The 71,476-nt window shown below is 34.4% G+C and overlaps 1 long non-coding RNA gene across 1 annotated transcript; it reads left to right on the top strand.

The window, feature by feature from the left end:
• Positions 1–35,060: 35,060 nt before the first annotated feature.
• On the top strand, positions 35,061–58,438 carry LOC118154598 (uncharacterized). Its single transcript, XR_004744695.3, has 4 exons — positions 35,061–35,354; positions 36,656–36,710; positions 48,030–48,187; positions 56,188–58,438. It is a non-coding gene; the product is annotated as an uncharacterized LOC118154598 (long non-coding RNA).
• The last annotated feature ends 13,038 nt before the right edge of the window (positions 58,439–71,476 follow it).

Genomic DNA, 71,476 nt, shown 5'->3' with positions numbered 1-71,476 from the left:
TTGGTTTTGTGTTTTGTTTTGTTTTCTTTTTCCATATGCTACAGTGGTGGTGTAAGAACTTTCCAGAGCCCGCGGAGGCATCAACGTGAACCATTGGAATAATAATATTAGTAAAGTTGTTTTTATGACCACTTAAGTTTTCAACATGATCATCCTAGTTCCTAAAATTTTAGTTTGCCATTCCAAGGTGGCTACGGAATTAAAATTCAGAAATCTTAATAGTTGAAGGTTTACTGTCTTCCTCGTAAGATGAGGAGTTTCTCATTTAAGAACAAGAGTTGAAAAGGTTTCGTATTTAATATTTTGAACCCGGAGTCGAGAGGAGGGGAAAACTATGAGAAGGGAACAGATCCAAGGAAGACAACGAATGAAAAGTGAAGGAAGATACTTTAAAGACTTTATTTACTTTGCTGTTCGAGATTTATAGGTGAATGCCAGCATTAAGATCTAGGTATTTATAAGAGTAAAATTATCCAGAACCATCTCTGAATGCTCCTTTGAAGCCATTACAACTAGACTGTATCAAAGAACACACAGGTGATTCTGCAGAACATTGCCAATAATCTGTGAATTTCACCTATTTATACTTTGATTATAAGTGTATTTTATGTCACTTTTTCATATTTTAAATTATGAATTTTACTTTCCCTTGAAAATGCAGCCATTTAGTGTTTAAAATAGGACTCCTTCTACATTCAAAAGTGTTTTTTTCTTGTAAAGTTGTTACATGTCTAATTTCTCCTAGACGTTTTTATTATTTCATAATGAAGTGCACAAATAGAATAGAGATTTTTTTAACATATTTTATTTCATACTGAAAATTCACAAACATTGAAATGAGTGGCAGAGTATAAAGACTCTCTCTCTCTCTCTCTCTCTGTGTGTGTGTGTGCGTGTGTGTGTGACAGAGAGAGAGAGAGAGAGAGAGAGAGAGAGAGAGAGAGAGATTTGAATGATGTGCCATGTAATAAATGTTTCTTTCTCTAGGGTCCACAGACCTGTGTATTGTATGACATACTTAATCATTGGAATAATGTAGTAGGTGTCTTTCTTACATGATCTCATTCAGTCAACTAGAAGGTCAGCTATTAGGAGATCTGAATTCATTTAACTCTTGGCAAGAAAACGAGGAGTGCTCACAAACCATGCTAAGGACCTCAAAATTCTTCCTCTTCTGAAAGATTACCACCAATTGCCCTCCCCTTCAAAAACTGCCAGGTAAAGGAAAGCAGCCTGGAACAGTATGACCCACAAAAGACTCTTACCACATACTAAAGTGCCCCAATACTATGATTAAAATCACTGACTCATCCACTTCTGCAGTATGTGCAGCAGCCCTAGCTAGATTTCATGGTCAGCTTAGAAAAGGGAAAAGCTAGGAAAGATCACTAAAGTAGTAAATGCTCAGAATATTTTGTATTCTGAATATACTATATTCCAAATATGTAGAACTTCCTAATAGCCTGTTAAATGAATTAAACAGAGTAAAAACCATATGCTCTCTTTCAGATCATCTGGTTGACATTTTTTACTCATCGAATGGGTAAAAAAAAAAAAAAAAAAGAAATCAAGAATGCATTGTCTGCACATTGTGACCAGAATAATAAAGCAAAATAGAATTCTTTAGTAATCATCAATTAAGTCAGTAATCATGAATGACATAGGACTCAAAACAGTTACTATAAAATAGTGATAGTAAATATGGAAGATTGTTACTAAAGTATAGGCTGGAGCATCAATAAAAGGTAATGCGTTATGCTTAATTTCCACTTAATGATTCTCTATAAAATAAAATTTGAAGCTTTAGGCCAGGCACAGTGGCTCACCCTTGTAATCCCAGCACTTTGGGAGGTGGAGGCAGGTGGATCACGAGGTCAGGAGATTGAGATCACCCTGGCTAACACAGTGAAACCCTGTTTCTACTAAAAATACAAAAAATTAGTATGACATGTGCCTGTAGTCCCAGCTACTCAGGAGGTGGAGGCAGGAGAATCACTTGAACCCAGGAGGCAGAGGTTGCAGTGAGTTGAGATCAGGCCACTGAACTCCAGCCTGGCAATACAGGGATACTGTGTCTTAAAAAGAAAAAAAGAAAGTAATGAAGTTTTATTTTAAGACCACAATTAATAAAGATCTAAATGGTATAAAAACTCTCTCAAAAATATGGTGAAAGTATAGATGTTTAGGTATGTACCAGTGCTTAAGTGGGCACAATATAGGAATTTAATTGCTTGTCAAATGAGGACACTGATTCATGCTAGGAAGCCATAATATATAATAAACAGATTAAATATTAAGCAAAAGAGATATATTTACCTTAAAACTGAAATAAAGACAGTGTCAAAATGAAATGGTATAAAATTATCCATCCCACATCAAATCTCTTATATAAAGTGGTTCTTATTCCAGATATTCTTTGAAAATGACCAGTTTATAAAAGGAGACTGTTTTCTATGGGCATCAGTGAGGTTGTTTTCTATGGGCATCAGACAAAAGTGTAGACAAAATTTGAGCTTTAAAATTGAAGAGTTTGATCCCTGGCTTAAACGACCATCGAATTTTAATGGATTGTAAATAAATGAAAAAATTAGTATAATTTTCTAGAAAATATTTTTATTTCCCCATAATATATGCTTTAATGAAAAAAGAAATTAATGAAGTGCTCTATTAGTGAAGAGAGAAAAGCTTGAGTTAGTGTTGGAATTTTGTTTATTACTATGGTCCATTATAATTTCTTCATTCTAATCAGAGTTATTAACACTGACAAGTTAAATAAATTAATTCATCAAACTATATAATGTTATGAAATCACTCATTAAGATAAATTAAACGAAGTAGAACCAATCATTCTTTCTTTTTGTTCTAAAACAACACACGAATGCTAATTATCAGTCAATGGTAATCTTATATTTTCCAGTTAGAGTCACAGTTTGCATACATGTGATCAAACATCAGATCTCATTTCTACTAACAATTATTTTTGTGTGGTTGGATTTCTTACAGTGAATGGTAACAATTATGTGCTACACACCTGAACGTCGTTAAGTTAGGAATAGGACGTGCCTCTTAACAAACTGGAGCTGACAGTCTGTCTTATGGAAGAGATGTGTGTAAAGGAGAGTTGGCCTGAAAGTTAGGTTGCTAGGGATTTCTGCCGCTATCATTGCAAGGGCTGCTAAGTTTCTTACCCTGCCTTTTTTCCAGACAGAAAAGTTGCCAGGCAGCAGCAGACACAAGATGAAAAAGAAAGGGAATAGATTGGGAGAGACAGGGGGCAGAGGTAGAGAGAGAGAGAGAGGGAGAAAGGGATTATCAAGGAAATATTATCAGTTCTTTAAAATTGAAACATTTACTCTGGAAAAAGCCTCTAAGGAAAAAAAAAATGAGATGCAAGTTATTTCTCAAACTGCAACATTTCAACACACATTTTTACTGCTTTTCTTCAAAAGTATGTTCTATTTTTTAGCATACTGTCTCAATTAGGATATAAGGATTTGGTTGAGATAAATAAGATATTGGTGTAACTTTAATTCACACCATTGAGCAATTATTAGGATGTATGCACAACTGAAAAGAAAATTAAGATTGATGCAATTATCTAATTAAATCTAGAAAGTAAAAAATATTTTTAGGACAATTACATTGGTCTTCTCTCTACATTTTAAGCTTCTCTTTACTGTCACTATCTGTAAGTGTTTTAAAGACATAAATATTATGGTGAAAAGCATGACTGATAACAATTATAACTTTCAGAAGACAAATAATATAAGCTTTTATTACTGATTTGATTGTTTGGATTTTTTCTGACTCTTGTTTGATAAACTTTTGACAGCAAAAATAAAAGGAGCCTACTGATTTAGACAAAGCCAGGGGTGACTTGAAAGACTAAAAATTATATCTTTTTTTCATTTTTAAGGGATTGACATCCATAATAGCAATGTAGTCTGAAGATAAGAATCCTATTTTGCTTTTTGGATATGTCATCAGAAGATATAACTGGTAATACTGCCCTCTCATGTGGGTAACACAAAAATGTCAACAATTCACCAAATCCTTGTCACTCTTCTCACATGGAATTAGCCCTTGGGTTTTAAGTTGGTTGCTGATTATAAAGCATGTTGTTTTGGTGTTTTTAGACCAAGACATATGTGTGGTTAAAATGAGCTCCACATTGCCTTCTCCAGATGCAGAATGGACTTAGTGTATCAGGTGGAGGGTTGATTGATTGCCTGTGGCCATGGATAGGATGCACTTTGTCTGAATGTGTCTTTGCGGCATTTTTCTACCTACTAATATATTGATCTCTGACCTTCTTTCTGGTCATCATCTTGCTGCTCCTTCCCTATAATTAAAAACTTTCAGATTGTTGGAGCTGAAAGAAACATTCAAATAATCTACTGCAATTTACCATATTTTGCAAATAAAAAATTTTTAAGAAAGAAAAGGTGACTAGTCTGAGGTCACACATTGGATTAATATCAGAAATAAATCTTGAATAAAGTTTCTTGACTATTTCCTGTTTTATATAGTCAGCTTTGTCATTGTTTTTTTTTCTTCCTTCCTAGGAGTGGTAGCTCAGAGAATATACATTTATTAATTTACTAAATATCTATATATTATGTGACAGACACTATATTTAGTACCATGCATATAGCAACAAGGATAATAAACATAACTGTTGCAGGAACATAGCATATAATCTAAATTAAATATTAATACCAATTTTTTATGGAGTTTCACTCTTGTTACCCAGACTGGAGTGCAATGGCACGATCTCGGCTCACTGCAACCTCTGCCTCCTGGGTTCAAGCAATTCTCCTCCCTCAGCCTCCCTAGTAGCAGGGACTACAGGCACTAACCACCATGCCCAGCTAATTTTTGTATTTTTAGTAGAGACGGGGTTTCACCTTGTTGACCCGGATGGTCTCCATCTCTTGACCTCGTGATCCACCCATCTTGGCCTCCTCAAGTGCTGGGATTATAGGCGTGAGCCACCGCACATTCTTATGCTAAGGACCGACTTTCCAAGATCAGCATGGAGACGATGCTGTCAGAAACCACAATCATGACACATAGGCCACTAATGAGATCACCACTAAAATCAATGCTGCATCTTTTTTTTTTTTGGAAAATATTTTCTAGTCATAGAGAAAAGCCAACTTCTGCTAGAATTCAACACTGAATAAAGAAATCACAAAATATATTTACACAGCTTGAGGGTTTGAACATCATTTAGTCAATCGTCACAACATACTTTGATTTAGAACTTGGTAGCAAGTTCAGAAATGTTCAGAACTTTCAGAAATGTCAACAGTGATACATGCTTACATGTTCATTAGAGTCTAAGGACTCTATTATGTTGTGGGGTCACATAAAATCAGGACAAAAAGAGAATTTGAAAAAATTGTTCAATTCATTCATTTATTTTTATTGTACTATTAATGAAGACCTATTTGTGACTCCTTCAAGGATCTTGTCCCCTTTAAATAATAATTTCCTGCTTCATATCTAATTCATATGTTTCCTTATATTTACTTTGTATGTTGCCTTTAGCATTTCATAATTTTCATTCCCCAAAAAATGATCTTTTAATATGTGCTTTCTCCTATAATAGGCACTCAAAGGCAGTTTGCCCTACTGTTGATTAATCGCTTTCTACTTCTTCCCTTGAACTTATTTAATATCTCATATCTTGGCTGTTCCCTGGTCCTTCTGCTGTGGAACACATCTTTATATGTGAAGTAAACAGGATACTAACAATGACAAAGATAGAGGTTCGGCATGAGCCACGGACAGGGAGTTGAGAAGATGAGACAATAGAACTCTGTTAAGTACACTACACATAATATGTACTTTAATAAAATGAATTGCTGTTAAAATGTAAAAGAGTACATAGCAGCTATTTTAATTAGGCCAAATTTATTTTTGTCATTGTTGTTTATTTTTTTTTTACTTTAGAAGGGGAGATTGTTTCACTTTGTTTTGTTTGTTCTTTTTTGAAGAAGAGTATTTTTTTCTATTCTTTTATCAGAAATGGCCCTTGCATAATAAATTACAGAACAAAACAGTAAAGAGAAGCAAATAAATTTTAAAAAAGGAAAGATGAGAAAAACGTACCTTTCTTCAAAGTGCACCTTGCTTAATTCGCACTGGGAATTGCTTTCGGGAGGCTGTCAACAGCTCCATTTGGGCACAGTGCCTGTCATAGAGTAAGTACCAAGTAAGTGTGTGGTAAGTGGCATTTACTTAGAGTAGGGCTTTTAGATTTTTTAAAGTTTGTTTTAAACAAAAACTTACAAAACTAACTTCTCTAGATCATTGTTAATTTTTTAAGTAAAAAAAAATTCTCTCAGATAGAAAATGTGTCTTGCCCTATAAAAGTGTTTTTCTATTGTGAAATTATACTTTTGAATCATCATAAAAATTCAAAAGCAAAAAGGTGCTTTTTAGTCCTAAATAGAATGTCTTAGTTTTATGTCAAGTCTTGCTTTGTAGAAAAAATATGGTGACATTTGGACCCGAGTATATTTACCAAGATTTGTAAAAAAATATGTGACTTTATGTATGAATCCTAGCAAAGTTTAATTATGGTTAAAAGATTATTAAATGTTTTTAGGACTTTTCATTGCTACATTCTGCAATGTAAAATAGACTATCATTTATATCATTCTGCAAACCCTACTCTAAAGCAATAATGACAAAATGAGCATTGAGATAAATTTACTCACAGGCATACAACAGAAGAAGTAGAAGAGGTTGGATACCTTGGACATAGAACAGCCAAGAATATATGTGATTGTTTTTCAAAGTCTATTTTTTTTTGTGATAAAATGCATTTACTTCTAAAAGAAATGTTAATTTTATACTTTTAGATGTATATCAATCCTAAGTTATTCTAATCTATTTTTTAATTTTTTTCTTGCTAAAAGAAAGTGAATAGGAATGACACAAAATAATTTCTATGCTCTTTACTGAGTTTAGCCTGAAAATATTATAAAACAAATTGAAAAATAAAAAAGTTTATGTATTTACAAATAAATAATCACAAATTGATATGTGGATACCATGTAAAATTGGTCAAAGGATTGTTGATATTCATTATCTAAAGCTAAAGAGATTAATCTACTTGGACATTTCTACAAAAATACATATAACCACTGGGAAAATAGCTCAGAAAAAGTAACATATTCTGATGATCATGTAAAATAATAAATACATTAAAAGACATCTAGTCACTAGGGCTGAGTTTGGCTGGGGAGTTTCTAAAACCATCCATGTTTCAAGCTGTACACTGCAAGTGAAAGCAAGTTATAGCCTCAGGGATGTCATGGTGACAACTGCCTGGCTCTCTCGGTCGGTTTCAGGCCAGTTTCTTCTGCCCTCTACTTCCCCTTCCACACTTTTTATTTATAATAGTCACAGTTTCCAAGTCAAAATTAAACACATGGCCTAATAAATAGAATTATTGATCAGCAAGAAGACTATTTCTAATCAAGACTGTTCTGAAAAAAATCTTATCTTTTTGGCCATAATAACTATTAAATCCAAAAAATGTTGGTTGTGAATTGTCTTTTTGTTTTAAGTTTGATGCTTTTAAAGTACGTCTATAATAACCTGAGATTATTCTCAAATCATTGCTAGGAATTGTTGACATATAACTCAACTTTATATAAGTGAGTATTTAGATATCTTTAATCAAAATGGGGAAAAAAACTTAATGTCTTACTTTATATTGTAAACAGGCTGTAGGATTTGATTGTACCTGCCTGAAGTCCCAAATAGCCATTTGACAAATGGTTCTGGAAGTGATTTCATTATTCACAACTGTGATAGTGGTGAGCAAGTTAATGAAGGGAGTGAGTACTGGTACATCTTGTTTTTAAATCAAAAGCACAAATTAAGTTATCTTATATGAAAATAACAGAAATAAAACACGAGCTCTGAGTGTGGAGTACTGTGAAGTGCTTCAAAGGAAAATTCAGTGGGAGATTGGTGTTTAACGGGCTCAACGGGATTTCTACAACTATCCTGAGGGAATTTAGAGGTGCATTTTTTAAGTTGCTGTAATATGACTATATTAAAATTAAAAAGCAACTTCTTTTAACTGTGATTTCAAAGCTTAAATAAACTTTCCCCCCCACCACTTTAAAGAAATCATGTTTTGATTTCATTTAGGTGCTGTGACAAGTTTTCATTTAGGTTTTGGTTAAAATGAGCTCTTAGCTATCTAAACCTAGATGAGTTGAAATAACGTCTGGTACGTAGGCTACTGAAGTGGATTTTAGTTTAGTCCTCACCTTAGTTTAGCATCCACCCCAACCTTAAAAACATACATTAAAAATTCTCTGTGTAAGTGATTGACTAAGTCCTCCTTACTCTATTTCCTAAAACTAATTTAAATATTCTCATATTATTATTCTTTAAAACCTAAAAAAAAATTAGATACATGACTTTGCCTTTTTACTGTTCTAGACAAAACAGTCTTCAGAAGAGAATGATAATTATCTTGGTATTGAACTATAATGCAGAAAAAAACCTTGTTTAGAATTTTGAAAATGCTCAACACCTTAGCTGTCTACACTATCATACCTTTATGCTTTTAGAATAATAATTCTCCAAATGCCATTTAATCACACCTCCTAATATTCCCTTATCTTTCACTGGGGAATAGTGAAAGTGTGACAAGAGTATTTTCATTTATTTTACTCATTTTTGTTCTTTGTATAAAAGGTAATGTGAAAATGTGCCCAAGGGTCTACACCTTTTCCTCCAAACAAAATAGAACTAGAAAAAGTAGACGCTCTGGTTCATAGTCCTTGAGTGCCCCCTATAGGATACTTTTTATATTTTTGTTCACGTAGCTAGATTAGCTTTTAATATATTACTGCGTTGAATTTTATTTAAAATAAAAATAAAATGATAAAAATATGCATCTGTGAAATATAAATACGCATATTTTCTTTCCTCATACCAGCCTATCTGAAAAGCCAAGGAAAACTGTCATTTTAACACTTAGTGGTTTCTCCGTTTTTGTTATTTCCTCTAAAGTTCTAATTGCCTGCTATTCTATTCTGTCTCCACTCATAGTATCAATTAGTTTACTTCAAAATATGAGTTTAAGATTTCTGTCTATTATATATAGGTATTTCTTCTAATATATAAAAAGAACAATCAACTAACTATACGTATTAGAAAATGAAAATGAAATATCCTTGTATGGGAGGAGAGGCAGTTGTTGACATGGTTAGAAATAGAATCTTTGAATTCTCAAGATTTCTTAAATGTCAACTTGACATCTATGAATAATATTGAAATAGAATGAAAGGATACACATATTTACCTGTTCCTGGCAGTTTGATGCCGGGGTGTGCTATCTTAGATTTCCTGAGTTTTATGAGCTTTTTCTTATTTGTATTGTAGCCTAAAGTTGAAAGTTGTAGACAAGGCCAGGCACAGTGGCTCACACTTGTAATCCCAGCACTCTGAGAGGCCAAAGCAGACAGATCACTTGAGGCCAAGAGTTTGAGATCAGCCTGGCCAACTTGGTGAAATCCTGTCTTTACTAAAAATACAAAAATTAGCTGGGGATGATGACACACACCTGTAATCCCAGCTACTAGGAAAGCTGAGGCATGAGAATTGGTTGAATCTGGGAAACAGAGGTTGCAGTGAGCCAAGATAGCACCACTGCACTCCAGTTTGGGTGACAGAGTGAGACTCTGTTTGAAAAGAAAAAAGAAAGGAAAGAAAGAAAGTGGTAGACAAAAGGAAGAAGGAACATATATCTTAACCACTCTGTCATATTTACTCTGTCTTTATGTGGCTTAAAAACATATTGCAATAACCTACCAAAGCTGTGATTGCTTTAATTTCAAGTGGCCCACTTAGGTGATAGGACTGCAATTGGATCCTCTCTAAAATAGTCTACTGAATTTATATTTTATGTAATGTACTTGGTTCCAAAAACTGTCACTAATGTCCTTCTCTAGAAAAAGAAATACACACACACAAATAGTCTCTGGCTAAATTGTTTTTTTCTTTGTATTAGTTAATTTCTAAATGCAGAATTGATATAGTGGTAAGGAAGCAACAATATAAGCAGGCAATGAAAAGTAGGCCTTAATTTCCTTTCTTGCCTCTCTCCTTATTGTGTGCTTATTTGAAAAGCACAGTACTTATTGATGGGGTTACTCTGGTGGAAAGTCATGGCCCCTGTTTTCACGAGCTATATGTCTAATGAGAAAATGGGTCTGAAGAGACTATTAAACAGTGTCCTGCTAAGTGCTATAAAGGAAGGTATCTATAATGTACAGTGGAGACTTTGATAAATATACATTTATGTTGCTTCCTGTGGAGCAAAAATGATATCACCAAGAAGGAGGCACTTCAGATGACTTTTGAATAGTTTGCTAGGAATAAAAGTGAGGGGTGATCATTCTGGAAGATGGAACAGGATGTGTTAAGGCACATATTGCTAGTTAGTAAAGCGAAAATTGATTATCTGGAATATTGAAAAATCAAAGGTGTCAGATAATGCATTTTTAAAGGCATACTAAAAAATTTGCAATTTAAGTTGAAGGCCATGAAACTATCTTATTTGAACATATCAAGAACTAGCTAGGAGCATATAAATCCATCCAATATACAGTTGTATTACCTGAGAGCCTGCATTCACACTTCTATAGGTATCTTCTTGGATCTCATCTCTCATTTCTTCATTTCCCATGGTCAAAGCAGCCTAAATTCTAGATTCTTATCCCAGGTTGTCAAAGTAATCTTTTAGCTATTATAAAGTAACTTAAAGAATCCTACCTAGTTAATCCAGTGATCCAGGACAAAGTTTCCCTGACTGCATATTTCAATTCTGGATTTATTTCTAAATTCTGCACTTATAATCCAAAAGATTTGGTTCAATTACTTAGTTTCTTCAAACCGGAAGTCCACCAAATGGACTAGAGATCATAACACCAGGGCCTCCAATTGGGGTGCCAATTACTGAATCTTGCTGACATCTGCTGTCACTGCGCCAGCAGTGTGAAGGCCCTTCACTTTCAGAACCCTTGTAGGAATTTCCCAGGCAGCCTGTTGCAACTTGACTGATCTGTTTAATGATCTGATCTCTTTAATGATGCCACTCTGTCTAGCCAGATCCACTGTCCACCTAGCCATGTTCTACAAGACACACTGCTGCTCGCAAAGGAGCAGATTGATCTAGTTGGAGACACAAGATACAGACAGATTAAAAAAAGGTAACCAGAGATAAAAAGCAGCATATAGGAATTACAGAGCTAAAAGTACAAAGTAAAAAATAAGTAATACAGATTTTGGAAAAAAATAAAACTGGTATAAAGGAAACTGTCAGAGTTAGAATTTCAGCTAAGCCTCAAAATATATCTGGTTTTTATAACAGTTACAGGTTATTTTTGATTGAAAAATAATCATGCTTGAAAAAAACTTGCATTTATTTTTTTGGATAATAAAAATTATCAGGCTATACTATGTTAGAAATTTTTAACAGAAATTTTACAGAATTTTTAAAAGAAATAAAAATTTGCCAATTCCTTGTTCTACAAAATAATAGGAATAGATTTTATCTTGTTTGTGATGCTGAAAAATTGTAGACTTTTGAAAATGTGCTGGTAACAGGAGATACACACACACACACACACACACACACACACACACACATATATCTTCCAAACTTATTGAAAAACAAAAATAGAAAAACTTGATATCTAACAAAAAATAAAATATGCAAAAAAGAAATTAAATAAATAATTGCTACAAAGAGAATAAAAACCTAGGAATACAACTAAAAAAGGATGTAAAGTAACTCTTCAAGGAAAACTATAAACCACTGCTCAATGAAATAAGAGGACACAAACAGATGAAAGAAAACATTCCATGCTCATGGTTGGGAAGAATCAACATCTTGAAAATGGCCATACTGCCCAAGGTAATTTATAGATTCAAGGCTATCCCTGTCAAGCTACCAATGACCTTTTTCACAGAACTGGAAAAAAACACATCAAAGTTCATATGGAACCAAAAGAGAGCCCCCATAGACAAAACAATCCTAAGCAAAAAGAACAAAGCTGGAGGCATCATGCTGCCTGACTTCAAAGTATACTACAAGGCCACAGTAATCAAAACAGCATGGTACTAGTACCAAAACAGAGATATAGACAAATGAAAAAGAACAGAGGCCTCAGAAGCCACACCACACATTTACAATCATCTGATCTTTGAAGAACCTGAGAAAGACAAGCAATGGGGAAAGCATTCCCTGTTTAATAAATGGTGTTTGGAAAACTGGCTTTTCTGAAGAAATTAGGCCATATCCTGACACCTTACACTAAAATTAACTCCAGATGGATTAAAGATCTAAATATAACACCTAATAACATAAAAACCCTAGAAGAAAACCTAGGCAAAATCATTCAGACACAGGCATAGGCAAGGACTTCATGACTAAAACACCAAAAGCAATGGCAAAAAAAGCCAAAATAGACAAATGGGATCTAATTAATCTCCAGAGCTTCTGTTCAGCAAAGAAATCAATCATTAGAGCAACCAACAGAATGGGAAAAAATTTTTGCAATCTACCCACCTTACAAAGGGCTAATATCCAGATTCTACAAATAACTAAAATAGATTTACAAGAAAAAAACAAATCCATTCAAAAGTGGGCAAAGGATATGAACAGACACTTTACAAAAGAAGACATCTATGAGGCCAAGAAACATGAAGAAATGCTCATCATCACTGGTCATTAGAGAAATGCTAATCAGAACCACATTGAGATAACATCTCTTGCCAGTTAGAATGGCAATTATTAAAAAATCAGTAGACAACAGATGCTGGAGAGGATGTGGAGAAACAGGAACACTTTTACACTGTTGGTTGGAGTGCAAATTACTGCAACCATTGTGGAAGACAGTGTGGTGATTCCTCAAGGACCTAAAAATAAAAATACTATTTGACCCAGCAATCCTGTTACTGGATATATACCCAAAGAATTGTAAATTGTTCTATTATAAAGACACATGCACACATATGTTCATTGTGGTACTGTTTACAAGAGTAAAGACCTGGAACCAACCCAAATGTCCATCAACAATAGACTGGATAAAAAAATATGTGGCACATATACACCATGGAATACTGTGCAGCCATAAAAAACAATTAGCTTGTGTCCTTCATAGAGACATGGATGAATCTGGAAACCATCATTCTCAGCAAACTGACACAAGAACAGAAAACCAAACACTGCATGTTCTCACTCATAGGTGGGTGTTGAACAATTAGAACACATGGACACAGGGAGGGGAGCATCACACACTGTGGTCAGTTGGGGAGGCTAAGGGAGGGACAGTGGGGGTGGGGATGGTGGGGAGGGATAATGTAGGGTGAAATACCAGATATGGGTGATGGGGGGATGAAGGCAGTAAACCATCTTGCCATGTATGTACCTATGCAACAATCCTGCATGATCTGAATATGTACCCCAGAACCTAAGGTACAATAATAAAAAAAAAATGATACATTTATAAAGGAAGATGATAGGCAATAGTAATAAGAACAAATGTACCTCCTGGCCATAATAAATATGAATGCATTATATACCCTAATTAAAATACATTTGTTCTTAGATTGAATTTTTAATATTTATATGCATAAAGCATGCATATAAATATTAAATGTATAAAAAATTTTTAAAAATTATTGATTAAACTATATGTAACAAATAATCTGTGAGAATCTGGAATACAATGGTTAACAAGATATCTATTTTTTATTTAAATGAAAAAAATTTCCTGATTAAAAAAAGGCGCAAATAAAAACTAAATATTTAAGAAAAACAAACAGTACTTACATCAGGAACAATTGATTTATTCTTATAGAGCATACATTAATAAAAAGAGGACACATTACATTATAAAAGTTAAGTAAAAGTAATCATTACCCCATATATGTCTTTCAATATGATTTCAAATGCAAGAACACACAAAGCAATGATCAAATAGGAGATATTAAAACACTTTAAACCAAGATATGGTGGCTATGTTTGAAAGATAACTGAAGTCACATTTGCTCAGAATTTATGAAATGCAGCACATTCATGATTTTGATGAAAGAAATTCACACAATGTGAATAGAAATTAAAATTTTATTTCTCCTCAATTTATCCTAAAATATAGTACAATCTCAGAATAAATTTCCAGAGAATTTTTTGATTTGGAACTTGACAAAATGATTTTAATGTTAATTTAGAAAAAATAAATACATAAGAATTGCTAAGACAATAGTCATTGTCAGACTATTGACAAGAATAGGAGAGTGATGATATTTGTTTTAGAAAATAGTATAGGAAAATACAAGCCATACAAATTACTGAATAAACTAATGATGTAAATAAGCAGAAAGACTAAATTCCAGAAGCTACTTTAAACTGAAGAATACGGTATATCATAAGGGGGGCATTTTAATACATTGTGGGAAAGATAACTTGGACAATTTACCAATTATTAATGAGATTTTTCCCATAAATATTAACATATTATCTAGTTTAAATAGCCACATACTTAAAGTTACTTTAAAAATGCCTGTGTCCAAAAGAAATTAGCAAAGCTCAGAGAGTCAAGTGCAAAAACCAACCACAGTAGGTATAACTTTGTAGAATGTTTTGCAAAGAGATTCCAAAGTCAGGTTTAGGAATTTCTTAAATATGTTAAAGGTAGAGAGCAAATTGGATAATCATTGGGATCCTGTATGGCCACTGTCCAAAAACTGCATTAAGGGGTGTAAAGAAGTCAGTAAGAAGACTAAATTAATGTCTTTTGCCTAGTCATTATTGGGAAGGCTTTAGGAATATTCCAACTGCTGGCTTAATATGCAACCTGTAGTTTCAATTAGCTACTCAGTCCAAAAGCTGGCAGATGATAGGCATTTTATCAATTCTAAATATCCCAGAACTTGGGAACTATAGAACTGATTAATTTTGTTTTCAGTTTTGCAATTAATTAAAGAGAATCAGTAAATAACTAGAGGGAAAGCAAGTATATATATGAGGAATTGCTGCTTATTACTTGACTTCAGTTTTTGGAAGAATAAATATATATAGAGTAGAGAATTTAATGTAATTTATTTCTCAGTATTTTCTTCAGAAGAAATGTTTTAATTCAAAGGCACTAACAATGTCATGGCAAGACTTTAAGGGGGACTGTCTTCCTTTAGAAATAGAATAGCAGTGGTAAAAGTATGCATTTGATAAACAATATTGTTCTCTAGGTGAAGCCTTCCAGAGTCAAGTTTCCAGATACTGTATGTATATAATGTATAAAGAAGCTTTCAGATGGTAGCATGCCCACTGTGAAAATTAACTATAAGAAGGGATCCTTAAAACTGTGAGTAGGCCAGCCATGGTGGCTCATACCTGTAATCCCAGCACTTTGGGAGTCTGAGGCAGGTGGGTCAACTGAGGTCAGGAGTTCGAGATCAGCCTGGCCAACATGGTGAAACCCTTAAAATACAAAAATTAGCCAGGCATGGTGGCAGGTGCCTATAATCCCAGCTGCTTGGGAGGCTGAGAATCACTTGAACCCTGGAGGCAGAGGTTGTAGTGAACTGAGATCACACCATTGCACTCCAGCCTGGCAAACAAGAGCGAAATGCCATCTCAAAAAAACAAAACAAAAAACTGTGAGTAAAAGGCAAATGAGAGCTTTATTTTATTATGAGAATGGTAAGTTCATTGAGTGGAAGACACAAAGCAGTAGTTATAGGATGATGGACTTTAGCGTTTCGGTCTTGACCAGGAAATTCACATGGGAAACACATCAGCAATGAAAGAGAGCACTGGGGTAGGATCCAAGAAATCTATTTTTTTTTTTTTGTAAATTACAGATCTAATACTAGATGTCAGACAAATTATTGAAAATTTTTTACCTTCAGTTTTCTTGTCCACAAACTGAGGATAATAATATCAATTTGATTGACTTATTAGTATAGTTACATGAAATAATGAAAGTGAATGCATCTAGTAGATTGTTTGGCACATGTCTGAATATGTTTCTTGAGTCCAGTCACTAGATCTGTCAAGCCACTGCACCACTCTAACTAAAAAAAAAAAAAAAAAAAAAATAGGAGAGTCTTCAGGATTTTAGTCACAAATATAAAAAAGACCATTTAGATCTCATAAAATTTTTGACAGAAAATATTATAGCTCAATCACACGTTAAAAATGAAACATACTAATAACTGTCTAGATGGGCCATGTTTTTCAAACAAGGTTGTACATTAGAATCATCCAGGAGCTTTTAAAAAGTAAAGATGCTGCTGTCCCCAGAATTTTTAAATCATTCCACGGTAGGCTGGGAATATTTTCTTTCGTGTTGTCTGTATAGTTCTGACATGTACTTCGGTTGAGAACACTGCATGTGGTTATAAAGATACAAACTGAAATATAGTGTAAAAAAAGGAAGAGGCGGCGGAATATTCACTTGGGAGAATGAGAGAAAACTGCCAGAATTAGCCAAGTGCAGTGGTTCAAGCCTGTAATCCCAGCACTTTGGGAAGTCGAGGCAGGCGGATCACCTGAGGTCAGGAGTTTCACATGGTGAAACCCCGTCTCTACTAAAAATACAAAAAAAAAAACAAAAAAAAACAAACCAAAAACCAAAAAACAAAACAATTAGCCAGGAGTGGTAGCACATGCCTATAATCCCAGTTACTTGGGGAGCTGAGGCAGGAAAATCGCTTGAACCCCAGAGGCTGAGGTTGCAGTGAGCCAAGATCGCGCCACGGCACTCTAGCCTGGGTGGCAAAGTGAGACTCCATCTTAAGAAAAGAAAAGAAAAAAAAAGCTGCCAGAATTAGGAGAATTAAGAAGAATTTAGAAGTGAGAAACTGCAAGTATTTCTCTTTCAGTAAAAATAATAGAAGTGGAAAGGGAAAGAAATGAGGAGAGGAGGCTCTAACTGAAAGCAGTGATGACTTTATAAAGTGAGTTCCTGATGAATTGCTTTGGCTGGATGAATGGTACGGAAAGAGATTCAACATAATATTCTTTCAGCCAAATTAGACCAGTGTGTGTTCTAGGACATTTAGTTACATGCAAAACATCTTATTCACTATATTTTGCCTTAATGCCATAGAATAAATGAGATCTGGTAGGAAAGCCTGGATGACGATCACCATTTCAACACAGGAGAGTTCCAAGACGGTGTCTCTGCTAACGATTTCTAGTTCTATGAAGAGGCACCAGAGACTGATTATGATGAGCCATTTTACCTCACTTTATTCTTATAGAGATTATCTTCTGGCTTGAGGAGGCTGCTACTGTTTACAAAGCCAGGTGTTAGAGTGCCTCTAACTTTAGGAATCCTAGTAAGCTGGAATTTTATTTAAAAAGCCGTTTTCCCCCAGTGTACCAAGCTGGAGTGTTTTCTGATGCTTTTGCCAGCATGTTCACAACTGCTCACCTTACTTGAAGTTATACTTTAGCATTCCCTTGACACGTTCTGTTTTGCACTTTTTGCACATTGTTGATTCTCTTCAGTTTCACATGTAAAACCTGTTCATGAAGTTGCTCAGCTACCATTTGTCTCTTGCACATATCTAGTCCAAGAGAACAATTAAGATGAGTATTATGTCAACAGGCTGGATGGTACCCATGATGTTTCTGGGAAGACCAATGGGACGTCTATGTTTCATCTTTAGAGGAGGTAAGATGCAAAGCATCTGGAGACACTCAGTTATTTTAGAATGATTCCATAGGGACATTCTCTTGCAGCTCATTATTTTACCAAGAAGAACTACAAATATCCAGAGACTTTATGGACATTTTCTTAAGTTTACATGGCTAGTTAGTAACAGAACTGATGCTGGATTCTAGATGCTATGACAATATTTTAACCCAACACCACATTACTGTTACACCATATTATTTTCCTACTGGCAAATCTGGAAGAGAAAATGAAGGTAAGCTATTAAAGCAAAATACCTTTTCTTATTAAGCATAAAACCTGATAGCAAGGTTAATGTCCAAACACCAGTATTTAATAATAGCTTGAAGTTTTCAAGAGAACTTCCTGCGAATAAGAATGTGTGGCATGTTGACTGACAGGGTTATTACAGCACTGAGACATCCCTAACAAGAACTAGATGTAAATAGAGTATATGGCAATTATAATGTGTCAGTGGTTAATGAGGCATTCTCTATTCTAAAGAAGAATCAATTGTCTTTGTAACACAGATAAAGCTCTATGTTCACACCAAAACTTGATATTACTTGTTCTGTAATTGGCATAGTTATGCTGGTAAAACGTCTACTTTGCCATATGTATGGATTTTACAGTGAAATCCTAATTTGGTAAGGGTTCACTCGTCAATCTTTGGATTCACAGAGTAAATTCAGTCTTACCTGACCTGCAGGCAGCCCTATGTAATTTCCTGGCCAAAGAAAGGTTTTAAAAATATTAGTAATAATCAATATCACCTCAAGGAAACATAATGCCGGTGGCAACAATATGATTATGGCCAACATATAATTTTGATGTCAGTACAAGAACATTGGTCTTAGCAGTGATAACCTCATGATCTGCCAGGTTCTCCAAAAATGACCATGATTTTATGACCTTGCATTCACTTTTCAACTTTTTAAAATCTGACTTATATGTTGCCAAACCACTAAAATTTCTTTTACTGAAACCACCAATCTTTCTAGTTTTCAAACTGAAACAACACATTTTATTTAATTTCCATAGAACATTTCTGATCTTTATTTTGAAAGACTTTTCTTTCTTGACTTCTGTAAAACTCTCTTCATTATTTTCTTAATTCAATGACAGCTTCTTTCTTCCTAGACTCTCTTTCTTCTGCGATTTCTGTGCTCAGAGAAGATCATAGTCAAACTTTTATATTCTCATTTTACTTTAATTATGCTCTCTAGCTTATTATTTCCACATCCATGGGGCTTTGACATTTTCCCTGGTTTCTATATAGCCTAAATATAGTCATCTCTCTCTTCTCTCTCTCTTTCTCTCCATACATATATATGAATCTATTCTTATAAACACCTTTAGGGCAGAGATTTTTCCTAAACCAATTATTTCCACCTCTAACCCTTGATCACCCACATTTCTTATCACAGGGAATACCATTTATGCTGTCCCCAAACCAGAAATCTAGAACCATCTTAGAGTTCTCCCTATTCTTCACTGCACATTTAGTGGATCAAATGAACGTCCAAGGTTTCCTCATTCTCTGTTATAAATATAATGTGTTTATATCATTTACACTCCACATCCATTGCTACAACCCTACTTCAAGTATTAATCACTGCTCACCTAGACCTTAACATAACATATCCTAATATAAGCTCTTACCATTTCATTTTCCAGCTTAGTTTTTTTTTTTTTTTTTTTTTTTGAATTGGTCTTCTACATTACTGCCAGCAAAATCTTTCATTCTATAGGGCAAACTGAGTGAAATGTCCAGCGTCATATTTACTCACCAGGTGACCCAAACAAGTTACTTACATCCTCTTGGCCTCACTTTCCTCATCTGCAAATGGAAATATGAGTATCTACTAAAATTATTGATAACTATAATTCTTGACTTCTTGAGTCAGAAAAAAAAATGTAGCTATCATCTCATTTACCTATTCAATCTATAGATAAGAAAAAACTAAAATACCCTTTGTTTGCTCAAGGTCACAGAATGATTTAATGTAAAAATAGGAGTAAGTTGGCAGTCTTCTGGTTCTTAGTCCAGTGCTCTTTCGGTTCACCTACAGGCCTTTAAATATGTATCACGTACATTATGTCACACTGTTAAAGATGGATTGAATAGGATATTCTCAATATCTCATGATAAAACATTATAAATATTGATTATTAAGCAATATCCTTACAAGAAAGTTCTTGGAATTAATCACACTAAGCTGGCAGCTACACCTTAGCCCATCAACTTTTGTCTCATTGTTATCTTCAGCTTTTGCTTAATGGACTCCAGAGTGTTACAGATATCTTTTACCCAGTGGATTGAATGAAAACAAATACTCGATGAGGATTTCTGTCTAATGAGTGGAGCATGCCAGAGGCATGTAAGGGAGGATATATCACCTGCTACTGGCTGCTTTAGGGTAAGATGCACTTTCTCCCTATGTTCCCAAGGCTAGAACAAACAAGGTCATTTGACAACAATGTTCAGGGTTTATTGTATTTTATCTAGTAAAGATAATCAGCATATAGAAATCAACTTCCATTGCTTTTACAAACAAATAAAACTCACCACCAAGAGCAACCACCAGGGAATAGGTTTCGGGAAATTGCCGATACAATAAATAGTTCACCTTGAGTTTTCACATCATCTCTTTACCTTCTGAGTGGTTATGTTTCTTGATATCAAAATGACCCCCTCCTTCCAATATACACACACTTATTATTATACTGATTTAAGCCCAAACTGGCAGAATATACTATTTATCTCCGTAGACTCAAAGAGGAAGTCTAGTTTGAAAAATTGCAAAGTTATCAAAACACGTTAAAATCCCTTCTCTTCCTCCTCCTCCTCATCATCAGCGCCATCATCCTCATCATCACTATCATCATTGAATCATTACATATTTTCTTAACTGAATGCTTAGTATGTGTCTGACTCTGAGCTATGTACTTTATATTCATGTACATAAATAATCCTTTACTGTAGGCATTATGTGGGTTAATTTTACAAATTAACAAAGAAAGAAGGTTAAATATCTTGTTTGTTGACCCATAGTCAATGGTGGATCAAACTCTTAATTCCTATGAGTTAAGTGCCTCTCTCTCTCTCTCTCTCTGTCTCTCTGTCTCTCTGTCTCTCTCTGTCTGTCTGTCTCTCTCTCTCTCTGTCTCCATATCCAAATATTAAAGTTTGGGGATTTTTTTGAGAAAAATAACTGATAAATTTTGGAGGAAATTTATCTCAAGGAAAAACTTTTAATTCTATATATAGGAATATGCACATTATAGAAGAGTAAAAAATATAAAACATTTCTTAAAGTGCAGAAAATAAATGGTTAAGTATGAGTATATTAATTTTGTTAAGTAATAAGCATCATTTAGTCATTGAGAAAATTTCTTAGCAACATGAATACATCCCTATGATAAATAGTGAGTGAGTGAAAAGTTGAGAATACTTATGTCTACACCAAAAATATAGCCATCAAGACTATATTGGATATTTAGATAATGAATGAAGAGGAACAGGGAATAATGATATGCAGGGAATATTTTCTGACCACTTTTCTTTCTAATTATTTCTAATCCTCTTAAATTGTAGTTCTTGAAATAAATACTTTAAATAATTTAACTCTTAACTTGGTAGTTACATTACAACAGGTGATAAACATTGTTAAAAATAGCTGAAGAAAAGTGGCATTTACAAAGGAGACATTTTCTTAGCAGTACCAATTTTGTCACCTTTTTCACAGAAATAAAAAAAATTATGCCACATTTTGTTTAAGGTTAGCTATTGTTTTGTTCTAGTTTCTCTTGTTTTTTAAATATTTTTGGTTCAAAAATTAAAACTTTTCCCTGAATTCTCAAAAGGTGGTAGAATTCAAGGGGACATCAAAATTGATAGGAGCAATTTTATTCCTAAAATAATAATATCATACATTTTTTATTTTCATAAATAAATCTAGGATATTGTGTGAAAAATGTTTGTTGTTCTGGTACATTGATGCTTATTTTGAGAAAGATTTTTCTAGCAAGTAGAATAAAACAAAAAGTGGTATGACAACTCTTATGGAAAGCAATCCATAGTTCATGTCCATACATTTGAATAGTGTATCAAGTACTATAAGTTTCTTCTAGCAAGGAACCTTCATACGTGATACAAGTTCCCAGATTTTCTCCATTACCCATATATACCTTTGGACTAAATTGTTTCTGTAAAAATTCAGAATAGATTTCTTAGAAAGGGAGGCTTAATAGAATATTACATGTAGCAGTAATAATGGGTCCTGAGAAGCAAAGATCTGTGCAAATCCTTGCAGACTGCCTTTGGAACCCGGATCTAGGATCTTGAATCAGTCATCGGGAATGGCACTAAAATCACCAAGTAATAACATTTTCCTCTCAAGAACGTTTGCACTCCCATGTTCTACTACTGTTTGCATTCATTCACAAATTATTGAGTCTAATACAAAACAACAAAAATCAATTTGTTTTTGTTTCTTCGTATGGCTTTTTAAAAAGTATTAGGTAAACTTAGTCAAGGCTGAAGACATTATTTGAACATCCCTATTTTCTACATATTATGAGTTTTGCCATATCTAATTTGTCCTTTTAAAAACATTTTAAAAGCAGTTTTATGAACATAGAATCCAAACACTATAAAATTCAAAGTATGCATCTCTTTCTTTCTTTCCATCTCTTTCTTTCTTTCCTTCTCTTTCTTTCTTCTCTCCCCCCCCCCCTCAAAGATTCTTCATTGCCCAGGCTGGAGTGCAGTGGCATGATGGACACAGCCTCAATTTCCCAGGTTCAGGTGATCTTCCCCTCAGCCTCCGAAGTAGCTGGGACTACCATGCCCAGCTATTATTATTATTATTATTGGTAGAGAGAGTTAGAGTCTCACTATCTTTCCCAGGCTGATCTTGAACTCCTGGGCTCATGCAATCTGCCTGTCTCAGCTTCCAGAAGTAATGGGATCAGAGGCATGAGCCACTACGTCAGGCCCAGTTCACAGTTCTTGAAGTGAAGTGCGTCTTCACAGGTTTGTGCAATGATTACCATTGCCTTCTTTAAAAACTTTTCATCACCCCTAATAGAAACCCTATACCCATTAGCTGTCATTCCTCATGTACATGGACTTATGCAATATGTGGCCTTTTTTGGTGGGCTCTTTAACTGAGCGTGATGTTTTTAAGGTCCATCCATATTTTAACAACTATCTGTGCCCTCCTTCCTTTCTGTTGCTTAATAAGAATAAACTTTGTAGATATCCTATATTTTGCTTATCCCTTCCTCAGTGGATAGGCATTTGGCTTTTTTCCACTCTTTGGCTATTATGTATAATGTTGCTGTTAACATTCGCTTACAGGTTTTTGTGTGAACTAATGTTTTAAATTTTCTTGGGTCCATACACAGGAGTGGAATTCCTGAATCATACGGCAACTCTATATTTGACTTTTGAGGGACCGTCAAACTGTTTTCTAATGTTGCTGTATGATTTTGCAATCAACCAGAAATGTACAAGAATCCCAATGCCTCTGCATATTCATCAACAGTCATTTTTCCTGTCTTTTAAAAATTTTAGCTAACATGGGGAGAAATGCCAGATATAGGTGATGGGAATGGAGGCAGAGAACCACATTTTCATGTATGCAACTATGCAACAACCCTGCATGTTCTTTACATGTACTCCAGAACCTAAAATGCAACTATATATATATATATATATATTTTAGCTATCTGAGTGGATCTAAAGCAATATCACATTGTGGTTTTGTTGTGCATTTTTCTAATGACCAATGACATTGAGCATATTTTCATATACTTATTGGCCATTTATTTGTATTTTTTCTTTAAAGAAATGTCCCATTTGTATAATTTTCACATTTTCATTTGCAATGTCATTATTTTGTAGAATTCTAAGGGCTGCAAAATTATTTTAAACACATGGCCTTTATCACTTAGTGTATGAATAAACGTATGTTCCCAATCTGTAGTTTGTCTTTTCAGTTTCTTGATGGTGAACTGTTAAGAGCCAAAGGTCGTAATATTGATGAAATCCAGTTTATCCCTTTTTAAACTTTAGTTCCTTGTTCTTTTAGTTCACATTTAAGAAGTTACTGCCTAATCTAAGGTCATGAATATTTTTATTTTTTGTAAGAGTTTATAGATGTTAGTTCTTATTTTCAGGCTGATGACAAATTTTGATTTAATTTTTGTGTATGGAGTGAGGTAGAAGTCAAACTTCATTCCTTTCCTGTAGAGATCGAGTTGTTCCAGTACCACTGGCTGAAAACGTGTTTTATTTTATTTATTTCTTTATTTTCCCCAGTGAGTCATATTGGCATGCTTGTCAAAAATTAATTGACCATAAATGGAAGGGTTTATGTCTGTCAGTTTCATCCTATTGATCTATATATCAATTTTTTGTGCCAGTATCACATTGGCTCTATTTACTAAAGTTTGTAATAAGAGTTGAAATCTGTATGACTTCTCCAACTGCATTCTTTTTCAAGATTGTTTTGGCTATTCTGTGTCCCTTGCATATACATGTAACTGTTTGGATGAGGTGATTCTGTTTGGATGACTTGTGCAAAAGGAAAACTGTTTTGTTTTTTTTAATAAAAACTGAATTGAATTTCTGTACTATTTTGCGGAGCATTGCCATCTGAACAATACTAAATTTTCTGATCTATAAACGTAAGATGTCTTTCCATTTAAGTATTTTTAATAACAATATTTATAGTTTTCACTGCACAAGTCTGTACTTTCTGTTAAATTTATTTCTAAGTGTTTAGTTTTCTTCCTTTGCATAATATTCTTTATTGCAAGTGAATAGAAATAAAATTGACCTTTATATTTCGTTCTTGTATCCTGCATACTTTATGAGCAAGTTTATTAGTTCTAATAGCTTTCTTAGTAGATGAATTAGGATTTTCCATATACAAAATAATGTCATTTGCTAAAAGGAATAGTTGTATTTCCTCCTTTCCAATCTAGATGTCTTTTTCTTTTTTTTATTTTATTTTATTTTTCTTTTCTTATTATTCTAGCTGGGGCCTCCATAGCAATGTTAAATTAAAAATTTCAGTTAATTTTATTGGGTATCCCTTATATGTGATGAATTGGATCTCTTCTACTGCTTTCAAAATTATCTCTGTTTTTTGAGTTTGATTGTAATGCAAGTAGGTGTGTATTTCTTTGAATTTATCCTAATTGGACTTCATTGAACTTTTTATGTGTGTAGATAAATATTATCATAAAATTTGAGAGACTTTTAGCTATAAATTCTTCATATATTCTTTTTACCCCTTTCTTCCTTCTTTTTCTGGAACTTCTATTATGGATATATTAGTATGCTTGATGGTGTTCACAGGTATCTTAGGCTGTGTTCATTTTTATTTCTTTCTCTTTCTCGGAATAGAAGATCTCCATTGGCTTATCTTCTTGTTCAATTATTTCTCCTGCTTTATAGATAAAATCTATTTCTAATTCCTCTATTTTAATTTCAATTTTTAAAATTTAAACTCCAAAATTTCTGTATGTTTTTTAAAAAATAATTTCTCTTTTTTAAATTATATTCTGTACTTGATGAGGAATCATTCTATTCTATATTTTTATTATTTAGAAACAGTTTTTTTGTGTTTTGGCCATATTTATAATAGCCGTTCAATGTCTGTTCTGTCTAGTGAGTCTAATATCTGGGCTTCGTCAGGAATAAGTTTCTTTTGACTTTTGTTTTTTGTTTTTCTGTGTATGGGTTATACTTTCCTCTTTATTATGTCTTATATATTTTTGTTATTTTGTTTAAAAATGGGATATTTAAAATAATGTTGCAACTCTAAAAATCTAACTAAGTTCTGCACTCTCACATTCTATACTTTTCTATGGGTTGTAATTATTGCTCATTGTTGTTGGTGGTGATCATGGTTATTTTTGTTTTGTTTTGCGACTTTCCTCAACTAATTCTGTAAAGTCAGTCTTTGTCATATGAAACTAGTTAAGTTTTTGTGCAAGTATGTACGTTAGTGTTCAGATGATGACTGGGCAGAAATTTCCTTGAGTGCCTGGAACCAGTGTGCCTCCCAGGCTTTGCCAAGGTGCTCTATGTGTTGGAGCACGCCTGCAGTCCACCAGAAGACAGTATGCAAGTCTGCCTTCAGCCTTTGTTTCTACTTGTGCAGAACCTCAAGTTAACCAGGGATGAGGGATTAGAGCCTCCTCAGGTCTTTCCTTCTAGATCCCCAGGAAAATGTTGGAGCTTTTCAAAGCCCTGTATGGACATCTAATTCTCTAACTTTCCTTTTTAAGTTTTTTTTGGTCAGATTTTTGTTAGCCTCAACTGTTATCACCCCTCAGGGATCTTTGATGTTAAATAATTGTAGCTTTTGGCTTTGACTAATGTCTGGGGGAAATGACTGCTGGCAATGCCTGAGCACTGAGTCAGGTCAAAGGAAGTCAAGCCCCTATGTGGGGATCTAGAGAACTGCTAGACAGGTCAAATCATCATATTCTTTTGGAATGGGGCTTTTTGTTGGGCTCCATATGGGAAAAGTTATAATAGAATCTTTTCTTTACAACACAACTTTATTATAAAATGTTTTGTGAACTGATCAAATCATCATATTCTTTTGGAATGAGACTTTGTGGAGCTCCATATGGGAAAAGTTATAATAGAATCTTTTCTTTACAACACAACTTTATTATGAAATGTTTTGTAAATTGGTCCATTTTTAAAAATTACCTATGTTTGTTTAACAGAAAAAGAGTTAATCAAAATGGATACAAGCTTCTGTGTATCTATTTTTATGAATTTTGAGAATAATATTTTAAAAATCAAAGATGTAGGCAATTATGTTTTCATTTTGGAAGTGGAAAGTCTTTTAAAATAAAAACAAAAAGGCCTAATTCTAAATTATTGGAAACAATCTGCTGATATTAAAATTTTTAAATATTTTATCAAAACATGACCTAAGAGTGAAAAAATAAGTTATAAATGCTGAACATATATTCCAAGTCACAAAATTGACAAGGAATGTATATAGAATGCCAGTCAAATTCAATGAGTTGGAAAGTGTACAAAAATGAGTGTTACAAAGAGAAAACTATAATTTCCTAAATACTATATAAAGCAAAATGCCTTTGTAAAATGAGTATAAAGAAATACTCCTTTATCCTCATAAGCAATATTATGATTGAATGTAACTTATAAAACAGCCTTAAAATGTTTAAAGCAGATATGGTATAAATATAAAACTGAAATAGCCAAAATATACCTACTTAGATACTAAGAAATGAAATTGATTAAAAATAATTAAGAAAAAGGAAGATGAAAACAACATCAAATAATAGCTTTGTGTGATAGACACAGAAACTTGTATCTATTTTTATTAACTTTTTTTCTGTTACACAAACATAGGTAATTTTTTAAAAAAAGGACCAGTTCACAAAACATTTCATAATAAAGTGAATGTTTTTGGACCATAATGAAATATAATTAACAGTTAATTCTAGCTAGTATCATATGTTTAGAACCTTAGAATAAAAAAAAAAAAGCTTATTTACAATTTAAAGAAATTAAGAATGGAATTATAAATTATTTTTATTTGAAATATAATAAACGCAAAAAATATTAAAATTTGTAAATATGGGTAATACAGGATATTGAAAACTTTAAATACATTTATACAAATAAATAAATGAAACTGAATGAACAATGCATTCAACCAAAAAAGCTAGTAAGCAGTAAGAAAAAATTACCCATGGTGAACCACAAGGAAAAAAAGAAATAAAAGCAAAAATTGGAAGTTAGAAAACAATAAAATTCAAGTGATGAAGCACAAGAGCAACAATAGAAGTTGATTCACTGAAAAGATTAGAAAAAAAAAAGAAAATGTACACATTTAAAAAATATTAGAAGGCAGAAGAAGACATAGTTTGCAAACTAGCTTACATATTTAAAAAGTTTAACTCATACTTGAATATTTTGAACAAATACATAATCATTCAAAGAAGAAAACATAAATTATCAAAAATCAAAGCAAGGTAAAAAGAAAACTTAAATGTAATAATAATAAAGTAAATTATAGTGGTAGTCAAATATTTTACAAAAGATGCACAATGCCTTTCTTTTTCTTTTTCTTCTGGAAACAGAGTTTCAAGTTTCACTCTTGTTGTTCAGGCTGGAGTGTAGTAGTGAGATCCTGGCTCACTGCAACCTCCACCTCTTGGGTTCAAGCAATTCTCCTGCCTCAGCCTCCTTAATAGCTGAGACTACAGTTATGCTACACCATGTCCAACTAAGTTTTGTATACATCAATCAATGTTCTTTTCAAAATAGTAGCAAGGACTATAAGTTTCTCACCAAAAAAAGGCTAGATGTTGTGAAAGCTGGTTATATAAATAATATAAACAGTATTGTAGACCCACAGAATATAATAAACAAAACCATAACTCATATCTTTTTTGAGAAGACAAACAGCATAAAGAATTAATAATCTTAGTTTGTACATTTGATAAAATACAAGTTGAACCACCTGATATTGCCAATATTTAAACATTTTATAAGCACAAACATTATAATTTGACAAAATAATTATAAAATACTAATGAAATATTAATTTCTAACAATAGACAATATAATTCTTCAAAAATAGAGGAAAAAAAAGGAAGGGCAGAAGGAGAGGAAGGAGGGAGATAGAGGAGGGAGAAGGAGGGGCAAGTAGAAAATTGCCTTTGCTAGTACCTAATATAAGGCCAGATAGCCAAATTATTAAAGGGATAAGATCAATAAAACTGACTTCACCACAATTTGAAATGTTTGCTTGATCAAAGGCAAAATAAAAATAAAAATTAGTCTAGAGACTGGGAGACATATGTACAATATACATAAAAGAAGAATTTTTGTCAAGAATATGTAAAAATCCTGTAAATCTTTAATAACACATATAACCAAATAAAACTAATTATATGGTCAGAATGTCAGTGACAAATCAAATGGCCAAGAAACAGGTGAAAAGATATTCATCCTCACTAAAAGCTAAGAAAAAAAAACAACAAAACGATGAAATAATTATCTCCCCCATGATTCTGGCAAAATTTACAAATCATGGTAATAGCAGATGTTTGAGAAGAGTAAAACAAGGTATAAGCATTTGGTATATGAATCTTGTCAATATTAACTTAAAAGTAAAGTGTACATGCTCTACAATTACATGGAAATTGAATAACCCTCTCCTGAATGACTTTTGGGTAAATAATGAAATTAAGGCAGAAATCAAGAAATTATTTGAAACTAATGGGAACAAATATACCGTGTAATGCAATCTCTGGGACACATTAAGGTGGTTTTAAGAGAGGAAATTATAGCACTAAATGCCCATATCAAAAAGTTGGAAATATCTCCAGTTAACAACCTAACATCACAACTAAAAGAACTAGAGAATCAAGAGCAAACAAATCCCAAAGCTAGCACAAAACAAGAAATCATCAAAATCAGAGCTGAACTGAATAAGATAGAGACACAAAAAATCATTCAAAAGGTAACAAATCCAGGAGCCAGATTTTTTTAAAAAAAATAAATAAAATAGGTGGTTATCTAATCTAATAAAGAAAAGAGGGAAAATTCAAATAAACACAATCAGAAAGGATAATGGGGATACTAGCACTGACTCCATGGGAATGCAAACAACCATCAGAGAATATTATTAACACCTCTAAGCACATAGGCTAGAAAATCTAGCAAAAAGAAAAAATTATAAATGCCTGTACTCATACCCCTCCCAAGACTGAACCAGAAAGAAACTGAATCCCTGAGCAGACCAATAATGAGTTCTCAAATTGAGGCAGTAATGCATACCTTACCAACCAAATAAAGCCCCTTATCAGAGGGCTTTCAGAGTTGAATTCTACCAGATATACAAAGAAGGGCTGGTACTGTTCCTACTGAAACTATTGCAAAAAAAATTGAAAAGGAGGGACTCCTCCCTAACAAATTCTATGAAGCCAGCATCATGCTGACACCAAAACCTGGCAGAGATACAACAATAACAAAAACTTCAGGCCAATATCCTTGATGAACATTGATGCAAAAATGTTCAACAAAATACTGGCAAACTGAATCCAGCATTACGTCAAAAAGCTTATCCACTAGGATCAAGTTGGTTTCATCCCCAGGAGGCAAAGTTGGTTCACATTTGCAAATCAGTAAATGTGATTCATCACATAAACAGAAATAAAGACAAAACCACATGATTATTTCAATAGATGAAGAAAAGGCTTTCAATAATATTCAACATCCCTTCAGGTTAAAAATTCTCAATAGACTAAATATTGAAGGAAAATACCTCAAAATAATAAGAGCCATCCATAACAAACCCACACAACATCGTAGTAAAAGGGCAAAAGCTGGACGTATTCCTCTTGAAAACCGGCACAAGACAAGGATGCCTTTCTCACCACTCCAATTCAACATAGTACTGGAAGTTCTGGCCAGGGCAATCAGGCAAACAAAAGAAATAAAAAGTGCTCAAATGGGAAGGGAGGGAGTCAAACTATCCCTCTTTGCAGACAATATGATTTTAAATCGAAAAATCCCTCTCATCTTAGCCCAAAAGCTTCTTAAGATGATATGCAACTTCAGCAAAGTCTTAGGATATAAAAATCAATGTGCAAAATTTGCTAGCATTTCTATAAACCAACAGCAGTCAAGCCAAGAGCCAAAATGAACTTTCATTCACAATTGCCATAAAAAGAATAAAATGCCTAGAAATACAATTAACTAGGGAGATAAAAATCTCTATCAGGTGAGCTAGAAACCACTGCTCAAAGAAATCAGAAATGACACAAACATAAAAAAGCATTCTATGTTAATGAATAGGAAGAATCAGTATCGTGAAAATTGTCATACTGCCTAAAACGATTAATTGATTCAATGCTATTCTCACTGAATTATAATTGATTCTCCTCATAGAACTAGAAAAATCTATTTTAAAATTCATGTGGAACCAAAAAGAGCCCAAATGGCAAGACAATCATAAGCAAAAAGAATGAAGTTGGAGGCATCACATTACCCAACTTCAGACCATGATACAGGGCTACAGTAACCAAAACTGTATGGTAATGGTACTAGAAACAGACACGTAGACCAATGGAATGAAATAGAGAACTCGGAAATAAGACCACATACCCACAACTATCTTATCTTCAACACACCTGACAAAAACAACCAATGGGAAAAGGATTCCCCGTTTAATAAATGGTGCTGGGATAATTGGCTAGCTGCATGCAGAAGATTGATACCGGAACCCTTCCTTACACCATATACAGCTTTAACTCAAGATGGATTAAAGAATTAAATGTAAAGCTGAGAAGCATAAAAACCCTGGAAGACAACCTAGGCAATACCATTAAGGACACAGGCACAGGCAAAATTTCCTGATGAAGACGCCAAAAGCAATTGCAACAAAAGCAACAAAATGTCTATATATATATAGACATATATATATAGACATATAAATAACAAAATGTCTATATATATATATATATATAGACATTGTATAAATTGTTTGTTTACTCTGTTGAGATATGTGTGTATACGCACACACACAAACACACACACACACAGACAATTTATAGAATGGGAGAAGATTTTTGCTAACTATGTGTCTGACATATGTCTAATATCCAGCATCTATAAGGAACTTAAACAAATTTTCAAATACAAATCACAAAAAGTCGGCAAAGGATATGAACAGTTGCTTTTCAGAAGAAGACATATATGTGGCCAGCAATCATATGAAAAAAACTCAACATCACTGATCATTAGTGAAGTGCAAATTAAAACCACAAAGAGGTCAGGCACAGTGGCTCACACCTGTAGTCCCAATACTTTGAGAGATCAGAAGGAGTGAATCACTTGAGGTCAGTAGTTCAAGACCAGCTTGACCAACATGGTGAAATCCCATTTCTACGAACAATGCAAATATTAGCCAGGCATGGTGTTGTCTGTCTGTAATTCCAGCTACTCAGGAGCTGAGACACCACAGTCATTTGAACGCAGGAGGCAAAAGTTGCAGTGAGCCGAGATAGTGCCACTGCTCTCCAGCCTGGATGACAGAGAAAGACTCTGTCTCAAAAACAAACAAAGAAACAAATACAATGAGAGTCCATCTAACACCAGCGAGAATGACTACTATGAAAAAGTCAAAAATAACATGCTGGTGAGGTTGTAGAGAAAAAGGAATGCTTATACACTGTTGGTGGGAATGTAAATTAGCTCAACTATGGTGGAAGCAAGTGTAGTGATTCCCTAAAGACTTAAAGACAGAAATACCATTTGACCCAGCAATACCATTGCTGGATATGTATCCAAAGGAATGTAAATTATTCTATTATATCCAAAGGAATATAAATATATATCCAAAGGAATATAAATTATTCTATTATAAAAACACATGAACATGTATGTTTATTGCGGCACTATTCACAATAGCAAATATATAGAATCAACCTAAAGGTTCATCAGTGATAAACTGGATAGAGAAAATGTAGTACATATAAACTATGGAATATTATGCAGTCATAAAAAAGAACAAGATTATGTCCTTTGCAAGAACATGGATGGAGCTGATGGCCATTATCCTTAGCAAACTAACACAGCAACAGAAAACCAAATACCACACATTCACACTTATAAGTGGAAACTAAATTATGAGAGCTCATGAACACATAGAGGGAAACAACACACAGTGGGGATTTTGGGTGGAGGTGAAAAGAGAGGATCAGGAGAAACAACCAATGGCTACTAGGTCAATACCTGGATGATAAAATAATCTGTACAACAAATCCTCATGACACAAGTTTACCTATACAACATATCTGCACTTATATCCCTGAACTTAAAATAAACATTTAAAAAATAAAAATATTAAGTGTATCATCTCAGAGACACAAACAATTTTTATGGCAACATTATTTACAATATGTAAAATTTCAAAGCAATTAAAATGTCTACTAATTGAAAAAAAATGAATAAATAAAATTAAATCTGTTCCTATAATTAAGTATCATATGTTACTTGTAAGAAATAAATTACATCTAGATATAACTATGGATTTCAAAGAAGAATATTGAGAGAAATGTGATTTCTAGAAAGTATATAAAAATGACTACATTCATAAATATTTAAAACATATCAAAAATAAAGGGAAAATTAAAATGTAGGCAACAGTACTTTTAAAAGAACTAGAAGACTATTAATATATGTCAGTGGTGACTTCAGAGAAAGACAAAGCAACTGGCTTTAGAGAATAAGAGAAATTCTAACTTTATATTTATATAAAAAAATTAAAGAAAATACAATAAATGAATACTGTCAATATTAGATTTTGATTTTTTAGGTGTTTATTATGAAGTCTGCATTTTTAGTTTGCTGTATTTTTTTGCCTGTATTTAGTTATTTAATTAAAAATAAAAGCATATTAACATCCCTTCATATGTCTATAATTTCTACCCCTTGATTGTTTTTTGTTGTTGTTGTTGTTTTCCTGATAGAGAAAAGTCAAATATCAACGCAAGAGTCAACAGTACATCAGTTCACCTCCCTAAACCTTGAGGGATTGGATTAGATGATTCTTAGGTTCTCTCCTAGCAATATGATGCTGTGAAATCCTGCAGGAAGCAGCATATTTCTTTCACTACAAGGAGAGTCTCTCTCAAACAATTAATAATAGGTTCTTTCTTTGTGGTAAGCTCCTTTATTTTTATTATCTTCATATAATACCTGATCTGTCTGTGTATGCCAAATACTGCTGTGAAAATGAAAAGACCCTTCTAAGTCCTTAGCATCCTTATAGGATTCATGAATATGGAGGTGTTTAAATACGACCAGAATTGCATTGGAATAAACAATGTTCACCTTGACTGTCTTTAGAAAGTAGAATTGGTTTGTCAGCACTCTAGGTAAGTATTTGAGTGAAAGAAAGCTTAAAGTTGAGGAACAATTCAATAAATAAAACAAAAACAGAAAGAAACAAAAACAAATAGAATTAAAATTGCTTCTTCAAGAACCTGTGGGACCAGACATGGTGGCTCACGCCTGTAATCCCAGCACTTTGGGAGGCCAAGGTAGGCAGATCACGAGGTCGAGATCGAGACCATCCTGGCCAACACTGTGAAATCCTTCTCGATTAAAAATACAAAAATTAGCCATGTGTGGTGGCAGGCACCTGTAATCCCAGCTATTCAGAAGGCTAGGCAGGAGAATCGCTTGAACCCAGGAGGTGGAGTTTGCAGTTAGCCGAAATGGCACCACTACACTCCAGCCTGGTAACAGAGCTAGACTCCGTTTCCAAAAAAAAAAAAAAAAAATGAACCTGTGGGAAATGCAAAGACCTGCTCTTAGGTATAAAACACTTGTCTTAAAATGAACAGATGAATTAAATGATTGGAGTGAAGAAGAATCACATGCGAAGAGAATGATACAGTGTTAACATTACTTCTCAAGAGAGTATGACATGGTACTCAAGAGAGAGATTTTCATTGTGAAGTAACATGGATGTGTCTTTGAAGTGCTAGGAATATTCTCTACTTGATGCAGGTATTAAAATTATATGGGTATTTGCCTTATGATATGATAGATTACGCAATTATGAACAGTCCTATATAAACTGTATATACTTTCACATAGAGATATATGCATATCTATCTACGTTTAGTGAAAATTTTAAAAAGCATGTTTTCTTCAGAGATTGTCAAATGTTAAAAAAGAAAATGAATAATGTTGATGAAGTAAAAAAGACAAGGTGGATTGCCAAATATTGCAGTTGGAATATAAATTGGTAAAACCAGTTTGGTACCATTATTTGGCATCATTGTATAAAGTGGGAAATGTTGGTTGATTTCAATCCAGCAATTTTTTTCCAGATTCTTGCACCTGCGCACCCTCCCATTGTACAGCCTCCTCTCTGAGTGTCAAAGGTAAACTACCCTTCTTGTCATTGGGTTTTAATAACCTGATACTGGAGAGGAGGCAGATTGAGTAATAAGGGAAGAGTTTAAAATAACAATATCTGAGCCTCAGCTATAGATCCATAAGCGCTCACTTATATTTTAATGGTTAATTTACTCGTGTTCATCTTCCACTTCCCTGAGCCAGGAACCGGGTCTATTTAACAGTCATATCCTTCAAGTCTGTAATATATATAGTATATAGTAAGTTTTCAGTAAACTATGTATAAATTTCTAAAAAATATTTTGACAAAAGTAGCATGAAGGAGCATGGGCACAGTGTGGCTTTAATTCATTGTGGCCTCCAGGGAGCAGTGTTTCTGAGGAATTAGGACAACGTTGATGCTGGAGTGGAGAAGGGAATGTCCCTGCCGTGGGTATTTGGCTCATGGTGAATCCCAGGAGACTGGTGACGACTAAGTCCTCTCAGACAGGAGAGGACTTAGCATTGATATCCCTGAGTGGCACTGGAGCAGATAAAGCACCATCACGTTGAACTGGATGTATACAGCCAGCACAGGAGACAGCTGCTGGAGATGCCCAGATATAACTGCAGGGAAACTTACAGCTGGGTGTGAGACCTGAATAGGCAGAAAATGCAAGTGCAGGGAAGAGACAGGTTATGTAAGTATAAATGCAATATGTGATTCTATAATGGAACAATGCATCTGATTAGGTAATTTTCTTTAATAAACAATGTCTGAAATAAGCTCTCACTAACATATTTTAGAGATACATTGCTATTTTTAACATAATGCAATGAAAATAATTTAAGCTATTTTAATAACCCAAGAAATTCGTTATAAAATATTACTTACTCTATTTTATTATTTTCATTCCCATAGTAAGTATTGAAATAGTGCTATGCTTTTTGAACTAAATGGCCTGAGATTACCTAGATATGTAGGCAATGATAATTTTTGTACTAATTTTGTTCAGTTTTACTTGCCTCTGTTAACAGACAGCTACTTGTTATTTCTTCCATGTTTGGGACCTCACCCACCTTTTTTGGTCCTCCCCCATCTTCAAGTGTATATCTAATTATATGATTTAATCTTTCTAATCTCCTGTGGACTATGAAATATATTTGTTATAATTTTTTCAATGGTAGAAAAAAGAATGATTTAAATAAGAGATAGAAGGGCTCCTTTTTCAGAAACGATAATAGTACAATAGTTTATTAAAAGATATTAAGGGTCACTAGTCATCAGGAAAGTGAAAATCAATACCACAAAGAGATATCACCTCACATCTGTCAAAATGCCTATTATCATAAAGACACAAGATAAGTGACAAAAAGACAAAAGTTGGTGAGGATGTGAAAAAAAGATAACCAACATTGTAGGTGGGAATATAGATTGATAGCAGCCATTATGGAAAATAGTATGGAGGTTTCTCAAAAAATTAAAAATAAGACTACCAGAAGACTCTGTGATTCCCTTTCTGGGAAAATACACCAAAGAAAATAAAATTAGCACCTTTGTAACAGGATTAGGGCAGTGTGGGGAAGGAAATCAGAAGTTTTAGGTCAAAGAATAGAAAGGTTCAGTTATGTAGGATGAATAAATTTAGAGACAGAATTTACAGCATAAGGAGTATAGTTAATAATATTGTATTGTATACTGAAAAATCTGCTGAGCAGAGTTCAGGTGCTCTTACTACAAAATTAAAGTATGCATGTGAGGAGATGGATACGTTAATATGCTTGACTTTGGCAATCGTTTCACTGTACGTATGTTTATCAATACATCATGTTGTATACCTTCAGTATATACGATATAAAAATTATAGTAAAAGTAACAGCTAGAATTTATTGAACGCTTATTAAATGATAGGCACTATTCCAAGTTTTCCACATGTATTCTTGAACTTAATCTTCACAATAAACCTTTGAAGTAGGTATTATTTCCATTCTCATTTTTCAGATAATGACACTGAAGCACCAAGAAGTGAAGTTACTAGATGAACATTATACATATGGTAAGTGTGTTTCAAACTTGAACAGTCTTGATCCAGTGTCTCAAATATCTTTCTTCTGTTTTATAAATAAAATATAGGATCTGAGTAAAGCATCTCCCAACTGTTCTAATTATGAGGTGTTTGTTTCAGAAGTTAAAAAGGTGTATTCTGGTAAGAACTGCATTTATGAGTCTTTTATTAAGAAAATATATAACTGTAATATAAAGACTCCAAGGTCATAACCAATTTATACTGTTTTGGAAACAGAAGTTGCTAAGCTATAACAATGCAAATCCTCATCTTAAGATAGTCTGAAATCTTACTGTATTCTATAATTAAACTCTACATCATCAAGGACATACAGTCTCTCAGGCTTATTCTGTCTGTTTTACTGAAAGAGTGACATGTCCTCTTCCTAGTGAAGTAAGGCCACAGGTGTGACTGGTGTACCTAAGCAGAAGGATGGAGTGAAAGTGGGATTTCCATGGTAGGAGGTATTTTGATTGCTCTTTAACCCCACTATGAGCTTGGAGTTCTCTTGAGATAAAGATCTGCTGGCCATTTTAATGCCAGATAATGTTGGCACCTCCAGAAATGATGAGTACTACTTTACAATCACTTTTCTCTCCCATAGTACCATATGACCCAGCAATCCCCCTTCTGAATGTGTACCCCAAGGAAATAAAATCAGCATGTTGTAGGGATATCTGTGCTCCCACGTTCCTTGCAGCATTATTTACAATAACCAGACTATGGAAACAACCTAAGTCTCTGACTAGGACTACTGGATAAAGAAAGAATTAAAGAGAGATGAATGAATTTTAGATTCGCATTTGGCCCAGAGATGTAATGTTTTCCTTTCTGTTCCCAACATTAAATTCTGACCTCTTAATGTCAGAAATTAAAGCTCAAAAATCATAGGTATCAAACAGTATGCATGAACTTCTATGACTTTGTGTTCATAGATGTTTTAAAAAGATAGCAAGGCTATTGCAAATTTTAGGCTTCTTAGGATACTAAAGATTCAATTAGAAACTATAAAACACTTGAAAACAATTCATATCCTTGAGTACAAAATGCAAGATATATTTAATTATCTAAAAAGATATTTATACTATAATGTCATTCTTGTGACTATCTAAATAATTTTTTTAATACCTGGAGTACAGAAACACAAATAAGACAATTTAATAATATCTATTATATTCAAAGGACTATGTTAACAGAAAATAAAACTTATAATTAGCTTAGTCAACTCACTTAACATTATTTTATTCCATAACTTTATCATAGATTTATCTGTTCACATGTTTTCATAAAATGTGGACTATGAAAAGCATAAGAAAATCTTTATATACACTTGTATTTTCCAACTTTAAAAATATGTTTTAGAAGTATCTGTAGCTACAGTGTCAATGAGTCTTATGTGTTACATAAAACATGCAAATCGAAATAATTCTGAGAAGATTTGAAAACCCATCAACATCTGTAAGAGTTTTGGATAATTTTATTTTAAAAAGAAAAGTTTTTTAAAACGCTTTATTTGTGAAAGTAGTGATAGTCACTGCCACAGAAAGCCATTAGTGAAGATGCCATTGAATATACAAAATAGCTTCAATTACAGCTACCATAATATGTGACCTGGAGATAAAGCATAAATGATTTTTTTTAAAAAAAGGAAGGAAGATTATAACAACCACATTCCTGGCTCAGAGCTGGAGTCAATATTATGATATTCTCATATGTAGTAAATATAGGGTCGATTGTGTGTGTATCACTCAGTAATTCAGGTTAGCTAATATCTTGCAAATAAAAAGCCACTTTTTAACACAAACACAAAAACAGAGTTCACATAATTCATGCTTCACAGTAATAATCAGAGAGTTGCCTTTTGGAGGTCAAGTCTGTTGCAATGACTGGATGACAATATCTCAGAAGTATAGCTCATTTTTGAAATAAATGTTTCAACCAATGATCAATTTAAGTAGCCAAATATATATTTCTCTATTTATAGTTGACATAGCAAAATTCTGTTCAATGCGTACTGACGTCTGTATTTTCTATTTGTATGCCATATATAATCTGAAGAGCTGAAAATGCTTGCTGTCTCTCACCTGTCTCACAAATGCTTTAAATGCAAGTATTTTACAGTTTGACAAATGAAATACATAGGAAAGGTAAGTTATTTTCTTGAAATCACACAAAAAGGCAATGGAAGAATCAAGGCTTGCAACACAGTTAACTCTCCAAAGCACCACCTCATCCACATTTGCAACTAACCCTGCAACATGAACTCATAAAAAAAGCGCAATGGAAAACACGTCCCACTGTAAATTGTCTAAAGAGGTTTAATGTGAATGTGAGTTATTCCTTAACACAGATGGTCATGTTTCTTTATTAAATAATAATCTGAAGTTACATGTTATCATTGGATCAACTCTGTTACCTGCCTCTCAGAATCTGAACACATAATTTTACATAAAGACAAATGTTAAAGAATAATTGCATCTCAATGGTTTCTGTGTTTCCTCTACACTTATCTGATGTATATGTTTGTATATTATTTAATGAGTGTGAGGCATATTTAAGCACTATGAGCATATTTAAGCAAAATTGTCCTTTCAGAAAGCTGAGTTATTATTAATTCAAACCTACATCTAAGATTATCTTTAAAAAAATTATAATAAAAGTCAAGTTCCTCTTGAAAAGATGAAACTGGAGAGCTTTCTAATTGATCCAGTGCTTTTTGTTACCAAACAATATAAAATAATGTGTATTATAACAGTAGAATATGACTGACTACCAATTGACTGCATTTGGCTTAGACAACTGAACGTGTTGCAAGAGAATTCACAAAATTTTTGGTAGCTCTTTGCTACAAATTTAATCTCATTCTGGCCACTCAGGAGAATATAACTATCCAAAGAATAAAAGTGATAGACAGGAGTACTTCGGAAACATGATGTCAGTGGAAATGCATCCTCAGGATCTCTACTTAGTTACCAGTTTATAGCAAGGCTGGATCAGTGACACAGTGGGCACATGGTCTAACCTGGCTGGCTACTCTAGCATAAACCTAGCTCCTCCTTGGAGGGAGAAGGGGTGGTTTGACTGCCTACAGCAGTATCATTGGCTTAAGAGTTTTTAAATATCTATTCTAGATTATTGTTTCTAATCTTGGGCAAATTTCTCCTTAAAGCTACATGTTTTCTTTTATGTTTCTAAGGCTAATATCTTATCTATGCCCAAATAGTAACATATTCTACTTTCCTTGTTTAATTGCTCTTCAAAAACCTCCTATTTGCTATATAGTGATCAGAGACATAGGGTTTGTGAAAAAGTACGTAGACATTCTCCTGACATAACTTATCTGGGCCTTAGAATGCTCGATGACAAAATGATTGATCCTCAGTTTTGCCTCTAGCCTATTTTTGCTCTAATATTCTTTAGTTGTGTGATCTTACCCTCTACCCTTGCTCTTCCCCAGCTCTGTTCCAAGTCATAAATGTTAGCTTTTATTCTCATTTCTTTTCATTTTAGGAGTAAACTGAAGCTGTTATTAGACTGTAGGTCCTTATTCTCAGTGCATCCAAGCTATATATACACACAAAATGTATATATATAGATATATACAAAATTATATATAATATATATAATTTTCACCTTTGGGTACAAAGATGGTAGAAACCTCTTTTCTCCTGTCCATATTTTCTCTACTCCATTTAGGATAATAAATTGTATTATTATCTTTCAATCTCATTTACAAATATGACTTTAACTATATTCTTTATAAGAATTGTGCTGGATTCTGAGAGGATTAATAACAATGACATATAAAATACACATTTGAAATACATTTTTGCCCTCAAGAATTTGGCAACCTATTTGGGAAAATGAAGGTGAATAATCATGGAATGAAATTATTAAAAAGGCAATATAAAGCAGGTTATGTATACCATGCTTCAAAGTGAGTGCACACTGAATAGAAAATAATAAAGGAGACTCAGTATTATGGACACTGAAAGAATCCAAAAGAGAATAAGATAATAAGACAGAGGAGTCTTGAAGCGTGGCTAATAGAAGCAAAACAGTTGTACTTACTTACAGTTTTAGATACTGGCAGTAGGTAAGTGCTTATACTCTACAACCTTGTCAGCACTTGATACTATCCAATTATTTTTTCCTTAAAGTATTTTTTTTTAGTTGTACTTTATATTCTGGGGTACATGTGCAGATCATGCAGGATTGTTGTATAGGTAAATACCGGACAATGTGATTTGTTGCCTCTATCACCCTGTCACCTATACCTGGCATTTCTCCCCATGTTATTCCTCCCCAACCTCCGCACCTCCCCACTGTCTCTCCTCTGGCCCCCCAACAGACCCCAGCATGTGATGCTCCTTTCCCTGTGTCCGTGTGTTCTCTTTTTTCAACACCTGCCTATAAGTGAGAACATGCAGTGTTTGATTTTCTGTTCTCGTGTTAGTTTGCTGAGAATGATGGTTTCCAGATTTATCCATGTCCCTACAAAGGACACAGACATTGTTTTTTTTTTTTTATGTCTGCATGGTATTCCATGGTGTATATGTGCCACATTTTCCCTGTCCAGTCTATCATCAGTGGGCATTGGGGTTGGTTCCAGGTCTTTGCTATTGTAAACAGTGCCACAATGAACATATGTGGGCATGTGTCTTTATAATGGACCTATTGATATTCTTTTGGGTATATACTCAGTAATAGGGTTGCTGGGTCAAGTGGAATTTCTATTTCTAGGTCCTTATAAAGAGCCATGCTGTTTTCACAATGGTTGAACTAATTTACACTTCCACAAACAGTGTAAAAGTGTCCCTATTTCTCCATATCCTCGCCAGCATCAGCTGTCTCCAGATTTTTCAATGATGACCATTCTAACTATTCAGTTTTTAAATTTGGGAGGGATTCAGTAGGTGAGACGTGGTTTCTATTACAGTCTCCATTCACACTTAACCATTTATTACGATGTTGAGCTCATCGATATGTTTATGAGCACTTATATAAAAAATCCAAATTCTTTCTTTTGCCTTTTTTTCTGTTGATGTTCCTATAGTATGTAGTATTTTTATATTGTCCTAAAGTTGAGGTATTCTCTCATGGTACATGAACTAATGGGATATTGCAAGTCAGTGAATCATCTTTCTTTACAGTTAGCCACACAGTCAACAGCTAAAGTGGTAGAAATGTTGTCATAGAGCATAGATCCTTCTGCATGCAGATTAAACACATTAGTTTTATGTTGCGTTGCTACTTGAAATGCCAGCCCACAACAAAATCAGGAAGTTGTGCAAGAATGTAAATCAAGTCACTGTTTTCTCCAAGAATTTCTTGCTATCAAAAAAAGTCAGCTCAACTAAATATCTTGCTTACTTCTGTTTCTGATTTACTTTTCATCTCAAGTGTTTCATCGTACTGCAAATCAGTAACAGTTTGAGAATTGATAGCCAGTGCATGAGCCACACTTTGCATAGATTGTTCTATAGGCTTCTGCATTTTTCTCATTTTTCTATGTATATTCAATAATCACTCTCTTTCTCTCTCTCTCTATATATATATACATATATATATTTATGTATATATGTATGCATAGGTATATATGTATGTATTATACATGCACATGTATATATAATACACAAAATAAATAGTTTGTTTTTTGACATGTTAATTTTATGACAATAATAACAATGAGATTGTAGTTAATTCAGAAGATGCTTTAAGATTCAGCAAATAATCAACAGTATTTATTTGGTACTTACTAGACATTGGTTTTCTGTCATAGGCACCATAGGAAGTCAAATAAGATATGCCTAACTTGGATACAAAAAGTTGGATATGTGAAAACAAGTACAACAAAATGTGATGGATACCCAGAAAGATTCATTTACAGGATACATTAGCAGTTCAGAAAATGAAAGGATAGCTAGTACCAGGGGAATTTGGAGAGGGCCACATAAAATCTTCACAGAGGCAAAGATTTTCTGTGGACTTCAGATATTTTATTTTGATGTATCTTATCTTCTGAAATCACAGCAATATTATAACTTGTGCCTTAAAAGTGTATTCCAGATCTTTCATATGCAGATGCTCCTTGACTTACCAGTGATGGAGTTATGTCACAATAAACCTATCATAGGTCAAAAATATAATAAGTTGAAAATGTTGTATGTCAAAAGTGAAATTAATGCCCTGATAAACCCATTGTGAAATAGAAAAGTCCTACGTCAAAGCATCATAAATCCAGATGCTCCTCAATTTACAATGTAGTTACATTCATAAAGTTGAAAAATTTTAAGTTGAACCATCCTAAACCAGGGATCGTCTGCACTATTAACTCTATGTAGCAAACCGGACATCCATCTACCTGTCATCTACCTGTCTTCTGGATGTAGTGTAAGAGTGTGTTATCCCCTTGATAATGTGATAACTAAAATGGATATCAGACAGAGTACCTGACCTACTTAAATCATAGAACCTACAAATAATTTCAAAATTCAATAATGAAAATTTAAAACCCAACAGGATATAAGAATAAATTGATCCCATACTGTTTTAGTCTTGTAAGTATTCTTGTTTTGTATCTGTCCACATTCTTATTCACTGCGGTTCAGGAAAAGCCATCTGTGTTTGTTTCTTTTGTTTTTATGTCTATGTAACATGACTCATCTTGAAGTCCTATCTTATAATGTCACAGAAGAATAATAAAGAATAATGATCATATACCTCTTCACAAACGTGGAGAGCTCCACATTGCAGAATAATACTGTCATAATTTTGAAAATTGCTTTCTTAAAAATTTCTTTTCCTATGATTGCTTATTTCTTTTCAATTTCTTTTCTGACTGTGAGGGTATCTATGTTTTTAATCTCTAATCAATTTCACTCTTTCTACTTTCATGGTTGTAAAGTACAAGTGAAATTCTTCAGCACATTTCACCTTTTATACCTTTTATTTATTTTTTTTCAAAAAATACTGATTACATCAGCCACCTTACTCAAAAAGATTCTTTTGGGAGAAACTAATAAAATTCTAAGCCCATTTCAGGCTTTCAGTCTTATATCATGTTTACTTCAGGTAAACATTTCTATTTAACCAGAAAATCCAAAGCTTTATAACAGAAGCAGTGCCTTCCACAAGAATGTTGTTCCTAACATTTTAGCTTTTAAGGAAAACTTCTGGTATTTTAAAAACTGAGTTTGAAAATAGAAGTAGACTAAAGTAGAAAATTTAGACCTGTGAATCTGAAATGCCACATTCTAACAGACAATGCCAGGGCTCAAGGACATTGCTAAAGGTTTGTTCTCCAATAATGAAAAGAAATCATATTTATATTTGAAAGCTTTTGTTGTTGTTGTTCTTAATTTATTGTGAAATGTTTTAAAAGTTGTGTTTAATGGTCAGAGATATATATCTTTAGTTGTGGTGATCTACAAGAAGAAGACCTTAGAGTGAAACCAAAAATATTGAATCTAGATTTATACCAAATTTAGAAAAAGATAATTGAGAGAAACAAAGTTGGGTTACTTGAGGGGAGGAAGTAAAGTTTCTTTAAAAATAACAGTGTGAAAAACTATTCTCCTTGGCTTACAGGTTTAATTATCATAATAATTGAGCTTCAGAAAGAAATTTCAGATATCACTGATTATTTTTTCAAATATAAATTATATATATTACTATCATCTTTATCTTTAAGTTTAAAAGGGTTTAGTGTTTTTAAAAAAGTCTATTTGAATACCCTTTATTTCTTTTTCTTGCCTCATTGCTTTGGCTAGAACTCCCAGTACTATATTGAATAGGAGTGGTGAGAGAGGGCTTCCTTGTCTAGTGCCAGATTTCAAAAGGAATGTTTGTCATAAATAGCTTTTATTATTTTGAGATACATTCCACCAATACCTAGTTTATTGAGGGTTTTTAGCATAAAGTGCTGTTGAATTTTGTCAAATGCCTTCTCTGCATCAATTGAGATGATCATGTGATTTTTGTCTTTGGTTCTGTTTATGTGGTGAATTACATTTATAGACTGAGTATGTTGAACCAGGCTTGCATCCCTGGGATGAAGCCTACTTGATCATTGTGGATAAGCTTTTTGATGTGCTGTTGCAATCAGCTTGCCAGTATTTTATTGAAGATTTTTGAATCTATGTTCATCATGAATATTGGTCTGATGTTTTCTTTTCTTGCTGAGTCTCTGCCGGGTTTTGGTATCAGGATGATGTTGGTCTCATAAAATAACTTAGGAAGGATTCCCACTTTTTGGATTATTTGGAATAGTTTCAGAAGGAATGCTACCAGCTCCTCTTTGTGTGTCTGGTAGAATTCAGCTGTGAACTCCTCTGGACCTGGGCTTTTTTATGGGTGGTAGGCTCTTAATTGCTGCCTCATTTTCAGACCTCGTTATTGGTCTATTCAGGGTTTCGACTTCTTCCTAATTTCAGCTTGGGAGGATGCAAGTATCTAGGAATTTATCCATTTCTTCCAGGCTTACTAGTTTATGTGCATAGAGTTGTTTGTAATAATCTCTGAATTTGAATTTCTGTGGAATCTGTAGTGATATCCCCTTTATCGTTTTTTATTGCACCTATTTGATTATTCTCTCTTTTCTTTTTTATTAATCTGGCTAGTGGTCTGTCTATTTTGTTTATCTTTTCGAAAGATATTGTCTCTATTTGCAGATGACATGATTGTATATCTAGAAGACCCCCCCAAAAAGCAAACAAGCCCATTCAAAAATGGGCAAAGGATATGAACAGACACTTTTCAAAAGAAGACATATATGAGGCCAACAAACATATGAAAAATGATCTTCATCACTGGTCATTAGAGAAATGCAAATAAAAACTACACTGAGATACCATCTCATGCCAGTTAGAATGGCAAGCATTAAAAAATCTGGAGACAACAGATGCTGGAGAGGATGTGGAGAAATAGTAAGGCTTTTACACTGCTGGTGGGAGTGTAAATTAGTTCAACCATTGTGGAAGACAGCGTGGCGATTCCTCAAGGACCTAAAAATAGAAATTCCATTTGACCCAGCAATCCCATTACTGGGTATATATCCAAAGGATTATAAATTGTTCTACTATTAAGACACATGCACAGGAATGTTCATTCCAACACTGTTCACAATAGCAAAGACCTGGAACCAACCCAAATGCCCATCGATGATAGACTGGACAGGGAAAATGTGGCACATATACACCATGGAATATTATGCAGCCATCAAAAACGATGAGTTCATGTCCTTTGTAGGGACATGGATGAACCTGGAAACCATCATTCTCAGTAAACTGACACAAGAACAGAAAATGAAATACTGCATGTTCTCACTCATAGGTGGGTGTTGAACAATGAGAACACATGGACACAGGGAGGGGAGCATCACACACTGGAGTCTGTTGGGGGGAAATAGGGGAGGGACAGTGGGGGGTGGGTAGTTGCAGAGAGATAGCATGAAAAAAAAAAGAAAAGCTGAAAGAATCATACAGGGAACTCGACCATTAACTTATTCAAGGAGCATTTTGCTGTACTTATCAAATCACCTATACGTCCAACTATCCAGCTCTGTCAGCCCTCACTCCAGGTTGGTTTTTGAATGCATTGCCAGGTATATTGCGAAGCAGTTTTGATGTACTTTAAATAAGGGGGTCAACCATGGGAACATTTCTTAATTCTAATAATTTAAGTTTTGAAATTATCCTTTTCATTGCTTATTTCCCTTTATTAGAGTATGAACCAAGAACATGATTTCTAAAATTTCTGTCTTGGCGAAGTTTTTTTTTTATGGCCAAGCACGTGACCAATTTTTGTAACATGGTTACAAAAGAAGTATTTTCTGCTTGCAGGAAACACGGCTCTACATGCTTATTAAATTGTTCTTGTCAACTATATAATTCCAAAAAAAAGTCTAAAATTGGATGGCTCACAATTTAATTTATAGATATTTACCTGAAGCCTGAGCATTTTAGGACATACTGCAATCAAATCCTTATGTCATCAAGACATTATCATCGTTTCTTTCAATTTCTATTCGCTAAATTTCAATAAATTTATCCTAGAAGTATATCTGTAAGTGTTGAAGATAAATTTGTGAGGATGTAGATATAGCAGTTTTTATAATAGGAGACAAATAGAAACATTTATCGAAAGGAAACTGATGAAAACGCAAGTTGCAGCAAATTATGTCATTTTATTAAACATGTTTTTTACATATCAAATGTTATAGATATATATACCTGGATGATTATATAACAGATTTTTATCAAGAAATATTCTTAATGCAAAACAACCAGAAATGCAAGGGATTTTTACTATCACAGAAATTTTTTTTGTACATTTTTAATTTTACAATGCTTTTGTTTTATGAAACTTTCAGAATCCTCCCCATCCCCAAAGCAATAAATGTCATTAAAGTTATTCACATAAGAGGCAGGCATGGAGCTCAGGCCCAGCCCTGTGTATGTAGGCTAAAGAAAGTGGCCGAAAGGATGTCAGAGGTCTGCAGCCAGGTAATCAACTTGGAGATAGAGAACAAATAAACACCAGAAATCAAGATTAGGTGCTGGGTCAAATCTTGACAGGGAATCAAAAATGACAAGTTATCATCTGGGATGAGGTTAGAGGTTGAAACAAGCAGACATGGAAGCATCTGAACGCACTGTGAAATTAAATTACAGTGCAATGTTATAATGGTCAAGTTTAGCAAGTATTGGTATTACCCATACCCGATAAATCAAGGTGATGCAATTCACCAACTGATCAGAAACCCTGAGACCTAGAACATAATGAAAATCTGTGATTACAACATTTGGGTAAAAACTAAGAGGCTAGAGCCACAGAAACCAAGATCGCCAGTTTGAGCATAATAGAGGCAAGGAAAATAAAATGCACAATCCATTTAGCAAACCAATAGATACCTGTAAGTGATAGTATCTTCTTTACATGCCAGGAAGTCTTTTCATACCTTCTAATGAAGTAGAAAGGAATGTGAAGGTGTGGCTAGCCTAGGATATTAAGTAAATCTAGGTATGTAAATTGGATGAGTAGTTTACTTGACAATAGAGATGAGTAGTTTAACTGGCAAGAATGAATAATACCACATTCTACACAAAAGCAGAAACTTTTTTTTTTAAGGAGTCTTACTCTGTCCCCCAAGCTAGAGTGCGGTGGCATGATCTCAGCTCACTGCAACTTCTGCCTCTTGGGTTTAAGCAATTCTCCTGTTTCTGCCTCCCAAGTAGCTGGGACTACAGGTGTACACCACCACCACTGGCTAAATTTTTTTTTTTTTTTTTTTTTTTTTTGTATTTTTAGTAGAGATGGGGTTTCACTGTGTTTCCCAGGCTGGTCTCGAACTCCTGAGCTCAGGCAATCCACCTTCCTCGGCCTTCCAAAGCACTGGGATTACAGGCATAAGCCACCATGCCCAACTTCTGCATATTCTTATATACAGTGCAGTCATCTGGAAGATGGTAAGTATTTTTAAATTACCCATTTTGTGGGCTAATTTAATTGTACTCTCCCATTGTGGCTACCTAAAAATACGGTCATACAACTTCCCACTTTCAGTTTGTTGAGTTTCTTTTTCTTTGTTTCTTCCCCTCACATTTTTCCTAGGATGCAATCCTTTCTCCTTTGTTGTGTTTGCACAAGCCACTTTCTCATCTCAAGAAGGTCATTTAAATGTTCAAGTTTATTCTCCAAGGACAGTTACCCCTCCCAACTTGATGTTATCCATGAACTTAAGGAGTAAGAGCTCTACTTTATCATCCCAGTCATGGATAAAGATATAGTAATGGACCTAGGACAGAATCTAAAGCATCACTCAATAGCCACCCCCATTCCTCAGGGCAGCGTCAGCCAATTAATAACTACTATTTGAGTGTGACCTTCCAAGCAGTTGCACACTCATGCTTTAATAGTAGGATCTCAACTCTGCTTTGTTGCTCCCTAATTAATGTCATATGAGAGTAAATTAAAAGCCTGACTGAAATAAAGATCTTACATCTATTGCTTTCCCCTTAACCACAGGGTCTGTCACTCTGTCACAGAGGAAATTAGATTAGTCTGATCTGATTTGCTCTTCATAAAGGCATATTTTTTAAAAAGTCCCCCTTGAGAGCTCCTATATGTTTGCAAATTGAAAATTGGTGAATAGAAAGAGCATATAGCAGTCTTTGTGCTTCAAAATGTACACTCTGGATGCAGAGGTCCCTTAGCAACCAGAAGAATTAAATGCATTGTGACTTTTATTTTTAAGTACTAAGATCAATGTACAGCCATACATTTGCTCATCATTTTCCGTGACTTTCCACACAAAAGATATGAATAAGCTTCAGAGCTCATTTATTTGCTCTTTTATTCTCCTCACACATCTTATACAGATGTGTGTAGAGGCTTAAGATCCATCCCAAGATTTAAAAATTGGTCAAAATCTCTGAAGCAAGGCTAAGAGAGAGGATCAAGGATATGATTTAAAAATAACCCAAAGGAATAAGAAGTACAACATCTACGACGGATTCACTGGGGAAACTCTCTTCCTGATTATACTTGAAAAAAATCCTTCTCTGTATATTTCTTAATTTTAAGAAAATCTTATCATGATGATTATGCCAAAAATATAATGGCACTCTGAAGCTCACTTACTACTCAATATGGTTTGAATGTGTCCTTACCCAAAATCTCTTCTTGAAATTATAATCCGAATTGTAATCCTCATGTGGTAAGGAAGGGACGTCGTGGAGGTGATTAGATCGTGGGGTCAGTTCTCTCATCCTGTTCTCATGATAGTGAGTGAGTTCTCACTATATCCAGTGGATTCATAAGGGTCTTTTCTCCCCGTCTTTCTGCACTTCTCTTTCCTGCCATCCTGTGAAGAGTTGCCTTCCATCATGATTGTAAGTCTTCTGAGGCTTCCTTAGCCTTGCAGAGCTGTGAGTCAATTAACTAAAGCTCTTTCCTTTATCAATTACCCAGTCTTGGGTATTTCTTCATAGCAGCATGAGACTGGACTAATACATGATTAGAATCTCTACCACAAGGAATCTAGAAGTTAAATATGTTTTGTAGAGTTCTTAAATCTTTCAATGTGTGCAAATTGACATATATATATACCTGTTACACCAAATTATCAAAATAATATTTTTTCTTCAACATGTTCAAATAAATAAAATAAAAGGATTGTACAATATTTTCAAGGAAAGATATGGATTAATCAGTAAATACTAAAGTATTTATATGAAACAAAAATAAGACAGATTTCTTTTATCGTTTCAGTAAATATCTGTTGGGCACCTATTGTGTGATAGGCACTCATGCAAGCCTTGAAGATACAGGGGAAACATATCAGAAAAAATTTCCTGACCTCTCAAAGACTATACTATAAGGGGAAGAAATAGACAACAAACACATGAGTGAGAAAATAAATATACTATGTAAGTTTCAGTAACTTATGTGGTAATTTAAATAGGACCAATCAAAAAGGATTCTCTGAGCAAAGAATAAAGGAGGTGAAGGTATGAAACATATGGTTATCTGGAAAATGATATTTTTAGGCAGAAGAATAGCAAGAACTAGATTAATATTGTTTCTCCTTTAATTTAATGAAAGTGACCTGGCCACTGTGGCCTCATATGCTGAACTGATGAGGAAAAGATAGAGTCACTGTACATATAACAGAATGTCAATGAATTTTTAAATGATGGTATTGCTTTTGATTACCTAGCATAGGTCACAAGTATTTGTGGTAAAAATTGCAGTAAAACTTACCCTATAATAAATGTACATGTATAAAGATAATCCTTTATGGTTAAAAATTATTAATATTTTATGCTAGAAATATTATTTTTCAAAAGTTTTTAATGGAATTTGAATATTAGAGAAACAACTCCCTGAATAGTATTTTATCAAGGTTAGTAGTTATGTTTTTTTGTTTTGTTTTTTTTTTTGAGACGGAGTTTCGCTCTTGTTACCCAGGCTGGAGTGCAATGGCGCAATCTCGGCTCACCGCAACCTCCGCCTCCTGGGCTCAGGCAATTCTCCTGCCTCAGCCTCCCGAGTAGCTGGGGTTACAGGCATGCGCCACCATGCCCAGCTAATTTTTTGTATTTTTGGTAGAGACGGGGTTTCACCATGTTGACCTGGATGGTCTCAATCTCTTGACCTTGTGATCCACCCGCCTCGGCATCCCAAAGTGCTGGGATTACAGGCATGAGCCACCGCGCCCGGCCAGTAGTTATGTTTTGAGAGGTAATGAGCAGGAAAGATTTTCCTTGTGGATAGGCACACATACATGCATATCTCCATTAAACACACATGTACACATATCCCTATACCATACAAGTAATGGAATATTAAAGTTGACAATTGAAATTCAAAAATATTAACTCATTCACCTTTTATAATCTTATAACATGTATGAAATAGCCAAGTAAGTAATTTGAAATAATTATACTTTATATATTAGAATAAAGGGAATACATTTGTCTTATTTAGAACAGCTTAAATTTTAAAGCTTAATGAACTGAAAAATCACTTGACTTGATTGCCAAATGTGTGCTATCCTTTTTCACCTACTCTACCTTCCCCCTCAGAATTAAGCAAAGTTACCACTTGTACAAAAGAAAATCTATAATGTAGGGCACTTTTCAAGGTGTTTCTATTTTAAAGGCTTAAAAACAGTGCAATTTTATGGAAAATGAATGGTCTTATCCATTCTACAATTTCAATGTCTGATTGAATCAACTCAAGCATTCAATCAATCATGTTACAGGTAAGGCCAGCTATAACATGGCTAAATTGTCAGGTTAACCTTCTGCGGATATAATTGGCATAATGTATTATCCAAATTGTACAAAAGGACATTGACATAAAGTACAGTTTGGAATTCAGAAAAAGATGGCTAAGATGATGTCCTTTTAGGTCATAGGGAGAATAGGATCAGAATATCCTAAGGTAAGTCAATAATTGACAAAGAAGATAGAAATTATGACCTCCAGTTAACACAGTGGACCAGGGCAAGGGAAACAATAATGTGTTAGGGCACGCCAGCTTGCATTAGCCACAGAGTGGCTTGTTCTCACTATAAATTACAGACACAAGGGAAAGTGCTTAATACTAATGAGGCAATGCTTGATTACTCAAGGGATAGCGAGAGAAAATGTCATCACTCTGTTAATGCCATTCATTCTCCTGAGTAAGAAAAAAAAATACATGGTTGTAAGTTTATAAAAGTTTAGGCACATTTGTGAAGGTAGAACTGCTACAGAAAATAAAATCATTTTTTGAGATTGACATGTTCCTAGACAGCCTTTTCCCCCCAACAAACTGTTCAGATGGACCTATTATCAATATTACCTAATATCAGTGTTACATTTGGGAAGAACGTACATGTAAGATAATTAATAACAAAGAATTAAAGGAATAAATTTTCAAGTGTTATAATAGTTTCCATAAGGCAAACTAAAGCAAGCCAAATTGGTCAATGGTTGGCACTATTTTTTATACCATGCTTTTACAAAAATACTCAGGGTGAGAGTTACTGTTATAATTCTAGTCCCAAAATTTTGAATTCTTAGACACAGAACAAATTTCAGCTGAATCCACCTCTCTGTGATTGAATAGGCTGTCAATGATTGCCTATAAATTGCTATTGCTGTAAGAGTGATCAATGATTATTGTCCATCGGACAGAAAAATTATGTGAGTGACAACATGTCTCTCCTTATTCCACAAAATGATTCCACGGAAGCAAAGCTATAAACCGTATTCCTGAGAAATGGAAGCATTTTACATCATCATGTTGATATGGGAGGGGGGCTGGAGGGTGTGTCCTTGGCAAGGGCTCTATCCCGCCATCTGTGCCTACGGACCTAGTAGAGGACAGCCATTCCTGCCTTTGCGCCCGAATGTTGCATTTTTCCGAGACCACCCTGGCCCACCACGCTCCCATCCTGTGGCTATAAAAACCCCGAGACCCTAGTGGACAGAGACATAAGTGGCTGGATGTGGAGAGGAATAAATCACTGAAAGATAATACAAACGGCTGGACATGAGAGGAATACTTCAGCGGAAGAGCACACGTTGACAGGAACCGACAGATGCTGGGAGGCCATCGACCGGCGGAATGACAGGGAGTCAGGCCGGGGCAGTCAGAGGAGAAACCCACCGCTGGGCAGCGAAACTCCAGGGGGAAACTACCTTCTCACTCCATCCTCCTTCTGGCCTCCCCATCCACCTCGCTGAGAGCCACCACCACTCAATAAAGAACCTTGCACTCTTTCCAAGCCCGTGTGTCATCCACTTTTTCCAGTACACTCAGGCAAGAACCTGGGCTACAGAAAGCCCTCTGTCCTTGCGATAAGGCAGAGGGTCTAACTGAGCTGATAACACAAAGCCTCCTGCAGATGGCTAAACTGAAAGAGCACACTGTAACACACGCCCACAGGGACTTCTGCTGTAAACATTCACCCCTAGACGCTGCCCTGGTGTCAGAGCCCCACAGCTTGCCTGTCTGCATGCTCTCCTAGAGGTTGGGGCAGCGGGGCACTGAAGAAGTCAGCCATTTCCCTATCACATGCCCTGCAAGGGAACTTACCTCATTTCAATATTAACCAGTTACATACACCTGGTAGCTGGGCACTGCTTGGCAAATAATGCACATATGATATACTAAAGACAGAGAAAAAATACATACTGAGGACAGGATAAGAGCCTGCCTTCTTTACTCTTAGATCAGTGGTTATTTTGCAGTTCAAGAAGGTATCAAAATATTATTTTTATAATAACTAATGTAGGAAGCACAAGATGCTATATCCTTCTTACAGGTTATAACTTCTGTTTTCTGTACCTAACCTTCTTGTTAACATAAAGCATATTATATGTTTTAAAACACTTTAAATACACAAAATACACATTCTTGTCAGTACCACATCACACCTACTCAAAGGTTTAAATGGAATATTGATCTGCCATTATTAAGCACAATTGGCATAAAAGAGGTTTTTGATACCCATTTTTAGAATAAAGCAACATTCCCGTTCTCTCTCCCTCTTTTTCTTCCTCTTTCTTCCTCTCCTTCACTCCTTTTCTTTTTTTTCCTAAGAAAAAAAACATATTATACAATCACCTATTTTTATTGTTCCAGACATTATGTATGTTTTATTTAAAATACGTTTTTTGGTCAGGTGTAGTGGCTCATACCTGCAATCCCAGCACTTTTGGAGGCCAAGGTGGGAGGATCACTTGAGACCAGGAGATGGAGGCTGCAGTGGACCATATTCACACCACTGCACTTTAGCCTGGACCACAGAGTGAGAGGCTGTCTCATAAATAAATAAATGCATACATAGATAAAGTTAGTTTTCTTTTGGAAGGTAGGTGATAAGAGGTGAAGAGAAATAAGGAAGCAAGTTGAATTTTTAATCTTCATGTATTAAGCTCTAAGGAATATCCATATTTTTATTCAATCAGCATAAATGAATATAAAAGCACAAATAAGTGTTCCAAAACACTTTAATATTAGATCTGTTCTTTCAGATTCTACTTGAAAATGTATAAAAATAAAAAAAAAAAAGAAACCTATTTGATTTTATCAAATACTTTGTCATTCACATGAGTACTGGTTAGATAACTTGCCCAGTTAATAATGCTAACATTTGACTTCAATATGTCATGAATTTGGCTCCTATAAAGGTAATCGTGGCCGGGCACGGTGGCGCAAGCCTGTAATCCCAGCACTTTGGGAGGCCGAGGCGGGTGGATCACGAGGTCAAGAGATCAAGACCATCCTGGTCAAAATGGTGAAACCCCGTCTCTACTAAAGATACAAAAAATTAGCTGTGCATGGTGGTGCATGCCTGTAATCCCAGCTACTCGGGAGGCTGAGGCAGGAGAATTGCCTGAACCCAGGAGGCAGAGGTTGCAGTGAGCCAAGATAGCGCCATTGCACTCCAGCCTGGGTAACAAGAGCGAAACTCCATCTCAAAAAAAAAAAAAAAAGAAAAAGTAAAAAGAAAAGGTAATCGTGTATATAATTTTTGGTAAAAATATTTCAGCTCCCTTCTCACACACTATTATAATCCTATTCAGCAGAGACATAATGGAAATTTATTTAAATATCAGTTATTTATTTATTCCCCACTGTGAAAATGTATGATAGAGACACTTGGAGATAACTTCAAAAAGGCAATATCCTGAAAAGAAAGACTTCAAATGCTGAAATGCCAAGTACAGTCTTTTGGTACATGGCAGGTTCTTATTAAATTTGTCTTTACTAAACAACAGCAAAAATAAAAGTAAAAAACACATAACTATTGATATGGTTTGGCTCTGATTCCCCACCCAAATCTCATCTCGAAGAGTAATTATTCCCATGTCATGGGAGGGACCAGGTAGAAGGTGACTGAATCATAGGAGTGGGTTTTTCCCATGCTGTTCTCATGATAGTGAATAAGTCTCATGAGATCTGATGGTTTTATACAAGGTAGTTCCCCTGCATATGCTCTCTTGCCTGCCACCATTTAAAAGGTGAGTTTGCTCCTCTTTTACCTCCTGCCGTGAGTGTGAGGCCTCCCAAGTTATGTGGAACTGTGAGTCAATTAAATCTTTCCTTTATTAACTACCTAGCCTCAGGTATGTCTTTATTAGGAGTGTGAGAACAGCTTAATACAGCTATGTATTTCATGTAATGGTACATTCCCAACCTTCCCATTCAACTAGCAGGTTAAAAATAGGTAAGATATCAATACCCTTCCCATAAAAGTTCCACCGATTCAATCAATCCTCTTTGATTTCTGGGAATTTCTGATGAATAAAGTACTGCCCTATGCATGGACTGGAATGAACCTAATCTGAGATTAAATTCTGAAGTGATCCAGGCACCTATAAAGGTAAAAGTATTTACATTCCAAGCAACTTAAAGTCATAGTCCAGGCTAGTGGGGGCCACAGTACCATATTGTGGTGTAGGAGATCTGATGTATTCGCTTTTTTGAAGATTTATGATTTTTCTTTTCTGTAGATAATTGCTTATGCATACAAATTACACTTTATTCAAATCCTCAGGTATAAAATTTTAGCCCATGCCAATGAGTGATGACTAGATTGTTATCCTCAGTGTCTGACTCAATGTTTCCCTATTAAAACAATATTTTTCTTACATGCCTTTCACTGGGCAGAAATCAAATATGTGGATGATATTATATACCTAGATATGTAATTTTAAAAAATCAACATAATATTTCACTCACAAGAAAGAAAAGTAGTTTACAATAAAATAATATGTAAATCTTTAGGTGCCTGTATTAGTCCATTTTCAAGCTGCTGATAAAGACATACCCAAGACTGAGCGACTTATAAATGAAAGAGGTTTATTGGACTTATAGTTCCACGTGGCTGGGAAAGTCTTTTTTTTTCCTTCAACTGTAAGTCCTAACAACAATGAGTGATTTGATTAGACTCTTGTTATTTCTACAGCTGGGGAAGAAGTGCTCATCGCTGAAAGTTGGTCTGGACAATTTCTGACTGTCCTAGAATGAGCTGGAGAATGCTGTCATTAGATAGAAGGAAGCCTCATAAGGAAAAGCCTAGTCATAGAGTCTCCCTACTCTTTTCAGTGCTGCACCTGGATTTTGTGCAAGGTTACTGGGTCTTTAAGCACTTCAGTTTTCTTATCTGTAATGAGGTGGGAGTGTTTGATGATCTTTGATGCCATTTCTCACTGTTAAATTACAAACTTTGTTTGTTTGTTTGTTTAGTTTTGTTTTGAGACAGAGTTTTGCTCTTGTTGACCAGACTGGAGTTCAGTGGCTGGGTCTTGGCTCACTGCAACCTCTGTCTCCCAGGTTCAAGCAATTCTTATGCCTCAGCCTCCCAAGTAGCTGGGATTACAGGTGCCTGCTACCACGCTCGGCTAATTTTTGTATTTTTAGTAGAGACGGGGTTACACCATGTTGGCCAGGCTGGTCTCAAGAGAGACTACCCTTATATCATCACTTCAAAACAAGCAAGAGTGCCAGAGACCAGCAGGGGCTCCTAGCAGTTAGAAGAAACAGTATATGATTAGCCATTTCCTCTCTATGATGCTGTGTCTGCTCAGCTCCTTTCAATGGAAAACAACAATTGTACCTCGGGGCTTATGTTATGTAATGGGTCAGATGGGAAAGTCTAGACAACCACTCTTCACTCCAGACCTTTGAGTAAGAGATCCCAAGAGCGGTGTCGAAAAGAAACATGGCTCCCTACTCCTCCATGTCCCGTACTGCACAAAGGAACACAATAACTTATTCCTCCTATCTTACTGTAACTTTGAACTTGTTGATACATCTGTCTCCATTTTCTCTTCCCTTCTTTTACCCAGTCTCTTGTAAGCACTATTTTATTCTATGATATCAACTTCTATGATATTAACATCCCCCCTTGACTTTTTTTTTTTTAAGATTTCACATATGAATGATACCATGTGGTATTTCTTTTCTGTGTCTGGGTTATTTCACTTAACATTATATTCTCCAGATGCATCCATGTTGTTGCAAGTAACAGGATTTAATTCTTTTCAATGACTGAATAGTATTTCATTGTATATGTGTATATATATGTGTGTGTGTGTGTGTGTGTGTGTGTATCACCTTTTATTTATCCATTGACTCACTGTTGGACACTTAGGTTGATTCCATACCTTGGCATTTGTGAATACTACTTCAGTGAGCATGTAATAAACATTTTAAATGATTCTGTAGCCCATTTCATTAGTTAGTGATGAGTTTTCTTTTCAAATTTTCCTGAAAAGTTTTATTTTGTATATTACAAAAGTCATTCGTAAAGTAAAAAGCAACAACAAAAAAAATTCTTAAGTTATTATTTTGTGTTGACTATAATTTTGTGTGTGCTTAATATAAATATAAGAAATATTTCTGAAAGCTTTCTACTAAGGAACATAACCCAACAACACAGTTTAAAAAATGACAGAATTCTATTGAGTGTCTCTAGATTTTTATTTAATGTAACTGAAAACTGTTAGTTTAAAAGAAAAATCTGCAATTAGAAGAGGTAAAAAATACATAAAAAGCTGTCTCTGATTATTGTCTAAGTATGTAAAACTAAGCTTCTTCCTTAATCAAATGTAAACTAAATAAGGTACAATGAGTTAAGTTGCCCTACCCAGAATTACACAACCAGAAATCAAACAAATAATTAGCCAATTTACCATACATCAAATCAACTACTTGTGAGAGAGAATGATTATGTGCTTCTGTAAGAAAAATGTAAAATCATAAAATTATTGACTATTAAATCTTGGCAAGAATTTAGAATCAGCATATAGTCAATAGAGTATAGAAACATGTTAAAACACTAAATTATTTTTACTTTTTTAAATTAAAAAATCTTTCAGTTCCTGATACTGAAAGATTGTTTGGTTGACTAAAAATGCTACAATTTTGAAATTTATTCTCTTATTTTTATATTACTCAAAGGTACATTGAACTGCCAAACAGATAGTTTTAAATTCCTCCTCTGTACTCTTGTATCACCTGGGACATATGTCTGATAAAATCCTGAAGATCCTGTTAATAATTTTTGGTTTATTTGTGTGTTTATCCATGCAAGTTTTTGAGCAAGGAAACTGTGTTTTTTATATCTCTATATTCTCAGCAACTAGATAATCTGGCCATCTATGTGCTCAATAAAATTGAAGTTAAAAATAAAATAAAATTGATGTCAAACACAATTATATGATGTCGTTGTCTTGGACTGTGCTCTTGTACTAGTCCCCATCAGACCAGACCAAACCAAAATGGAGTCACTAATGCTAAATGTCATATAAGCAAATTGCAACTGTTAGGAAGCAGATAGATCCCAAATAGCACAGCTTTTCCTGAAAACAGGAGATTCCAGTCTACACGAGTCAGCATAATAAGGAAGATCTGCTTTAACCCTTTCCAAAAATTAATTCAAGTAACCTAGCATTAACCAATGAACGTTTTTCCTTTGTTCTGCTTCCTTCTCTTCACCTTATAAAACACACTGTTCTGCCATTTCCCAGTGAGAACTCACCTTCTGCTTTGTAGGATGTAAGCTGTCTTGATTAATGAATTGCAAATAAAATCAATTAGATCCATAACTAAATTTGTTATAATTTTATATTTTGATGTGAGGTTAGCACACATATTTCACTATAATTCCAAATTAAAACAAACATATTACTATTCTAGCAAATTTGTGCATATATATATATACACACACATATGTAGACATGATTCCACTAGACTAACAGTCCTTAAATTATGCTCTGTATGAGTATTACCCATAGAGTTTAATAAACATGTAAATTTCTAGTACTTACTAAGATATTCTGACTTAGTAAGACCAAAGTAGAGCCAAAAATGTTGATATTTTTAAGAAAGCACCTTAGGTTATCAATATATTAACCGTGTTTAGGGAATACCACACTAGGCTTCTTAATATGTTGAAGTAGCTCATGGATTCCCAGTGTTACTTTTGAAAGTGCCCATGTACCCAAACTGGGAGCCACTAATAATAAGCTAACCCAGAGATAAAGCAACTGAAGTAAAAAGATTTCCTAATAAGTTAGAGGCAGGGTCCAAGATTAATATCTGGTAGCAACACTTGAGTTCCTACAGGATAAACCCAAAGATGCATACAATAAGTAATTCAACTTTAAGCCTCCCATTTTAGGATTATGAGAAGATCCTTATTTATACAAATAATAAATGTCTTAGGTTAGATGGAAGAAAGTTGTTCCTATTTGTAAGAAGAAATATGTGTGGAAGAATGCATACCGTCGTTGAAAAGCAAACAATGCACTGCGGTAGACATAGGCAGAAAATTGCCTTTCCTATACCTTGGGGCTTGATGTGCTTCAGAATTCAGAATGTTTCAGATTTTTAAAAGATACTATAGATACTATGTTGAGAAGAAAATGGACGTGGAACTGGCCTGCAGTTTATTTCCTCTGTTCATTAAGAATTGAGAATTCAGGGAAATCATCAAGACAAAAAAATTGTCAAATCTTCTTGTAAACATATAAATTATGAGTGTCTTTGGTCACACACTAATGGCATTCGTTTGTGTTAGAATAATTATCTATGCAATACTTTCAGTATAATAAACCTGGTTGTCTACAATGGATTATGGTACATAAATCTAGAATATATAGGTTTATTGGTAAAGTTCCCTAGAAAACATAAGTGATATAGCTTATTTTACACTAAACGTGTTTTATAATTTAAATGTGTAACAGTACACATGTTTAAAGGATATGACAGTCTAGGTCTGGAATATATAAAATGGCAAGAAAAGAAGTAGGTAGCTATGTTGGATGTCCTAGACCACTCTGATCTTCCTTTGCCATGAATTACTTCTGTTATTGAAGTTATTAGTAATGATTGGTGTCAGGTGAGATGATATTGGGTAAGATGTCCAGTGCATGCAAGTCTGATTTGACAGCCTGATATTTGACATTCTGATATTTGGTGTAATTTCTACAGTATAGTTTATAACACTCTCAGAGGGTCAGGTCACTGTGTATTCAAATAATTTGATATTTATGCAGAGAATCATATAAATATTCACATTTAGTAGGATAAACAAAGATAAAACACAGCCTCAAAATCAGCTCAGATGGATTTTAATAGCAAATTAGTGCATATCCGGTCAGATTTACCAAGTAAGTTATTTTTTTAAAAATCAGATTCAGAGTTGTTGCTGTTGTTTTTAATTCTGGGACATTGGGTAAAAGTTTAAGGAACAGTACTTGGCTTAGCTCTCTCAATCTCTATTACACTTTTTTTTTTTTTTTTTTTTACTTTGCCCATATTCTCTTCTAGCTAGAAGTTGTATGCAAGCTTTTGAGTCAGAAGCAAAACAGTGGCCTTATTCCTGTTAGTGACTGCAGCAAAGCAATGTCAGACAGAAGAGAATGTTGTCATGGTTGCACTCTGCATGCCAATTCAAGACACCAGCTTGGGGGTATAAAATCCTGTGGCAGTGAGAGCTAAGTCAGCAGCAGTAGAGCTTCCTGACCTCTATATCACAGCTGCAGCAGTATGACCTCGAACTTAGAAGTCCCATTGTAACTCTCCTGACTCCAACTCCTCCAGCTTCTCTGATTTTTGAAACCCTTAATCAGTAAATCTCTCCCTGCTTGAATTCCAAGAGTTGTTTCTGTTTTCTGTTCTGAATCATAATTGATACAGCATTTGGTAGCAGTGATTTGAGAAATTCAGCTTTTCAAAACATTATATCCTGAGCATATGCATTTTTTTTTAACAATTTGTGTTGCAGTTTGTTTGACTCTTAAGCACAATTAGAGGTACCACTCTCCACCCAAGGAAAGCTATTGGCAACATAAGTAGATAAAAATGTCTTGTTTTTCCTTACAATTCATTATCTTTTACCTTACTTCTATATGTGGATCATGTTGTGGGAAACAAATACGATTATCAGTATCACATAAAACCTTCTTTATGAAAGAGGTTATTCCTTATGCCCGACAATTTTCTTTCCTATTATAAACCCTTCTGCTTATATAGTTGCATTTCCTTGGATAGCTTTAGGGTTACTATAAGGAGATATCTCACTGATAAAGACAATGGCAGCCTTGAAATTCCAGGCCATTTCTAGTAGTTCATCTTGAAGCAACATTTTAGTTCTCTTTTTGTTTATTATCTTCATGTTATACTATTAGGTCCAGGGACTTAGTCATATTTTTATTACTTTAACTAGAAAATAGACACTTAGATATTCATATGAAGTTCCATATTACTAAATTATGGCAAATACGCTATTCACCCAAGCAATGCAAATCACAGCAACCACTTGCACTCTTTCTTATTTTTGCAACGTTATAGGAGATATTACTTGTTTTTCATCTACAAATGAATAGTACCCTCAAGGATATGGAAACAGTTAACATATTTTTTAAAGTTTTAAAAAACAAAACTTGAGGAAACAATAGGCACATGGTAGAGAGTTACATCTGCTAAAATTGGAAAAGCCTATAACCTAATATAGCGGCTATTTTCAAACTCCCCTACTACACTCCTACCCCTGATAGAACCATTCTTCTGGAAACATCTTGGAGAAATAGACATAATATAAAAATGTGAGAGACTTACAGTAATAGTAACTATATTCTTAAAACTAAACTAACATCAAATATATTCATTTACATTTCAATTAAAGTTTCATTTTCATTTTGGAGTTCTTCTAGGTCATGTCTTTGTTATTGGTTGGGAGAAAGCGAGTTCAGAAAATGTTAGTATTATAAGGTATTTTAAGAGTTTCCATTTAATTGATATCTTATAAGAGAGTAATTACTTTTCTTCCCATAAAAGATTAATGTAAAAATGGGAAAGAAAAAAGTGTACATCTCAGAGAAATTAAAAACATGGGTTTTTAAAATCTTTTTTCCTTGAATCTTAATGTTAACTCTAAAGTGTCTGAACATTTCAATAGTAATTTTCTCTTAAAAGCATTAAGAAACTAATGTCTAATTCAAGTAAAATGACAGTTAATCAAAACCCAGAGCAGTGTTACTGAACTGACAAGCTACAGAGAGCTTTCAGAACTCAAAGTGTCCCAGTAAAATCCACTTTTCCCATTTGATTTCTATATTTTTGGTTTGGGACACATAAAGGGAGATTAAGTCCCTTGTACATGATCTATGTAGTTCACTCAAAAAAGTTCTAGCAAAATAGAAATATAAATTACCATTTGCTTTGTCAATATAATAAAAATAAAATAAAATTGTTATTGGATTACAGATTGTTTATAGCTGGCTGTTTTATATTGTGTATAGTATTTCATGGGCTAACATTGACTAAGTGATGACTACATTCCATTTATTTTAGGAGAAAGATTTACAATATTACTAGAGGTTTTTTACCCCTGCCTTCTTCCCCCTCTCCTGCCACAGGTAGCAGTAGAATTTATTTAAATGTGCCTATTTACCCCTTGCCTTCTAAATGTGTTGAGATAATATTGAGCTGTTATTTGCTAGGCTGGCATAAACAATTTTATAAAAGTTTACCTTTCTGATATAATATTATAAAGAGATTATGCGTTGGATTTAAGCACTGAATTTATGCAGACTTATAGGGACCAACTTAGTGTGATAGACTTTCTTGAGGGGATTGTCCATAATTTTTGGTCTTGCACCATTTTGTAAATTGTGGGCTCCGAAACAGGTACCAATTAAAAGTGAAGCCTAGTGGTGTATTTCAATGAGTGTATGAACTGAATGTTATAAACTTAGGATGCAGGCATTTGAGTTAGGGAGTAGTTCTATTTTACTTTATCCCTTGGCCGATTTCATTCTATGCAAGGACAATCTTAGGAAATTATAAATGATGTATAGTAGTAAAGGTATGCTTCTTTATCCCTCCAATCCCTGATATCATTATTCCTTGCCCCTCTTTGTTTCATACAGGGTGCATATGATCATCTGGCACACTGTTTTTAAATACAGTTTCTCAACTATTTTGTTATTTGTTGATTGTTGAGTGTCTAGTTAACTACAATTAGAATGTATATATGAGCACTAAGAGTTTTGTTTGTTTGGTTGACTGCTATATTGCCAGTACCTGAAAACCAGCTGGCTTCAATATGTATTTGTTGACTTAACAGTGCCGATATAAATAAATATCAGTTGGGAAAGCACGTATCTCAAATCTGTTTGAGAAATTAGAATTTATTTTACTATGTTTATATAAAGCTCTAATATAAGGATTGGCAAAGTTTTTCTTTAAAGGATAATGAATATTTTAGGTTTTGTGAGCTACCTTATCTTGTCAGAATTATTCAGCTGCACAGTTGTGTGTATGTGAAAGCAGCTATGGATGATAAAAATATTTTGGTGTAGCTATGTACTAATAAACCTTTACTTACAAAAAGAGGTGACAGACCTAATTTGGCCTATAGATCATAGTTTGTTGGCTCCTGCCATAATTAAGTAGCAGGGCAATTGACATTTTATTTCTCTTTTGGACACCAATAAGGGAAATTTGTGTGATATGATTGCAATCTTCTTTGAATGGTTTGCTCACAGGTTTGAAGTTTTTGATTTCTTTCTAGTGACATGGGAGCCACACATTAATATGCTCAGGAAGCAAAAGCAGTCATGAATAATCAAACTGTTGCTGGAACACAGTATGTGACAAAATTTTTTCTTAACAAAGTTCAAAGTCATTCAAAGAGTGCAGTTATTTATAAACAACTTGTAAAAATTTTAAACCAAAATGACAGTGTAAACTGCTTTTATTTTTGGGGTATGGCATGAATAAAATATTACACATGGTAAGCATTACATAGCAAAATCATATTTGTGCTATTTGAAGTGTAGGACAAGGAAAATAAACGATGTCAGCATGGCTCTTTTAAAATACTTCAACCAAAAATAAACAAAATAAATACTGAAACATCAAATAAAACGAAGCAAAACTTGACTTTACATGCCTTTAGACCTTCACATCGAGGCACTTTATCCTGTTCTGTCTTTATTGGTCCAACCTTTTAAAAAGCATAAGCAGAATTCAGAATATATATTCCCAACTTTTAATTACCCTTCAACAGATTGCAATCTGATCCATAAAAATCACTCATTCCAAAGTCCTTGAGCACTGCATCTTTCACAAAGCCAGCCCTGATTTCATTTTTCTTTGTCTTGCTTAAGACTCAATTTTTTTTGTTTGTTTGTTTGGTGGTACACATGCAACGTGGAATACTATGCAGCCATAAAAAAGAATAAAGTCATGTTCTTTATAGCAATATGGATGCAGCTGGAGGCCATTATTTTAAGTGACTTAATTTAGAAATTCAGAAAATCAAAAAGAGCATATTCTCATAAGGGGGACCAAAACAAAGGGTAAACATGAATATAAAGATGGAAACAACAGACACTGTCAATTTTCAGAGGAGGAAGGGAGGAAGGGGAGCAATTTTGAAAACTACTATCAGGTACTACGTTCATTATTTGGGTGATGGGTTCAACAGAAATCCAAACCTCAGCATTATGTAAACAGACTTATGTAACAAACTTGCACATGCACCACCAGAATCTACATAAAAAATCAACCTCATTGTTTGATGTCATTCTTTTTATTTTATGGCAATAGGAAACATTGTTGTGCCTTGTTTTTCTTCATTAAGCAATGATGCAATGTATTAGGACTCCTTATCTATTAGATAGAATCCCTTGGTAACAAGCTAAACTTCATCATTTCCCTCACATTACTATTTGTTATCTATTCCCATCTCTGTGGCTTCAGATATGGTTTACTCAGGATTACGGTTCTTCACTTATAGATCTGAGGATCACAGCAAAAGTCTGACTCTGACTCCTGCCTTCTGCTATGCCTAGCTTCCTCTACACAGAAGCAACATTCTTCTCTTCATTCAAGTGTTTAATGATAGAGCAAAAACTTTGAGTATTTCATATGTGTTAGACACTAATAAATAACAATCCCAATTCAACATTTTTTTAGCCATTTTCTTGTAGGGAGGAAAGTGATCTTAAACAGGTCACAGCAATGTAATATGATATTTACATCAAAATTTTGAGTAAATGTGATGAAAGAATATCCATCTAATGCACATAATCAGGGATGGCTTCCTAAACACAAATTTGAAGTGGATCTTCAAAAGAATAATGAAAAGAAATAGAATAAATGCTTTCTAAGTAGGGAAACGGCATACTGGATGAAGCTGCAGTGCGTGACATCGAAAGAGGAGATGGCTCTAGATGGATAATAGTAACAAATATATTTGAAAGTATTTGGGGCCAGACATGATGGATTACATCTGTAATCCCAAGAGCTTGGGAGGCAGAGATGGGGGGATTGCTTTGAGTTCAGGAGTTCAAGACAAGCCTAGGCAATATGGAGAGACCCTGTTTCTTTAAAACAAAATTGGTAGGGGGTGAGCCCAGAGGTTGAGGCTGCAGTGAACCAGGCAACATGCCACTGTACTCCAGTAAAGAGTGACATAGCAAGACTGTATAATAAAAAAAAGAAAAAAAGAAACAGAGAAAGAGAAAGAAAGAAGAAAGAAAAGAAAAAAAGAAAGAAAGAAAGAAAGAGAAAAGAAAGGACAAACTGAGATATTAGGTGTGGTAGAGGAGTCATGATGGTAAGAATTTTAAAATTAGGATATTTCTATGTTACCAGGACATTCTTTGCCATTTCTATTTTCTACTTTCAAATTTTGCCATCCAGTCTTTGACAAATAGTAACTTAACATCTTTCTTTCTATGTACAGTATAACTTTTTTTATATTATTATTCATATGTCTTGCCTTCCCTGCTGGTCTGAATCATTGTTCAGGCAAGGATTCTCATTGTCTTTATTTTCCTTAGAGAATATGTTTAGCACAGTCCCTCAAGTAGGAACTCTACAAATTCTTACTGAATGAAAGAGTCTCACTCAACTCTACCAAAAAAAAATCATAGCCCCTTGCCTACCACTTATGTTCAATTCGCTAATGCCCAACAAATTCACCCAACTTCTCTCTCTTTGAACTTTCCCAATCTTAGGTTAGATGTAATGGAAAATCTGCCATTTACTTATCAAAATTTCAGGATTGGCATCTTTTTCGTACAAAGCATCATCAATGAGTGTCCTCTGTGAGGATGTACTACTATGTCACACAGCACACATAAAGACCTTATTTTCTGATTTTAAAAGGTCTGGAAAATATGACAAACTATATAAGAATGAAGTGAATGGCTTTGCTATTCTGCACCACTAGTAGAAAGGCATTATTCATCAATTTTGTTTAATCCACCAAACTTCTGTGAAACTTTACAACAGAAGCATCATTATGTGAGGAAAAGAGTATGACTATTATTTTAACAAAGCTTTTGTAGTTGCCATCAACATATAAACCTTGAATTTTTATCTTTCTTAACTTAGTGGCATGAAATGTAGGCCTTCTTTGCCTTCAAAGACTCTGACTTTATTTGAGATTCCGTGTACACTCCATAATAATTAGGACTTGATCATGACTCTTCAGTAATGCTTTTGAAGGATTGCCATTAAAGGAGGCTTTTGATTTCTGCTCCACACAGCATCACACAAAATAAGCTGATGCCAGTGGCAATTATATCAAGTCAACTTAGTCATTGTGGAAAAGCCAGGCTGGGAAATTTACAAGTAAATAACCCTTCTTAACTCTGAAATGGAATATCTAAAAACATATATGTTTCTATTTTACTAATTTAATTATAAAAACTGTTTTCTATCAAAGTGAACTTTTAAGGCATTATGATAGGGATCAAAATAGTGTTTCCTTCTAGTTTCCCTCATGCACCCTCTCAATCAATGTTTCTCTCTAGGAAACACTCTATGTTTTGATTTGGCTTGTGGTCATATAACTAGTGTCTGGGCACTTCACATTAGAGCTCTTTGTACAACTCTATTTTCTACCATAATTTTTAAAAGTTAAAAATCAAAATAGAAGCACCAAGAAATCAACTACTATTTTTGAAATTTTTTATGTAAGGCAATATGTGAAGTTACAATTATGTAAAAATAGTTATCTAAAAGGTTATAGAACATATATAAAAGGTTATTAATATAGAAGATAAACTTTAAAATATTTGAATGCTAACCGAGATTTTAACTATATCGGATGTATATGAAGACAGTTATATTGAACTATAAGAGGCAGTATTTGGAAAGTTAAAGCTTCATGTGAAGGTTCATGAGATTAGATATGAGCTTTCACTTTGTCATAAAATCTTTGATTAAACTCATATTTTGATGTAACTTCTTGCATGTATGGAAAGTCGTCATCTGTGAGGTACAGGTAAATGTCTTAGCCATGTAGTCTTTAATGTTCCTAATTATATTCCTGTTAGACTCATTAGAAACAACTTTTAATTTAGACATATATAAGGGATGATAATTAAATATGAGTTCTATTTTCCTGTCCTTAAAACAGAATTATCCCATGGTTCTTTTATATTGGGTGTAACATGTTTACTGAAAACAGACACACAAATCATTTATCTAAAGATCACAGTATAGTTTCTTCACATTATTCAGACACTAATACTCCTTTTTCCTTGATTGAATCTTACCCCCAACTTCTGTGAAGAATTATGCATTTCTTTTGTTTTCTCCCCAAAATATTGCCTAATCCTGATGGCTTAACTGTTCGCAGTCCTATCACTTACTCATGCAACCATATTGCTCTTTACCTACTCATTGTGGCCTTAGTGAAAGCCACAGACCTTTTAAACTTTAAGTATTATCCTATGTTCTTTTGGGTTAATAAAAACCAGCATAGTACAATACTTAAACTTCAAAAACTTGTTGAATTCTATTTGTGTTAATGTCAGGTGTAGGGGTTAATATTTATTTTAACACATTTGAGATGTGATTTTTCTCATAGTTACACCCCTAGGTGTGTGGAAAGAGAAGTAACAGATGCTGTACAACTGAGCTGGTGAATGCTACCACTAACCTGTGGTTTCTAGTCTCTTCTGGTCCCAGGAACAGTCAAGGAATGGCTGAACATTTCCCTTTCTCTTTCTGACAGTCCCTCAGTGTGGGTTTTCGAAAACCACACCCTTCTTTGCAAGTTCTTTCTTACTATCAGCAAGTGAGTTTGCTCCCTACCTGGGAGAATGAAAAGCAATCACTAAACATGAATGCTTTGATCTCCCCCCTCTTTTCCTATGACAAATGTATTTTAATCAAAATTCAAACATAATCTTTCCACCCTTATGTATGGGAAAGATTCCTCCTTCTACCAAAGTTAATCCCTCCACATTTTGTCTTTGAGTTAATCTATTTTTCCATGTCTCCTCCTTATTGATTTATAAAGTTATAATTTGTCCCATCTGAAAACATAAAATATCTCCTAGGTTCTACTTCTCCCTTTAAATTACCACATTCCTGCTTCCACAAAAGGTAGTCTAAACTCGGAGTCAACAATATTTCTCCTAAAGGGCAGGTAGTGAATATTTTAGACTTTGCAGTCCACAAAGTTGTGCCTACTCAACTCAGCAGTTGTAGCATGGTTGTTTATCTGTCCTCTTCTCTTGCTCTCCACTGCTACTCTGGTCTGCCTCTTTATTTTTCTCTTCCCAGCAACTACAATATCTCCCTACCTCTTTTTAACTCTGCTGATGTTTCTTAGTGCCCAACATCTCCTTCTTCAGCTTTTACTTTTTAACACTGCCAGAAACATCCTTATAAATTATAAACTTTATATAAATCCATACTTGTAATGAGTTAATGAATTATTCTTGTGGATAAATAGTGATTCAACCCTGGGAGAGAACAGATGATATTTCCCCATGTCTTCCCCACCTGTGTATTCTACCGCCTCTCCAGACATCCCAAACTTCCCATTCTCCACAGTCTTGTTTAATTACTCCTGGATGCTTTCTGACTTCTATATGCCTTTAGCCATACTGTTCCTTCCTTCTATGATGTCCTCATCTACTAACTGTTCAGTTCATCTTTTAATTCTCTGTACAGGAATGCGAAAACACTTATATCTTTGTAAGCTTTCGCTGTTAGAATGCTCCATTAGGTTCAGAACATCACTGATTATCTCAAATGATTTTACAAATTTCCAGTGTAGTATATTTCATTATGAAGTTAAAGATACAGCAACATTGATGTAAACCATCCCACATTGCATCACAGATAGCAACACATGGCCCTAAACCCCTCTCAATATGGTACTTTGTGTGCAGCTGTTCACACAGCTCCACAGCTTCTGTCACTAATTCCATCCTGTTTCTCAACCATAAATCTGGGTATCAACCTCAAGTTTTTTCTCTTTGTCATTCATCATGGTTATTCTCTCCAATCAATCATGAAGTCCTTCTGACCAGCAGTTAAATATCTCTCAACTCCATTCACCTCCATCTGCCTGCACTGTCAGATGCCTAATTCAGGAAATGATAATTTCTCATTGGATTATTGTAATTTCCCCACTAACCGGTCTCACTGATAACAATTTTGTCCCTCTTTACTCTCTGTACTACAGACAGAAAACTCATTCTGAAAGACACATTGATCTATTCCATTCTCCTCTGACATTTTCATATGTCTTTTTGGGCCAATCGTTATTTAGTCCTGCTTTATCCATCTCTCAATCTCATTCTTTTATCTTTATTCCACTTTCAGACCCTCTTCTTGGATCTCTTAGAATCAGGGTTTTACCACCACCCACAGACTTCTAGGTTTTACTTTCCTGAGTGTCTCATGTCAAAATCTTTGTATAAACCATATCCTCTGCTTACTCTGCTTCAAATATTCCTTCTTCCTTTTCTCAATCACCCCTAACAAATGACCACATATCTTCTTTTAGTCTTAAATGTAAAGCTGAAATATATATATAAGCATACTTTTGTTGCACTTCCCTTTATTCACAGCTATCCAAAGCTTCACGGATAATGAATTGAAGGTTTGTGGCAACCCTCTATTGAGTAAGTCCACTGGCACCACTCTTCTAATAGCACATGCTCACTTTGTGTCTCTGTATCACATTCTAGTAATTCTTACAGTATTCTAAACTTTATTATAATTATATCTGCTATGGTGGTCTGTCATCAGTGATCTTTGAGATTACTTTTATAATTGTTTTGGTGCACTACAAAACATGGCCATGTAAGACAGCAAATTTAATAAATACTGTGTGTACTCTGCTCCACTGACCAGCCTTTCCCCTTCTCTCTCCCTCTCTTCAGGCTTTCCTATTTCCTATCACACAATAATAATCAAATTATACTGGTTAATAACCCTACAATGGCTTCTACGTATTCAAGTGAAAGGAAGAATTATATGTCTCTCACTTTAAATCAAAGGCTAGAAAGCTTAGTGAGGAAGGCATGTAAAAGCCAAGCTAGGCAGAGATAGGTTGAAAGCTAAGCTTCCTGTCCAGTTAGCTAAATTGTGAACGCAAAGGAAAAGTTATTGCAGAAAATTAAAAGTGCTATTCCAATGAATACATGAACAATAAAAAAGCAAAACAGCCTTATTACTGATATGGAGAGTGTCAGTGCTCTGAATGGAAGATCAAACCTGCCACAGCATTCCCTTATCAAAGCCTAATCCAAAGTGAAGCCTTAACTATCTTCAATTCTATGAAGACTGAGAGGTAAGAAATCTGCAAGAAAAAAAAAATTGAAACTAGCAAAGGTTAGTTCACAAGGTTTAAGGATAAGAAGCCATTTCTGTAACATAAAAGTGCAAGTTGAAGCAGCAAGAGCTGACGGGGAAGCGGCAGCAAGTGATCCAAAAGGTCTAGCTGAGATAATAGATGATAAAAGATGAAGGTGGCTACACTAAACAACAAGATTTTTAATGCAGACAAAACAACCTTATGTTGGAAAAAGAGGCCCTCTAGGACTTTCATATCGTAAAAGAAGTCAATGCCTGGCTTCAAAGTTTCAAAAACTGGCTGACTCTCTTGTTAGGGGCTAATGCAGCTGGTTACTTTAAGTTGAAATCAGTGCTTACTTACCATTTGAAAACCCTCGGGCCCTTCAGAATTATGCTAAATCCACTCTGTCTGAATTCTATAAATGGAATAACAAAGCCTGAATGACAGTGAGGGACTATGTTAACTTCTCTTCCCAGATCCATAAGGGTCGTGGTTTCAAAGGCAAGAACTTCCCAGCCATACCTTTATCCACCCCCTATTCTGGGAGCCTAGAGTTCTTTGTCTAACTTTCCCATGCATGGAAAGGTAGACGGCGCAGGTGAGCTTCCTTTCTTTAAAAAAACCG

The sequence above is a fragment of the Callithrix jacchus genome, chromosome 6 (assembly GCF_049354715.1).
Source record: "Callithrix jacchus isolate 240 chromosome 6, calJac240_pri, whole genome shotgun sequence".
NCBI classification, from domain to species: Eukaryota; Metazoa; Chordata; class Mammalia; order Primates; family Cebidae; genus Callithrix; species Callithrix jacchus.
This window is presented reverse-complemented; position numbering and strand designations above follow the sequence as displayed.